The 72,089-nt window shown below is 38.9% G+C and overlaps 4 protein-coding genes across 6 annotated transcripts; 2 read left to right on the top strand and 2 right to left on the bottom strand.

Moving 5' to 3' along the window:
• The first annotated feature begins 26,583 nt into the window (after positions 1–26,583).
• LOC583420 (cytochrome c oxidase assembly factor 7A) lies at positions 26,584–30,954 on the top strand. The gene is made up of 3 exons (XM_030993506.1): positions 26,584–26,790; positions 29,099–29,239; positions 30,126–30,954. Exons 1-3 carry the CDS (start codon positions 26,688–26,690, stop codon positions 30,578–30,580), a joined length of 699 nt encoding a protein of 232 aa, XP_030849366.1. The 5' UTR covers positions 26,584–26,687; the 3' UTR covers positions 30,581–30,954.
• A 2,471-nt stretch (positions 30,955–33,425) lies between these two features.
• LOC115927498 (NADH dehydrogenase [ubiquinone] 1 alpha subcomplex subunit 11-like) lies at positions 33,426–39,053 on the bottom strand. Its single transcript, XM_030993504.1, has 4 exons — positions 38,855–39,053; positions 37,972–38,061; positions 36,489–36,608; positions 33,426–34,614 (listed from the first exon to the last, which is right to left on the bottom strand). Exons 1-4 carry the CDS (start codon positions 38,958–38,960, stop codon positions 34,499–34,501), a joined length of 432 nt encoding a protein of 143 aa, XP_030849364.1. The 5' UTR covers positions 38,961–39,053; the 3' UTR covers positions 33,426–34,498.
• Positions 39,054–44,253: 5,200 nt separating this feature from the next.
• Positions 44,254–52,850, bottom strand: LOC115917908. Of its 3 annotated transcripts, none has more exons than XM_030993501.1 (4): positions 48,183–48,244; positions 46,718–46,800; positions 45,708–45,848; positions 44,254–44,849 (listed from the first exon to the last, which is right to left on the bottom strand). In XM_030993501.1, the coding sequence occupies exons 1-4, from the start codon at positions 48,229–48,231 to the stop codon at positions 44,619–44,621; spliced, it is 504 nt and encodes a 167-aa protein (XP_030849361.1). In that variant the 5' UTR covers positions 48,232–48,244; the 3' UTR covers positions 44,254–44,618. The 3 variants fall into 3 exon arrangements, with proteins under 3 accessions (XP_030849361.1, XP_030849363.1, XP_030849362.1); XM_030993503.1 differs by lacking the exon at positions 48,183–48,244 and adding an exon at positions 52,631–52,850 and having other exon boundaries at positions 44,255–44,849; XM_030993502.1 differs by lacking the exon at positions 48,183–48,244 and adding an exon at positions 51,052–51,200 and having other exon boundaries at positions 44,255–44,849.
• LOC588795 (methenyltetrahydrofolate synthase domain-containing protein) lies at positions 51,647–61,421 on the top strand. The gene is made up of 5 exons (XM_030993500.1): positions 51,647–51,824; positions 52,549–52,662; positions 58,636–58,749; positions 59,264–59,354; positions 60,262–61,421. Exons 1-5 carry the CDS (start codon positions 51,711–51,713, stop codon positions 61,233–61,235), a joined length of 1,407 nt encoding a protein of 468 aa, XP_030849360.1. The 5' UTR covers positions 51,647–51,710; the 3' UTR covers positions 61,236–61,421.
• Positions 61,422–72,089: the final 10,668 nt, after the last annotated feature.

The raw sequence follows: 72,089 nt of genomic DNA, 5'->3' as shown, positions 1-72,089 counted from the left end.
GATCGTCTGCAGGAAGACTAGTCCGCTATCGAAGAACCATCTAACTTTTGATAAAATGTCATTTTTTCAAAAGATGAGACCTTATTCTTTAACTTCCATTCATCTCTTATAGAGGTATTTTCTCTGAGCACTAGCGGACCGATTCCAAAGTTACCCCCTCCCCTCCAATTTTCCATATTTGTTACACGTAGAGTTAGGGAAATGACCGTCTGCAGGAAGACTAGTCCGCTATCGAAGAACCATCTAACTTTTGATAAAAAGTCATTTTTTCGAAAGATGAGACCTTGTTCTTGAACTTCCATTAATCTCTTAAAGAGGTATTTTCTCTGAGCACTAGCGGACCGATCCAAAGTTACCACCTCCCCTCCAATTGTCTATATATATGCTACACGTAGAGTTAGGGAAATGACCGTCTGCAGGAAGACTAGTCCGCTATCGAAGAACCATCTAATATTTGATAAAATGTCATTTTTTCGAAAGATGAGACCTTGTTCTTGAACTTCCATTAATCTCTTAAAGAGGTATTTTCTCTGAGCACTAGCGGACCGATCCAAAGTTACCCCCCCCCTCCAATTTTTCCATATGTTATACACGTATAGTTAGGAAAAGGATCGTCTGCAGGAAGACTAGTCCGCTATCGAAGAACCATCTAACTTTTGATAAAATGTCATTTTTTCAAAAGATGAGACCTTATTCTTTAACTTCCATTCATCTCTTATAGAGGTATTTTCTCTGAGCACTAGCGGACCGATTCCAAAGTTACCCCCTCCCCTCCAATTTTCCATATTTGTTACACGTAGAGTTAGGGAAATGACCGTCTGCAGGAAGACTAGTCCGCTATCGAAGAACCATCTAACTTTTGATAAAAAGTCATTTTTTCGAAAGATGAGACCTTGTTCTTGAACTTCCATTAATCTCTTAAAGAGGTATTTTCTCTGAGCACTAGCGGACCGATCCAAAGTTACCACCTCCCCTCCAATTGTCTATATATATGCTACACGTAGAGTTAGGGAAATGACCGTCTGCAGGAAGACTAGTCCGCTATCGAAGAACCATCTAATATTTGATAAAATGTCATTTTTTCGAAAGATGAGACCTTGTTCTTGAACTTCCATTAATCTCTTATAGATGTATTTTCTCTGAGCACTAGCGGACCGATCCAAGTAACCCCCCCCCTCCAATTTTCCATATGTTGTACACGTAGAGTTAGGAAAAGGACCGTCTGCAGGAAGACTAGTCCGCTATCGAAGAACCATCTAACTTTTGATAAAATGTCATTTTTTCGAAAGATAAGACCTTGTTCTTGAACTTCTATTCATCTCTTAAAGAGGTATTTTCTCTGAGCACTAGCGGACCGATCCAAAGTTACCCCCCCCCCTCCAATTTTCCATATGTTGTACACGTAGAGTTAGGAAAAGGACCGTCTGCAGGAAGACTAGTCCGCTATTGAAGAACCATCTAACTTTTGATAAAATGTCATTTTTTCGAAAGATAAGACCTTGTTCTTGAACTTCTATTCATCTCTTAAAGAGGTATTTTCTCTGAGCACTAGCGGACCGATCCAAAGTTACACCCCAATTTTCCATATGTTGTACACGTAGAGTTAGGAAAAGGATCGTCTGCAGGAAGACTAGTCCGCTATCGAAGAACCATCTAACTTTTGATAAAATGTCATTTTTTCAAAAGATGAGACCTTCTTCGTGAACTTCCATTAATCTCTTAAAGAGGTATTTTCTCTGAGCACTAGCGGACCGATCCAAAGTTACACCCCAATTTTCCATATGTTGTACACGTAGAGTTAGGAAAAGGACCGTCTGCAGGAAGACTAGTCCGCTATCGAAGAACCATCTATTTTTTGATGAAATGTCATTTTTTCGAAAGATAAGACCTTGTTCTTGAACTTCTATTCATCTCTTAAAGAGGTATTTTCTCTGAGCACTAGCGGACCGATCCAAAGTTACCCCCCTCCCTCCAATTTTTCCATATGTTATACACGTATAGTTAGGAAAAGGATCGTCTGCAGGAAGACTAGTCCGCTATCGAAGAACCATCTAACTTTTGATAAAATGTCATTTTTTCAAAAGATGAGACCTTCTTCGTGAACTTCCATTAATCTCTTAAAGAGGTATTTTCTCTGAGCACTAGCGGACCGATCCAAAGTTACCCCCCCCCCTCCAATTTTTCCATATGTTGTACACGTAGAGTTAGGAAAAGGATCGTCTGCAGGAAGACTAGTCCGCTATCGAAGAACCATCTAACTTTTGATAAAATGTCATTTTTTCAAAAGATGAGACCTTCTTCGTGAACTTCCATTAATCTCTTAAAGAGGTATTTTCTCTGAGCACTAGCGGACCGATCCAAAGTTACACCCCAATTTTCCATATGTTGTACACGTAGAGTTAGGAAAAGGACCGTCTGCAGGAAGACTAGTCCGCTATCGAAGAACCATCTAACTTTTGATAAAATGTCATTTTTTCGAAAGATAAGACCTTGTTCTTGAACTTCCATTAATCTCTTAAAGAGGTATTTTCTCTGAGCACTAGCGGACCGATCAAAAGTTACACCCCAATTTTCCATATGTTGTACACGTAGAGTTAGGAAAAGGACCGTCTGCAGGAAGACTAGTCCGCTATCGAAGAACCATCTAACTTTTGATAAAATGTCATTTTTTCAAAAGATGAGACCTTCTTCGTGAACTTCCATTAATCTCTTAAAGAGGTATTTTCTCTGAGCACTAGCGGACCGATCCAAAGTTACACCCCAATTTTCCATATGTTGTACACGTAGAGTTAGGAAAAGGACCGTCTGCAGGAAGACTAGTCCGCTATCGAAGAACCATCTAACTTTTGATGAAATGTCATTTTTTCGAAAGATAAGACCTTGTTCTTGAACTTCTATTCATCTCTTAAAGAGGTATTTTCTCTGAGCACTAGCGGACCGATCCAAAGTTACCCCCCCCCCCCTCAAATTTTTCCATATGTTATACACGTAGAGTTAGGAAAAGGATCGTCTGCAGGAAGACTAGTCCGCTATCGAAGAACCATCTAACTTTTGATAAAATGTCATTTTTTCAAAAGATGAGACCTTCTTCGTGAACTTCCATTAATCTCTTAAAGAGGTATTTTCTCTGAGCACTAGCGGACCGATCCAAAGTTACACCCCAATTTTCCATATGTTGTACACGTAGAGTTAGGAAAAGGACCGTCTGCAGGAAGACTAGTCCGCTATCGAAGAACCATCTAACTTTTGATGAAATGTCATTTTTTCGAAAGATAAGACCTTGTTCTTGAACTTCTATTCATCTCTTAAAGAGGTATTTTCTCTGAGCACTAGGGGACCGATCCAAAGTTACCCCCCCCCCCCTCCAATTTTCAGTATGTTGTACACGTAGAGTTAGGAAAATGACCGTTTGCAGGAAGACTAGTCCGCTATCGAAGAACCATCTAACTTTTGATGAAATGTCATTTTTTCGAAAGATAAGACCTTGTTCTTGAACTTCTATTCATCTCTTAAAGAGGTATTTTCTCTGAGCACTAGCGGACCGATCCAAAGTTACACCCCAATTTTCCATATGTTGTACACGTAGAGTTAGGAAAAGGATCGTCTGCAGGAAGACTAGTCCGCTATCGAAGAACCATCTAACTTTTGATAAAATGTCATTTTTTCAAAAGATGAGACCTTCTTCGTGAACTTCCATTAATCTCTTAAAGAGGTATTTTCTCTGAGCACTAGCGGACCGATCCAAAGTTACACCCCAATTTTCCATATGTTGTACACGTAGAGTTAGGAAAGGACCGTCTGCAGGAAGACTAGTCCGCTATCGAAGAACCATCTAACTTTTGATGAAATGTCATTTTTTCGAAAGATAAGACCTTGTTCTTGAACTTCTATTCATCTCTTAAAGAGGTATTTTCTCTGAGCACTAGCGGACCGATCCAAAGTTACACCCCAATTTTCCATATGTTGTACAAGTAGAGTTAGGAAAAGGATCGTCTGCAGGAAGACTAGTCCGCTATCGAAGAACCATCTAACTTTTGATAAAATGTCATTTTTTCAAAAGATTAGACCTTCTTCGTGAACTTTCGTTAATCTCTTAAAGAGGTATTTTCTCTGAGCACTAGCGGACCGATCCAAAGTTACCCCCCCCCCCTCCAATTTTCCATATGTTGTACACGTAGACTTAGGAAAAGGACCGTCTGCAGGAAGACTAGTCCGCTATTGAAGAACCATCTAACTTTTGATAAAATGTCATTTTTTCAAAAGATGAGACCTTCTTCGTGAACTTCCATTAATCTCTTAAAGAGGTATTTTCTCTGAGCACAAGCGGACCGACCCAAAGTTACACCCCAATTTTCCATATGTTGTACACGTAGAGTTAGGAAAAGGACCGTCTGCAGGAAGACTAGTCCGCTATTGAAGAACCATCTAACTTTTGATAAAATGTCATTTTTTCGAAAGATAAGACCTTGTTCTTGCACTTCTATTCATCTCTTAAAGAGGTATTTTCTCTGAGCACTAGCGGACCGATCCAAAGTTACACCCCAATTTTCCATATGTTGTACACGTAGAGTTAGGAAAAGGATCGTCTGCAGGAAGACTAGTCCGCTATCGAAGAACCATCTAACTTTTGATAAAATGTCATTTTTTCAAAAGATGAGACCTTCTTCGTGAACTTCCATTAATCTCTTAAAGAGGTATTTTCTCTGAGCACTAGCGGACCGATCCAAAGTTACACCCCAATTTTCCATATGTTGTACACGTAGAGTTAGGAAAAGGACCGTCTGCAGGAAGACTAGTCCGCTATCGAAGAACCATCTAACTTTTGATGAAATGTCATTTTTTCGAAAGATAAGACCTTGTTCTTGAACTTCTATTCATCTCTTAAAGAGGTATTTTCTCTGAGCACTAGGGGACCGATCCAAAGTTACCCCCCCCCCCTCCAATTTTCAGTATGTTGTACACGTAGAGTTAGGAAAATGACCGTTTGCAGGAAGACTAGTCCGCTATCGAAGAACCATCTAACTTTTGATGAAATGTCATTTTTTCGAAAGATAAGACCTTGTTCTTGAACTTCTATTCATCTCTTAAAGAGGTATTTTCTCTGAGCACTAGCGGACCGATCCAAAGTTACACCCCAATTTTCCATATGTTGTACACGTAGAGTTAGGAAAAGGATCGTCTGCAGGAAGACTAGTCCGCTATCGAAGAACCATCTAACTTTTGATAAAATGTCATTTTTTCAAAAGATGAGACCTTCTTCGTGAACTTCCATTAATCTCTTAAAGAGGTATTTTCTCTGAGCACTAGCGGACCGATCCAAAGTTACACCCCAATTTTCCATATGTTGTACACGTAGAGTTAGGAAAAGGACCGTCTGCAGGAAGACTAGTCCGCTATCGAAGAACCATCTAACTTTTGATGAAATGTCATTTTTTCGAAAGATAAGACCTTGTTCTTGAACTTCTATTCATCTCTTAAAGAGGTATTTTCTCTGAGCACTAGCGGACCGATCCAAAGTTACACCCCAATTTTCCATATGTTGTACAAGTAGAGTTAGGAAAAGGATCGTCTGCAGGAAGACTAGTCCGCTATTGAAGAACCATCTAACTTTTGATAAAATGTCATTTTTTCAAAAGATGAGACCTTCTTCGTGAACTTCCATTAATCTCTTAAAGAGGTATTTTCTCTGAGCACAAGCGGACCGACCCAAAGTTACACCCCAATTTTCCATATGTTGTACACGTAGAGTTAGGAAAAGGACCGTCTGCAGGAAGACTAGTCCGCTATCGAAGAACCATCTAACTTTTGATGAAATGTCATTTTTTCGAAAGATAAGACCTTGTTCGTGAACTTTCGTTAATCTCTTAAAGAGGTATTTTCTCTGAGCACTAGCGGACCGATCCAAAGTTACACCCCAATTTTCCATATGTTGTACAAGTAGAGTTAGGAAAAGGATCGTCTGCAGGAAGACTAGTCCGCTATTGAAGAACCATCTAACTTTTGATAAAATGTCATTTTTTCAAAAGATGAGACCTTCTTCGTGAACTTCCATTAATCTCTTAAAGAGGTATTTTCTCTGAGCACAAGCGGACCGACCCAAAGTTACACCCCAATTTTCCATATGTTATACACGTAGAGTTAGGAAAAGGACCGTCTGCAGGAAGACTAGTCCGCTATTGAAGAACCATCTAACTTTTGATAAAATGTCATTTTTTCGAAAGATAAGACCTTGTTCTTGCACTTCTATTCATCTCTTAAAGAGGTATTTTCTCTGAGCACTAGCGGACCGATCCAAAGTTACACCCCAATTTTCCATATGTTGTACACGTAGAGTTAGGAAAAGGATCGTCTGCAGGAAGACTAGTCCGCTATCGAAGAACCATCTAACTTTTGATAAAATGTCATTTTTTCAAAAGATGAGACCTTCTTCGTGAACTTCCATTAATCTCTTAAAGAGGTATTTTCTCTGAGCACTAGCGGACCGATCCAAAGTTACACCCCAATTTTCCATATGTTGTACACGTAGAGTTAGGAAAAGGACCGTCTGCAGGAAGACTAGTCCGCTATCGAAGAACCATCTAACTTTTGATGAAATGTCATTTTTTCGAAAGATAAGACCTTGTTCTTGAACTTCTATTCATCTCTTAAAGAGGTATTTTCTCTGAGCACTAGCGGACCGATCCAAAGTTACCCCCCCCCCCTCCAATTTTTCCATATGTTATACACGTAGAGTTAGGAAAAGGATCGTCTGCAGGAAGACTAGTCCGCTATCGAAGAACCATCTAACTTTTGATAAAATGTCATTTTTTCAAAAGATGAGACCTTCTTCGTGAACTTCCATTAACCTCTTAAAGAGGTATTTTCTCTGAGCACTAGCGGACCGATCCAAAGTTACACCCCAATTTTCCATATGTTGTACACGTAGAGTTAGGAAAAGGACCGTCTGCAGGAAGACTAGTCCGCTATCGAAGAACCATCTAACTTTTGATAAAATGTCATTTTTTCGAAAGATAAGACCTTGTTCTTGAACTTCTATTCATCTCTTAAAGAGGTATTTTCTCTGAGCACTAGCGGACCGATCCAAAGTTACACCCCAATTTTCCATATGTTGTACAAGTAGAGTTAGGAAAAGGATCGTCTGCAGGAAGACTAGTCCGCTATCGAAGAACCATCTAACTTTTGATAAAATGTCATTTTTTCAAAAGATGAGACCTTCTTCGTGAACTTTCGTTAATCTCTTAAAGAGGTATTTTCTCTGAGCACTAGCGGACCGATCCAAAGTTACCCCCCCCCCCTCCAATTTTCCATATGTTGTACACGTAGACTTAGGAAAAGGACCGTCTGCAGGAAGACTAGTCCGCTATTGAAGAACCATCTAACTTTTGATAAAATGTCATTTTTTCAAAAGATGAGACCTTCTTCGTGAACTTCCATTAATCTCTTAAAGAGGTATTTTCTCTGAGCACAAGCGGACCGACCCAAAGTTACACCCCAATTTTCCATATGTTGTACACGTAGAGTTAGGAAAAGGACCGTCTGCAGGAAGACTAGTCCGCTATTGAAGAACCATCTAACTTTTGATAAAATGTCATTTTTTCGAAAGATAAGACCTTGTTCTTGCACTTCTATTCATCTCTTAAAGAGGTATTTTCTCTGAGCACTAGCGGACCGATCCAAAGTTACACCCCAATTTTCCATATGTTGTACACGTAGAGTTAGGAAAAGGATCGTCTGCAGGAAGACTAGTCCGCTATCGAAGAACCATCTAACTTTTGATAAAATGTCATTTTTTCAAAAGATGAGACCTTCTTCGTGAACTTCCATTAATCTCTTAAAGAGGTATTTTCTCTGAGCACTAGCGGACCGATCCAAAGTTACACCCCAATTTTCCATATGTTGTACACGTAGAGTTAGGAAAAGGACCGTCTGCAGGAAGACTAGTCCGCTATCGAAGAACCATCTAACTTTTGATGAAATGTCATTTTTTCGAAAGATAAGACCTTGTTCTTGAACTTCTATTCATCTCTTAAAGAGGTATTTTCTCTGAGCACTAGGGGACCGATCCAAAGTTACCCCCCCCCCCTCCAATTTTCAGTATGTTGTACACGTAGAGTTAGGAAAATGACCGTTTGCAGGAAGACTAGTCCGCTATCGAAGAACCATCTAACTTTTGATGAAATGTCATTTTTTCGAAAGATAAGACCTTGTTCTTGAACTTCTATTCATCTCTTAAAGAGGTATTTTCTCTGAGCACTAGCGGACCGATCCAAAGTTACACCCCAATTTTCCATATGTTGTACACGTAGAGTTAGGAAAAGGATCGTCTGCAGGAAGACTAGTCCGCTATCGAAGAACCATCTAACTTTTGATAAAATGTCATTTTTTCAAAAGATGAGACCTTCTTCGTGAACTTCCATTAATCTCTTAAAGAGGTATTTTCTCTGAGCACTAGCGGACCGATCCAAAGTTACACCCCAATTTTCCATATGTTGTACACGTAGAGTTAGGAAAAGGACCGTCTGCAGGAAGACTAGTCCGCTATCGAAGAACCATCTAACTTTTGATGAAATGTCATTTTTTCGAAAGATAAGACCTTGTTCTTGAACTTCTATTCATCTCTTAAAGAGGTATTTTCTCTGAGCACTAGCGGACCGATCCAAAGTTACACCCCAATTTTCCATATGTTGTACAAGTAGAGTTAGGAAAAGGATCGTCTGCAGGAAGACTAGTCCGCTATTGAAGAACCATCTAACTTTTGATAAAATGTCATTTTTTCAAAAGATGAGACCTTCTTCGTGAACATCCATTAATCTCTTAAAGAGGTATTTTCTCTGAGCACAAGCGGACCGACCCAAAGTTACACCCCAATTTTCCATATGTTGTACACGTAGAGTTAGGAAAAGGACCGTCTGCAGGAAGACTAGTCCGCTATCGAAGAACCATCTAACTTTTGATGAAATGTCATTTTTTCGAAAGATAAGACCTTGTTCGTGAACTTTCGTTAATCTCTTAAAGAGGTATTTTCTCTGAGCACTAGCGGACCGATCCAAAGTTACACCCCAATTTTCCATATGTTGTACAAGTAGAGTTAGGAAAAGGATCGTCTGCAGGAAGACTAGTCCGCTATTGAAGAACCATCTAACTTTTGATAAAATGTCATTTTTTCAAAAGATGAGACCTTCTTCGTGAACTTCCATTAATCTCTTAAAGAGGTATTTTCTCTGAGCACAAGCGGACCGACCCAAAGTTACACCCCAATTTTCCATATGTTATACACGTAGAGTTAGGAAAAGGACCGTCTGCAGGAAGACTAGTCCGCTATTGAAGAACCATCTAACTTTTGATAAAATGTCATTTTTTCGAAAGATAAGACCTTGTTCTTGCACTTCTATTCATCTCTTAAAGAGGTATTTTCTCTGAGCACTAGCGGACCGATCCAAAGTTACACCCCAATTTTCCATATGTTGTACACGTAGAGTTAGGAAAAGGATCGTCTGCAGGAAGACTAGTCCGCTATCGAAGAACCATCTAACTTTTGATAAAATGTCATTTTTTCAAAAGATGAGACCTTCTTCGTGAACTTCCATTAATCTCTTAAAGAGGTATTTTCTCTGAGCACTAGCGGACCGATCCAAAGTTACACCCCAATTTTCCATATGTTGTACACGTAGAGTTAGGAAAAGGACCGTCTGCAGGAAGACTAGTCCGCTATCGAAGAACCATCTAACTTTTGATGAAATGTCATTTTTTCGAAAGATAAGACCTTGTTCTTGAACTTCTATTCATCTCTTAAAGAGGTATTTTCTCTGAGCACTAGCGGACCGATCCAAAGTTACCCCCCCCCCCTCCAATTTTTCCATATGTTATACACGTAGAGTTAGGAAAAGGATCGTCTGCAGGAAGACTAGTCCGCTATCGAAGAACCATCTAACTTTTGATAAAATGTCATTTTTTCAAAAGATGAGACCTTCTTCGTGAACTTCCATTAACCTCTTAAAGAGGTATTTTCTCTGAGCACTAGCGGACCGATCCAAAGTTACACCCCAATTTTCCATATGTTGTACACGTAGAGTTAGGAAAAGGACCGTCTGCAGGAAGACTAGTCCGCTATCGAAGAACCATCTAACTTTTGATAAAATGTCATTTTTTCGAAAGATAAGACCTTGTTCTTGAACTTCTATTCATCTCTTAAAGAGGTATTTTCTCTGAGCACTAGCGGACCGATCCAAAGTTACCCCCTCCCCTCCAATTTTCCATATTTGTTACACGTAGAGTTAGGGAAATGACCGTCTGCAGGAAGACTAGTCCGCTATCGAAGAACCACCTAACTTTTGATTAAAAGTCATTTTTTCGAAAGATGAGACCTTGCTCTTGAACTTCCATTAATCTCTTAAAGAGGTATTTTCTCTGAGCACTAGCAGACCGATCCAAAGTTACCACCTCCCCTCCAATTGTCTATATATATGCTACACGTAGAGTTAGGCAAATGACCGTCTGCAGGAAGACTAGTCCGCTATCGAAGAACCATCTAATTTTTGATAAAATGTCATTTTTTCGAAAGATGAGACCTTCTTCGTGAACTTCCATTAATCTCTTAAAGAGGTATTTTCTCTGAGCACTAGCGGACCGATCCAAAGTTACCCCCCCCCCTCCAATTTTCAGTATGTTGTACACGTAGAGTTAGGAAAATGACCGTCTGCAGGAAGACTAGTCCGCTATCAAAGAACCATCAAACTTTTGATAAAATGTCATTTTTTCGAAAGATGAGACCTTATTCTTTAACTTCCATCTCTTATAGAGGTATTTTCTCTGAGCACTAGCGGACCGATCCAAAGTTACCCCCTCCCCTCCAATTTTCCATATTTGTTACACGTAGAGTTAGGGAAATGACCGTCTGCAGGAAGACTAGTCCGCTATCGAAGAACCACCTAACTTTTGATAAAAAGTCATTTTTTCGAAAGATGAGACCTTGCTCTTGAACTTCCATTAATCTCTTAAAGAGGTATTTTCTCTGAGCACTAGCGGACCGATCCAAAGTTACCACCTCCCCTCCAATTGTCTATATATATGCTACACGTATAGTTAGGGAAATGACCGTCTGCAGGAAGACTAGTCCACTATCGAATAACCATCTAATTTTTGATAAAATGTCATTTTTTCGAAAGATGAGACCTTGTTCTTGAACTTCCATTAATCTCTTATAGAGGTATTTTCTCTGAGCACTAGCGGACCGATCCAAAGTTACCCCCCCCCCCCCCTCCAATTTTCCATATGTTGTATACGTAGAGTTAGGAAAAGGACCGTCTGCAGGAAGACTAGTCCGCTATCGAAGAACCATCAAACTTTTGATAAAATGTCATTTTTTCGAAAGATAAGACCTTGTTCTTGAACTTCTATTCATCTCTTAAAGAGGTATTTTCTCTGAGCACTAGCGGACCGATCCAAAGTTACACCCCAATTTTCCATATGTTGTACACGTAGAGTTAGGAAAAGGATCGTCTGCAGGAAGACTAGTCCGCTATCGAAGAACCATCTAACTTTTGATAAAATGTCACTTTTTCAAAAGATGAGACCTTCTTCGTGAACTTCCATTAATCTCTTAAAGAGGTATTTTCTCTGAGCACTAGCGGACCGATCCAAAGTTACACCCCAATTTTCCATATGTTGTACACGTAGAGTTAGGAAAAGGACCGTCTGCAGGAAGACTAGTCCGCTATCGAAGAACCATCTAACTTTTGATGAAATGTCATTTTTTCGAAAGATAAGACCTTGTTCTTGAACTTCTATTCATCTCTTAAAGAGGTATTTTCTCTGAGCACTAGCGGACCGATCCAAAGTTACCCCCCCCCCCTCCAATTTTCAGTATGTTGTACACGTAGAGTTAGGAAAATGACCGTCTGCAGGAAGACTAGTCCGCTATAGAAGAACCATCTAACTTTTGATAAAATGTCATTTTTTCGAAAGATGAGACCTTATTCTTGAACTTCCATTAATCTCTTATAGAGGTATTTTCTCTGAGCACTAGCGGACCGATCCAAAGTTACCCCCTCCCCCCCAATTTTCCATATGTGTTACACGTAGAGTTAGGGAAATGACCGTCTGCAGGAAGACTAGTCCGCTATCGAAGAACCATCTAACTTTTGATAAAATGTCATTTTTTCGAAAGATGAGACCTTGTTCTTGAACTTCCATTAATCTCTTAAAGAGGTATTTTCTCTGAGCACTAGCGGACCGATCCAAAGTTACCACCTCCCCTCCAATTGTCTATATATATGCTACACGTAGAGTTAGGGAAATGACCGTCTGCAGGAAGACTAGTCCGCTATCAAAGAACTATCTAACTTTTGATAAAATGTCATTTTTTCGAAAGATGAGACCTTCTTCGTGAACTTCCATTAATCTCTTAAAGAGGTATTTTCTCTGAGCACTAGCGGACCGATCCAAAGTTACCCCCCCCCCCCCCCTCCAATTTTCAGTATGTTGTACACGTAGAGTTAGGAAAATGACCGTCTGCAGGAAGACTAGTCCGCTATCGAAGAACCATCAAACTTTTGATAAAATTTCATTTTTTCGAAAGATGAGACCTTATTCTTTAACTTCCATTCATCTCTTATAGAGGTATTTTCTCTGAGCACTAGCGGACCGATCCAAAGTTACCCCCTCCCCTCCAATTTTCCATATTTGTTACACGTAGAGTTAGGGAAATGACCGTCTGCAGGAAGACTAGTCCGCTATCGAAGAACCACCTAACTTTTGATAAAAAGTCATTTTTTTGAAAGATGAGACCTTGCTCTTGAACTTCCATTAATCTCTTAAAGAGGTATTTTCTCTGAGCACTAGCAGACCGATCCAAAGTTACCACCTCCCCTCCAATTGTCTATATATATGCTACACGTAGAGTTAGGCAAATGACCGTCTGCAGGAAGACTAGTCCGCTATCGAAGAACCATCTAATTTTTGATAAAATGTCATTTTTTCGAAAGATGAGACCTTCTTCGTGAACTTCCATTAATCTCTTAAAGAGGTATTTTCTCTGAGCACTAGCGGACCGATCCAAAGTTACCCCCCCCCCTCCAATTTTCAGTATGTTGTACACGTAGAGTTAGGAAAATGACCGTCTGCAGGAAGACTAGTCCGCTATCAAAGAACCATCAAACTTTTGATAAAATGTCATTTTTTCGAAAGATGAGACCTTATTCTTTAACTTCCATTCATCTCTTATAGAGGTATTTTCTCTGAGCACTAGCGGACCGATCCAAAGTTACCCCCTCCCCTCCAATTTTCCATATTTGTTACACGTAGAGTTAGGAAAAGGATCGTCTGCAGGAAGACTAGTCCGCTATCGAAGAACCATCTAACTTTTGATGAAATGTCATTTTTTCGAAAGATAAGACCTTGTTCTTGAACTTCTATTCATCTCTTAAAGAGGTATTTTCTCTGAGCACTAGCGGACCGATCCAAAGTTACCCCCCCCCCCTCCAATTTTCAGTATGTTGTACACGTAGAGTTAGGAAAATGACCGTCTGCAGGAAGACTAGTCCGCTATAGAAGAACCATCTAACTTTTGATAAAATGTCATTTTTTCGAAAGATGAGACCTTATTCTTGAACTTCCATTAATCTCTTATAGAGGTATTTTCTCTGAGCACTAGCGGACCGATCCAAAGTTACCCCCTCCCCCCCAATTTTCCATATGTGTTACACGTAGAGTTAGGGAAATGACCGTCTGCAGGAAGACTAGTCCGCTATCGAAGAACCATCTAACTTTTGATAAAATGTCATTTTTTCGAAAGATGAGACCTTGTTCTTGAACTTCCATTAATCTCTTAAAGAGGTATTTTCTCTGAGCACTAGCGGACCGATCCAAAGTTACCACCTCCCCTCCAATTGTCTATATATATGCTACACGTAGAGTTAGGGAAATGACCGTCTGCAGGAAGACTAGTCCGCTATCAAAGAACTATCTAACTTTTGATAAAATGTCATTTTTTCGAAAGATGAGACCTTCTTCGTGAACTTCCATTAATCTCTTAAAGAGGTATTTTCTCTGAGCACTAGCGGACCGATCCAAAGTTACCCCCCCCCCCCCCCCTCCAATTTTCAGTATGTTGTACACGTAGAGTTAGGAAAATGACCGTCTGCAGGAAGACTAGTCCGCTATCGAAGAACCATCAAACTTTTGATAAAATTTCATTTTTTCGAAAGATGAGACCTTATTCTTTAACTTCCATTCATCTCTTATAGAGGTATTTTCTCTGAGCACTAGCGGACCGATCCAAAGTTACCCCCTCCCCTCCAATTTTCCATATTTGTTACACGTAGAGTTAGGGAAATGACCGTCTGCAGGAAGACTAGTCCGCTATCGAAGAACCACCTAACTTTTGATAAAAAGTCATTTTTTTGAAAGATGAGACCTTGCTCTTGAACTTCCATTAATCTCTTAAAGAGGTATTTTCTCTGAGCACTAGCAGACCGATCCAAAGTTACCACCTCCCCTCCAATTGTCTATATATATGCTACACGTAGAGTTAGGCAAATGACCGTCTGCAGGAAGACTAGTCCGCTATCGAAGAACCATCTAATTTTTGATAAAATGTCATTTTTTCGAAAGATGAGACCTTCTTCGTGAACTTCCATTAATCTCTTAAAGAGGTATTTTCTCTGAGCACTAGCGGACCGATCCAAAGTTACCCCCCCCCCTCCAATTTTCAGTATGTTGTACACGTAGAGTTAGGAAAATGACCGTCTGCAGGAAGACTAGTCCGCTATCAAAGAACCATCAAACTTTTGATAAAATGTCATTTTTTCGAAAGATGAGACCTTATTCTTTAACTTCCATTCATCTCTTATAGAGGTATTTTCTCTGAGCACTAGCGGACCGATCCAAAGTTACCCCCTCCCCTCCAATTTTCCATATTTGTTACACGTAGAGTTAGGGAAATGACCGTCTGCAGGAAGACTAGTCCGCTATCGAAGAACCACCTAACTTTTGATAAAAAGTCATTTTTTCGAAAGATGAGACCTTGCTCTTGAACTTCCATTAATCTCTTAAAGAGGTATTTTCTCTGAGCACTAGCGGACCGATCCAAAGTTACCACCTCCCCTCCAATTGTCTATATATATGCTACACGTAGAGTTAGGGAAATGACCGTCTGCAGGAAGACTAGTCCGCTATCGAATAACCATCTAATTTTTGATAAAATGTCATTTTTTCGAAAGATGAGACCTTGTTCTTGAACTTCCATTAATCTCTTATAGAGGTATTTTCTCTGAGCACTAGCGGACCGATCCAAAGTTACCCCCCCCCCCCTCCAATTTTCCATATGTTGTATACGTAGAGTTAGGAAAAGGACCGTCTGCAGGAAGACTAGTCCGCTATCGAAGAACCATCAAACTTTTGATAAAATGTCATTTTTTCGAAAGATAAGACCTTGTTCTTGAACTTCTATTCATCTCTTAAAGAGGTATTTTCTCTGAGCACTAGCGGACCGATCCAAAGTTACACCCCAATTTTCCATATGTTGTACACGTAGAGTTAGGAAAAGGATCGTCTGCAGGAAGACTAGTCCGCTATCGAAGAACCATCTAACTTTTGATAAAATGTCATTTTTTCAAAAGATGAGACCTTCTTCGTGAACTTCCATTAATCTCTTAAAGAGGTATTTTCTCTGAGCACTAGCGGACCGATCCAAAGTTACACCCCAATTTTCCATATGTTGTACACGTAGAGTTAGGAAAAGGACCGTCTGCAGGAAGACTAGTCCGCTATCGAAGAACCATCTAACTTTTGATGAAATGTCATTTTTTCGAAAGATAAGACCTTGTTCTTGAACTTCTATTCATCTCTTAAAGAGGTATTTTCTCTGAGCACTAGCGGACCGATCCAAAGTTACACCCCAATTTTCCATATGTTGTACAAGTAGAGTTAGGAAAAGGATCGTCTGCAGGAAGACTAGTCCGCTATCGAAGAACCATCTAACTTTTGATAAAATGTCATTTTTTCAAAAGATGAGACCTTCTTCGTGAACTTTCATTAATCTCTTAAAGAGGTATTTTCTCTGAGCACTAGCGGACCGATCCAAAGTTACCCCCCCCCCTCCAATTTTCCATATGTTGTACACGTAGAGTTAGGAAAATGACCGTCTGCAGGAAGACTAGTCCGCTATCGAAGAACCATCTAACTTTTGATAAAATGTCATTTTTTCGAAAGATGAGACCTTGTTCTTGAACTTCCATTAATCTCTTAAAGAGGTATTTTCTCTGAGCACTAGCGGACCGATCCAAAGTTAACCCCCCCCCCCCCCCTCCGATAATAGGAAAATGACATAGAGAGTAATAGGAAAATGACAGTCTTTTTTAACCTTAATTATTCATCTTATCTTATTTGTGATTATATTCTTGAACATGACCTTGACATACTGATCATTACAGAGTCATGGCTGAAGGAAGACGATCAAGTCGTCATTGGAGAATGCACACCACCGGGTTACATGTTTCATAGTTCACCTCGAAAAACTGGTCATGGAGGAGGTATCGCAGACCTCTTTAAGTCAGAGCTTAATCTAACTACAAAGCCAGTCTCTAACGTCACAACATTTGAATCCGTTCATGTTATCAGCAGGACATCGACACTTCACATCGTTGTCATCTACCGTCCACCACCTTCGACTGCAAATGGACTAACTGTTCCAGACTTCCTGAATGAGTTTGAGAGTTTTCTAACCGATTTATCAGTCCTTCCAGGCAAATTACTTGTGCTTGGAGACTTCAACTTCCACGTGGATCTACCTGCCAAACCAGACGTCAGTGCCTTTCTTCAAGCGACATCCTCCGCCAGTCTTCATCAGCATGTCATAGGTCCAACTCATTCGCATGGTCACACATTGGACTTGGTATTTACAAGAGAGACGGAATCCTTAATTAAGAAATGTAATATCTATGATGTACAAATGTCTGATCATTTTGTTATTGATGTTCAATTAGACATACCTTTACCGCAACCACAAAAGATTCTCACAATATCTCGAAATTTTAAAGCAATCAACAAGGAAATATTCTTGACAGCTTTGTGTGAGTCAATTTTGTCTTTTAACCACCAAGGAGATCCTGAATCTGGGTTCAAGTGGTACAATGAAACTATGCAATCACTTCTGGACGAATCTGCCCCTCCAACCTCAAAAGAACGCCCTGTACGACGAAGGATGCTGTAGTACAACGATGACATTCATTTGGCACGTCGTGAGAAACGTCGAGCAGAACGAAAATGGAAAAAGACTAAATCAGATGTTGATCGAGATGAATTCTTGGACAAACAACGTTCATCAAATCTGATTTGTCGCACAAAGATAGCGTATTTTCATAGTACTCTATCCTCGTGTGAAAATAAGGATCTCTACAAGACAGTTGATTATTTGTTGAATAGAAAGATACCATCTCTTCCTGTACACGACTCAGTTGAGACATTATGTAATAACTTTTTAACATTCTTTGGTGATAAAATAAAGAAGATTCAGGGCAGCATTAATGATGAACTGCACATTTCTACATTTGATCCGGATATGTATAATCAAGTGCATGTAAAATCATTTTCGTGTTTAGATCCTACAACTGAAGATGAGTTATTGAAAATTATTCTGGCTTCTCCTAGTAAGTCATGTAGTTTGGATCCCATTCCAACTTGGTTTTTAAAAGAACATGTACATTGTCTTCTTCCTGTATTGACAAATATTGTTAATTCATCATTACAAACAGGTACATTCCCTTCTGCAGCTAGGTCAGCCATAATTAGACCTCTTATCAAGAAGCAAAATCTTGATAAAGACTGCTTGTCAAATTATAGACCTGTGTCAAATTTAAGTTTCTTGGAAAAGCTCATTGAGAAAGTTGCTTGTCGTAGACTCACGGATCACATGAATGAAAATAGATTGTGGGATCCTAACCAATCTGCATATAGACCCTATCATAGTACTGAAAGCGCACTTATCAAAGTAAAAAATGATATTCTGTCTGCTATGGATAAAGGTCGAGTAGTTTTATTGTTGTCATTAGATCTATCAGCAGCCTTCGATACTATTGACCGTCATATTTTAATATGTCGGTTATCAACAAGGCTAGGAATCGAGGGTGCAGCTCTGAGATGGTTTAGGTCATATTTGGAAGACTGGTCCACATGTGTTGAAATTAGGGGGAAACAGTCAGTAGTAGCTTCTAACAAAGTAGGTCTCCCTCAAGGATCTGTATTTGGACCCATAGGATATACTATATATACTTTGCCTGTCCCAGACATCGCTAGACATTATAACGTTTCATATCACACTTACGCTGATGATACACAGTTGTATATTACATTTAACCCTAAGCAACCTAATGGCTTAAATACTGCATTAAAAACTCTTTCAGATTGTGTCACAGATATAAGTATGTGGATGGGAAGGAATAGCTTAAACTAAATGAGGAAAAGACAGAGTTTTTGGTAATCGGCTCCAAACACAACTTGGGAAACATTAATGATGTTAATCTTACATTCGGAACCACCCAGATTGCACCATCTACATCGGTCAAGAACCTTGGTGTCATTTTTTATTGCAATATGTCCATGTCTAACCAAATAGACCAGCTTTGTAAATCTGTACGATATCAGTTGAAGAATGTATCACAGATTAGGAAGTATGTATCTGAAGATGAATGTCATCATGTGATTCGCAGCCATGTTCTTTCCCGGTTGGATTATTGTAACGGGTTGCTTACAGAAGTCCCTCAAACATATATAAGAAGACTTCAAAGTTTACAGAACTGGGCGGCTCGTATTATTTTTCGTTTAGACCGTCGTCACGATGCCATGCCTCTACTAACATCCCTTCATTGGTTGCCAATCAAACAGAGGATTGTTTTTAAGATTCTTTTATTTGTATACAAATTTTTTCATGATCAGGCACCAGAGTATTTTAGTGACTGTCTTGAGTTGTATCAACCTGTACGTACAAACCTTCGCTCCAATGCAGACCCATTTCGACTGACATTTCATGTGGCTCGTAGTAAGGCAGGAGAGCGCACATTCACTGTTGCAGCAGCTAAGGAGTGGAATAAACTTCCCTCCAGTATCAAAGCTGCTGCATCAGTGGATGTTTTTAAGAAACTCCTTAAAACCTATTTATTTCCTACTTAATTCGCTATTTTTTTTTTTTTGTTCAATGTTATGTTATGTTATGATTTGTGGTTATTATTGTAAGCACTGTGATATAGTGTACTATGAATAGCGTAGCTAAATGCCTAATAATAATAATAATAATAATAATAATAATAATAATAATAATAATAATAATAATATAATAGTTTGATATAAATAATAATATAATTCATTATTTTTGTTCGTTTTTGGTAAATTTCAGGTGAATAAATAATTTATTTAGTCATTTTAATAAATTTTAATCTTAGACCCTTATACTTTTCACATTCTTCAAATTGGTTTTCCGGCTGGAATCCGGCCAACTTCCATTCAATTCACCGAAAAACACCGTGGAATTATCTCCACGGTAATAATACTTCGGCGAGAGGGTTGAAACTAGTCTAATTAGAGCCTACCCCTACTTACTAAGTTCTACTTAAACGACCCTATACCTCACCGAAAAAGAACACCGCGGAATTATCTCCACAGTATAAAACTCTGGTGAGAGGATCACAACTACGAGCATGACAAAAAACGGCTGTACAACCAGTCTAGTGAGTAGAAAAAAAAAATGAGCAAATTTAAGTACAAAAAATGACCGAAACCGATGTCAAAAATCGAAATACGGCCGTAAAAATACCAACGAGTCCCTAAAAATCTATTCTACAACCCTAAGCAGACAAGAAATGAAAAAATATGAGCTTATAAGGCCCTACGAAAAAAGTTCCAAAAATAAAAAATCCCTTTAACACACAAGCGAATGTATTCAAGATGGCGGCTCGGACATGTGTGCGACCACCAAAATTATCCCCAAAACACCGAAATGAGTACCCAAAAATCGGAATACAGCACTGAAAATACTCTACGAGTCCCTAAAATACTAATCTACAGCACTAATCAACTACCAATAGGGAATAAACAAGCTTACAAGGCCCTACGAATGAAATTACAAAAATAGAAAATCCCTTCAACACACGCGAATACCGACAAGATAGCGGCTCTAAAACGTGCGCGATAAAAAAAACTAGCCCGCACAGGTTCGGATAAAAAATTAGCGATTACGCCATTATAGTGACGGGGCGGAATATAATCTTACTGGGCCTAAATAACTACGCAATATGCTTAAACTAATATAATACGGGTTAATCCTACCATAGGCTGTAGAAGTAACTGCTTGAAGTAAGTCTCAAGAAGCACCGATGTGTGGAGCTCCACGTAGCTACGTTGAGATCAGAGATTCGGAGGAACACAGCAGACGGCATGTAGCACGGTTGCAGTTCCAGTTCAAATCTAACCTACCCAGTATGGGATATGGCCAGGAAAACTACCGCGGGTGTCGCCAAATGCGGGACTTGCGCGCATATACCCGCCAGAGCCGTATTGGCTCAGGCTGAATCACTACATTATATTAAAGTATATATATACACACACAAGGCTTATACCTTATTAAGCAGTGCACTTGAATACAGAAGAAAAATTGCCATGCATGTATCATATCTGGTGTTATGCTTTAATAATAATAATAAGAAAAGTACTTAAATATCCCTACTGCTCATTTACTATTGCAATAAAGAAAAGGAGATCAAGCTTCAAATACATATAGACTGACCTGTCTGGTCCAGGGTTGGTTTCAACGTCACCAGATCTCATCAGGAGAATCATGAGCAGATAGAGAAGGCTGAATCCATCCATGGTGCAAATTAGATGTCCTTCTTATTCGATAAGGAAGGAAAGGTACACAAATGATAACCCCAGCAAGACATCCTGTAATTGACAAAAAAGGGGGTTCTGTTTACTATGCGAATTACTCATATTAGTGACATGCATGTAGCTGCAGAGAGTATAGACAAAATACAAATGTAAAGGATTCATGAATTAAAGCTATTGCAAGTCAACGCAAAGCGTAGCATCCCTTGCAATTAGTACAAATGGCCTATATATATATATACGTCAGAACTTACCTCCATTGGACTATACTATTATATTACTAGGCAAGGAAGTTAACCACATTTTCACATATTTAATTAGGTGTTTCTGCATATTTAATGAGCTATGACCTTTCACCTTTGTCGTACATACTCTGAAATAAAACTTAGGCTGTACATGTATTTTGATAACATGTAACTTCATATTAAATTTCAGTAAAATTTGTCAAACATTACTCAAGTTATCGAATGGAAACCAGATTTATTTTTGTTGTTGACCCGTCAGCCCCCCCCCCCCCCCCCCCCCCCCCCCCCCGTGGGTCTAAGCCTGCAGAAGATCCAGATCTACACTTTGTTGGCGGAAAAATCGCAACTGATCTCCCTACCTTTCTTCTTTCTCTTTTTTTTCTGTCCCTTTCTCTCCTCTTTCCCTTCCCTTCCTTCTCTCCCATTTAGGTTTGCTTGGGGGGGGGGGGGGGGGGGAGGCAAGGTCCTTTCGGCCCCCACCCTTCTCCACACGTTGTTGGCGGGATTAACCACAAGCAATCTATTTCCCCTTCTTTTCACCTTTTTTTTCTTCTTCCTCTTTTTCGGTCCCTTTCAGTTCTCATTTTTTCCTTTTTAGCGGGGGCAGGGGGAGGCAAGGGCCTTTTGCCTTACCCCCACCCTGATCCATAACTTGTTGGCGGGAAAATTGCAACTGATACCCCCTTCTTTTCTTTTCTTCTTCCTCAATTTTCCTTCCCTTTATCTCCTCTTTCCTTTTTTCTTTCCATTTCCTTCCTTCTCTCTTATTTTTTTGATGGGGGGGGGGGGGGGGGGAGGCAACAGCCTGGGAGGCGAGGCCTTTCGCCCCCCCCCCTGATCTCCTTCTTCCCCCTTTTCTTTTCTTCTTCCTCTTCTTTCTTTCCCTTTCTCTCCTCTTTCCCTTCTTTTCCTTCTCTCTCTCTCTCTCTCTCTCTTTTTTTCCTCCTTTTTTTTTTTTTTTTTTTTGTTGTCCTCCTTTTTTTCCCCCTTCCTTTTTTCCCCCTCCCCCCCCCCCCCCTTCCCCCCTTCCCCCCCCCCCTTTTTTTCCCCTTTTTTTCTCAGGGGGTGGGGGGGGGCGGGCCCCTCGTCCCACTGGATCCGCCACTGCCCAAACCAATACTTACCAGATGGTTATGTTCTGTGGCTGTATCACGGTTATGGAAACCACTCGTTCATCCGCATGCATGCAAAAATCTTGTGAGTAGAGTCTATCGGATGACGGGAATGAGGAAAAAAATGCGTGTGATGGTGTGACGCTATATATGCACTGCTACTAGCTGTGCGGATCGAATCGGCCGGAGCGAACTGAGGTACGTGGTTTGCTGTTTCACGAAAGTGTCATTTCTGTCTACACTAGCTTGGATGATGGTAATCAAGATTCGATCTACGTTAATCTCGAGAAATTAGCTGGAAATGCGACGCAATGACATGCTGCATTGCATTGGGATCAGAGTTTACACCCCGCAATGCCACGCCCTGGTATCTCAATGCCTATGTCGTGCGGGCGCGCGAGCTCAATTACCTCACGGGGAATCCCCAAAATATTATGGCAGCGCATAGTTTTAAATGACTCGGACGTATGACTCGGCCAAGTCCACTCCAAAAATAACTTTCATATAATAGAAGCAGAAAAATCAGACAAACCGACCACAAAAAGTTAAAGCAAAATCGGATAACTAATAAGAAAGTTATGAATCTTTGATGACATGAACATTTTTGAAAATCACTAGACAAATTGGCAACTCACTCATGAGTCTGTGACGTCATTGCGTTATATTGAGAATATAAATTTCCCATTTTCCCCCAGAGAATCTTATTTCCTCGCACCAGCATCCAAGTTATATTGGTAGTAATATGTTTTTGGATGCACTAGTAAAGAGTTATTTTTTTCAGTTAAATCATGAAAAATGTGATCTGTGATAAACTATTTATAGAAGAATTAATAATTATGAATATACAATATTCAGAAAATAGTATAGATTCTTCAAAGTTCATAAAAGATTTGTAAGCAATAAAGTTTTTTTTCCTTTTGCCCCCCCCCCCCCCCCCCCCCCCCCCCCTCCCCAAATTTGAAAATCGCGCAGACCGATATTTCGATCCTGGGGGGGGGGGGGGGGCGGGTTAGTGAGCATTTTTACTTTTTGATCAGCACCCCCCCCCCCTTGAGCAAACAAAAAGTTGAGGGGGGTTAACCCCCAAAACACCGCCCCCCACCCCCTCCTCTTGCGTACGCGCCTTTACAGGGTATAGCACTCAACTAAATTCCTAGCTCTCCATATCGATGAACAATTGAAGTGGAAAACTCGTATCAATAATCTATGCAAAATATTGTCAAGGAATACTGGTGTAATTCGTAAATTGAATTCTGGTCTTCCTCTCCAAAGCATGCCGAAAGCATGTTACTTATTTTGTATTCAAGATTATATACCTCATTTTAAGATTCTTTACTAATCCTGTCTTCTGATTGGTTGAAAATGCAGTCATGTTCTTAACCATGCCCGCTAATTGAAATTCATAGTCATTTTTCCCGGCTCTACCGGTTTATATCCATTTTTCATAGCACTTTTTCCCCCGGCCCCCCCACTCAGAGGTCGGAATGACCGCATGCGTGTTGCCAAAATGTCCGGTAAAGGGGTACTTTTCGAGCGACAAAGTCCGGCCCGAGAATTGTAAAAAAAGGGGTGTATTTGACTTTTCACCCGGAGATTTCTTTAAAAAGGGGGTGTTTTTCTTTTTTTCTCTCATCTCTTTGGACTCCTGAGAAATTATTCCGAATTTAGGGGGGTACATTGAGCATTTTTCCTGATTTAGGGGGGTCTCCAAGGCAGGAAAAGCACGCGAAAAGCCCGCGAAAGGGGGGTTCGGAAATGTTGGCAGTCCTCAGATAGGGGGTGCTTTCAAAAAAAGGGTACGAGCATATGCGTACCCTAAATAACACTGAGTGGGGGGGGCCGGGCTTTTTCCATGGCTGTGAAACGTGACGTCATTTTGCTGCGACCCCCATTTTGGTTTACGTGTTACCGTATAAGTTTCTTTTGTGCGATGACCGATGCGCAATACCGTTAACGGTGTTTGAGTGCAATTCGATTTTGGTCGCTGTACAAAAGTTACTGTTCGTTTAAACGTGTTTGGTATTCCCTGTTCTACTGGAGCACAGCTTGTTGGATTTCATACTGTACACAAGTTATTGTTGGTGTTAATATTCATGACTTCAAAGAGATGGAAACCTAAATGGGTGAGTCAACACATTCCTTTTTTTCGGTATATAAAATATATATTGACTGCTTTTAATATTCGAGGCATAGTTGTTTCTATAGGGTCTCGGGAAACTCACAACCTGCTATGACCCCGCGGCGCAAGCGCCTTGGGGTCATAGCAGGTTGTGAGTTTCCCTTGACCCTATAGAAACCACTATGCCTCTCAAAGCAGTCAATATATCCTTATTATTGCTACCTTATATTAATTATGGTGTGCTTGCCTGGGGCAAAAATAATCTCTAATAGCACAATTAGATAAACTATTCTTGACTCAAATTAAAGTTTAAAGGGTAATAAGAACAATCTGTAATGCTGACTTTCGTGCTCATACAAATCCTCTTTTTTATCATCATAGGATTTTTTAAAGCAGGAGATATTTATTATATGCAATTGGGTTCCTGAAATGCCACAAGAGGTGCTAAATTCTGCATTCCACCCCGTACAAGGACAAGGTTTACTCTCAACACTTTAGTTTGCACTGCATGGACCAAGGTTTTGGTACACTCTTGACTCAGGCACTATAAAGCCATTCTGTCAGTGACTTCAAACGTAAACTGAAGTTATACTTATTGAATACTTATTTAGTTGATTCTTGGAATTCCCTTTTCCAATGGTGTAAAGGAAATAGAAAACTATGCTCATTTTAAGAGGAAATTAAAGGAATACCTAATACTTGACAGTCAGATAAGAGAAGTAAATGACATGTTATATGATTAAAATTTGTATTCTTCTGCCGGTTCATACTTTTTCATTTTGTATATACTTATGTTTTTGTACGTTATAGAAATTCTACAAATTCATCATTGTTTTCCTCTTCTTCCTCCACCTCTTTTTCTTCTTCTCCTTCTTCCTTTTCTTCTTGTACTTATTATCATTTCTATCATCAGTTTAATGTTGTTATTATTATTATCTTTAATAAGTAATAATTTTTCTTTTTCTTATCTGTCTGTAAATAATTATTACTATTTTAAGTTATTAATTTTATACATGTCTGTAAGGCAGGGGCGTACGCAGGATTTTTTCAAGGGAGGGGGGGGGGGGTTTGCTCCCGAAAATTTGAAAATCGCGCCGGCCGATAAGTCGCTCAGTGGGGGGGGGGGGGGGGTAAGCGGACACTTTTTTTTTGGGGGGGGGGGGGGGCAAGCGGACACTTTTTTTTTTTTTTGGTCTCGAAATTTCAAAATTTGACATTTTTCTTCGTTCGGGGGGGGGGGGGGGGGGGGGGTAAGGTCACCTTTTTTAGGTTAACCGTGGGTATAATTAAAAAATATAATAAAAAAAAAACCCAAAGGGGGGGGGGGGGGTTTTTTTTAGGGGGGTTTACACACATAAAAATACCAAAGGGGGGGGGTTGAACCCCCAACCCCCCCCCCCCCCCTGCGTACGTACGCCCCTGCTGTAAGGGACCCCACTGGAAATAAGCTCTCGAGCTTTCGTGGGTTATCCTTCAAGCTGACTTATTTCTGATCTGTTATTATTTGGAAGCTTGTCGAATAAAAATCAATCAATCAATCAATCTGAATTTTCAATTTTCAATTTGAACTTAAGTTCATTCCTCAATTTAGTACTGTATAGCAACTGCCGACTTACCTTTTCTTTTTTCTTTCCTTTTATCGCCTGTAGCTAGCCTTTAGCTTACAGTGAAAGTCTGTCCATTTCTTTTCCTCCACCCCCTCCTCTCTCTCTCTCTCTCTCTCTCTCTCTCTCCCCTCTCTCTGTGTCTCTCTCCCTCTCCCGCCCCCTCTCTCCATTATCTCACGTTATCACTCGTATTGCCCCCTTTTGTACATACTCTTCTCCCCACCCTTTTGTATTACTCCATTAAACCATATTTATAATCATATGGTTAAAGTTTATAGTTATTTGTTTTAGTACATTAACCGCCTTTAACGAATATTTCTTGTAGTAGGCCTAATCTACTATATAGGCTGGTTGTTTTTTGTCAATATGATATGGTTTTGAGGGACCTGACCTCTACTCGTCTTTCTTTTCACTTAAATGCATTATATAAACTTATTCCTTATAAGTCTTCTTTTTATAAACTCCACATGTTATATATTTGTTTAAATTGTATTATATACATTCATGTTGGAAGAAAGAGAATAAACTTGAACTTAAACTTGATAAACAATGATTATGTCGTGAGCAGACCTGTACGTAGTAGTAAATTGAGGATCGTGATTTGCCGCAGATGGCGTTATTCATATATTGCGTAATTTCTGTAAGTTATGGAATCAACCCCCGAATCAACCACGAATCGAAGCAGACGAGATTTTGCATTCCCTGGTTTTCTCCATCAAAAAGATCGCTGAAGATGTTTAATGTGGACTTCAAAAACGAGGATGAAGTCAAAGACTACATCAAGAATGTAGGAACAGAATATAGCTTCCAATGCTACAAGGAAAAGACACCCGATGGTAAGTGAAAAATTATATAAATTATGCTGGTGTCCATGGCCATGGCAGGCCAGCCCCTGGTTTTGTGCCCGGCTGGTCTCGGCGCTGCCGCAGTGGTAGTACTGTTGCTTGGCGGCGAATTTTTTTTCCGTACTCGAGAGAGCAAAAATCCCATGTGCGCATGCGCGTGGACTTATGATTTCTCTGCTACTTCCCATACGAAATGTACATGTATTCGCATGTACTGTGCACGATTCGCGTTCTACGAGTTAACGATGGCATAGTAGTCTTCAAACACAGACTCTGATTTGCCAGTTTGACAAATCAATATGCGTATGTGTCGCGATGTGCTTATTCAAGTCTGTGTAGTTGTATGATTCAGACCCAGTAGTGCATATGGAAATACATTGCAACTTGTATAGAATGGTATAGTAGTCTGCAAGCACAGACGCTAATCTGACAGTTTGACAGCATACTACTATGCCACTCTATAAGTTGAGGTGCATTTCCAATACACGCACCAGTAGGGTCTGAATCATAAAACTACTCAGACTTGAATAACACTATTTTGTCAAACTGTCAGATTAGCGTCTGTGCTTGCAGACTACTATGCCACTCTGCAAGTTGAGATGCCTTTCCAATACACGCACCAGTAGGGTCTGAATCATAAAACTACTCAGACTTGAATAACACTATTTTGTCAAACTGTCAGATTAGCGTCTGTGCTTGCAGACTACTATACCATGCTATTCAATTTGGGATGCATTTCTGTAAGCACTAAAATGTCTGAATCATACAACTACTCAGACTTGAATACTAGTACTACTACTATTGCTACGCACGATATATGCGTAATTGTTTTGTCAAACTGGCAAATCAGAGTCTGTGTTTGAAGACTACTATGCCATCGTTTACTCGTAGAACGCGAATCGTGCACAGTACATGCGAATACATGTACATTTCGTATGGGAAGTAGCAGAGAAATCACAAGTCCACGCGCATGCGCACATGGGGTATTTGCCCTCTCGAGTACGGAAAAAAAATTCGCCGCCGGGCCCTGGCCTGGCCTGGTGTGTTGCGCATCATGCATGGTAATTGGTATTGAATCCAGACCAAAGCAACTTTCAACTCATAAACGCTTCGGAATAACTTTGATAATACAGGATTAATAATTATTATGATCATTGGCTGTCTTAATTGAGGATTTGGATTTAGAAAGCCAGATGATTTAGTGAGTGTGCATCACACACGTAACGTACTAGATCTACTGCTATAACGTACTAGATAGTCTAGATCTATTGCACACAATAGTACAACAACTGCGGGTTATCACACATAGCTGCATTACTATCCTGGCTGTGTAGTAAAAGCTGTGCTTTTGATTCTCAACATTTCAAACACCACTGACACTGTACAAAACTCAACAGATTTCACTCAAAATCGGTACTTTAGTGACAATTGATGACACCTAAATAGCAGTTAAATACATTCTTTTTAACTTTAATACTGATGTTAGATTCTAAAATGAATAATTCAAAAATTCAAATTGTAAGTCTAGTGTCAAATTTGCCGATCAGCCCAATCGGTCCTATTGTGTGCAGTCTATGCAATATTGTGTGGTGTGTATATCTGTGTATAATAATACCTGCCTCACAGCAAGTATGCAGTGCTAGAAGTCAATACACATTAGCATTGACTCTCTATGCTTTGCTGGAGTGGCACTGCATGCACTGTCTGCACGTCAACGTAACTTAACTACCTTCTCGAGTGTCCATTTCTAAGCCCTAATCATGACATGGAAAGGTGACTCTGCTCTGAGTCTGACTCTCACTGAGGTAGCAAGAGAAAAATGCATTTGATGAAATGAAGTGCTTTGTATCGGTCTCCCATTGTGATTGTGTGGAGATCGAGAAAAGTGGTTTTTATGTCGTGATGATGCCATTTATTCTATGCAGGTTGATTTATGAACATGAGTGTGTGCATTAATAGGAAGGTATCAATTCTTCTCTTTTTAAAGTAAAACAGCCCAAGCCTATTTATTAATGTTGTCATTCTTTTTCGTCCCCCCTCTCTCTCTCTCCCTCTCTCTCTCTCTGTCTCTCTGTCTCTTCCCTTTTATCCTCTACATTTTCTTCCTTTTCTTCCCCTCGTTAAATCTTCTTGTCTTCCTCCTTTTCCTTTCTTTTCATCTTCATCTACATGTATCACTTTTTCTTCTCTTCCCTCTCTCCTCTTTCTCCTCCTCCTCCTTCTTCTCCTTCTGTCATCTTCTTTGTCTCTTTCTTATCCTCCTCTTCCTCTCCTCCTCCTTCCCCTCTTTTGAATACAGGTTGTTTCAGACTTGGTGACTTCTTTGCGGGTGTAAAGAATGACTTCCCCCAAGCAGCCAAGGCCTATCAGTTGAGCTGTGATGACTTTGACCATCCTAGAGGCTGCAGTAAGACTGGGGCTTATTACCTCTATGGAAAAGGTAAGAATCGGGATCTTGATTGGATTTGATCTGAATAATGAACTTAAGTTAATAACTTATTCTGAATATGAATTGAATTGGTCTGAATTATTAATTTAGTTTAATCTGAATTGTGAATTTAATTTAATCTGAATTGTGAATTTAATATAATTACTTACGGGTAGTCTGAATATGAATTTAATTTTGGTCTGCATTTTGAACTATCGCATTTCGTGTTATCTATGTTCAAGTCAAATGTACTATTCTGTATTTATTTGTATCTTATTGATGTTTATAATCTGTAATTTTGTATTGACATGCAAATGTAAACAAATTCCAATAATTGGACAATAAATTTGAATTGAATTGAATCCTATAAAGTGACATTGAGTCAATACCCTCTGCAGCTGCAGGAATGTACCCAAATTCACTTAAAAAGACACCCCTCCTCCCCCCTCCCCCCCCCCAAAAAAAAAGGGGGGGGGGGAAAGGTTAAGGGCAACTCTTCATCCTCCTCTTTCTCCCCCATCTTGTTCTCCTTCTTCCTCTTCTTCTTCTTATATTCTTCTTCTTCGTCTTCTTCTTTTCTTCTTCTCCTTTTTCTTCCCTCTCCCTTCTCCTCCCTCTTCCTCTTCCTCCCTCTTCCTCTTCGTCCTCCTGCACTTCTTCTTTTTCTTTGCCATTATATGCCCTCATGGTGACCATGCGGTAGGAATACTCCCCAGAGTCCCCAGGGAGTGGAGACAGTGTACATGAATGAATCTGATGACCGGGGTAATAATATCTGTACAACACTTAGAGATGGTATTTCATATTAAATGCTGTTTAATCCCAGATTATTGTTTTTATAAAGTTCCACTAAACAAAACAAAAATTCATTATCAATTTTTTAAATTTCATAATGCAGGTTTTGAGAAGAACAAGGAGAAGGCTCTTCATTACTTCATCAAAGGCTGTGACCTAGGCAACCAAGATGCCTGCTTTGGTGCAGGCTCTGTCTTCATGTCATCCAAGAAAGGTACCCCAGACTCAGAGTTAAAACAAGACAGGGACAAAGGGCTCAAGCTACTTGAGACTGCGTGTAAAAAGGATCACCAGGCGAGCTGTTTCAATCTCAGTGCTGTGTACCTCAAGGGGTTAGGTGGCATGGAGAAGGATATGAAGAAGGCGATTGAGTATTCAACGAGGAGTTGCGAGCTCGGTCACATGTATGGATGCGTCAACGCGAGTAGAATGTATAAATTAGGAGACGGGATCGCAAAGAACGAGGCCTTAGCGAATAAATACAAGGAGAGGGCGAAAACGCTTCACGATGAAGCTAAAGAGACTAACAGACAGTTGCATTTTGGACAGACGTCGTGATATGATGGAAAAGCTTGCTGTTTACAAGTCTGATGGACTTTGTCTCCTGTAGCAAAACCCAGGGCTTGACCCATCGGGCGCCCAGGGCTCAAATGGACGCCTAAACTAGAAGTCTAGAGTCAACATAGAAATTGAAATATTTACATTTGGCTTGTGCTTTAATACATGTGCAGAATTAAAAGCGGTCACTACAGACCCCCTTTCCAAAAAGTGAGTGTGTAGACCTGCAATACCAGAGTATATGAACATGTAATGTGTGTCTGTGAGATGTTATTGTCTTTTGATGAGCTACCCAAAATATCATATTCAGCTCTCTAAAGACAAGCAAAGAAATATTTATATTGATTGATGAAGTGAATAATTACACAAATACTTGTGGGTGTGTGTGGGGGAGGGGGGGGGGGGCCTTTTATGCAACTGAGAATTACACCAGATAGGAGGGGGGCATGTATTTAGGATTTGCTCTACATCGACAATGAAACAATATTCATTTATAGTTTGTAAAGGCTATGATTGAAATTCTACCTTTGTATTTGTCCGTTGATGACATGCCTTTGCCTACCGAAGTTCGAAATTCAGATGTTATACTGCAGATGTTACTACATGTATAAATCCTTTTTTTATGCCAATAAGCTGAAGCAAATTTAAAATTTCAAGATTGTGACTCAATAAGTAAGAGAGGTTTACTAACATATTTCAATTTTATGCATACTTTTTAAACAAAGATTGTTCTTGACAACCTGAAAGCAGGCATTTGGCTTGCCCAGCATAGCAACAAGTAATATATGCTGACTATATTCCAAGTATTGTAGTTCATTCATTAATAACAGGCAACTAGGTCCCAATGAAGGAAACATCCATGAGTTGGAATAGATTAGTGAACCAATTTATTATCCGAGAAAGTTTGGCCCTAAGCTAGCTGCAGAGAGAGTTGCAGCCAATAATTGATCTGCAGGATGGAAAATGGAATAAATAAAACAGACCCCTGCAGTTACTGCTGTTTAAGTGATTGAAAAGTATATACATGTACTGTCCATTTTACTATGAGTTTTTATTACAATATTACAGTTTATTAAACTGTTTGAAGTGAACAAGATTATTCTGTGTTTCGATTTGTATTGTTGCATGATACCTCACTTCAGGGGCGGATCCAGCCGGCGGCAAGAGCGGGGGCCCAAATCCGTGAGAAAATATTTAGCGGCGACTCTGCCAGCCGGTGAATAAGCGGGGGGTTTTGGTTGTGATGTCCTCTCCCCCCCCCCCCCCCCCCATCTTCATAATAGCAACACACAATCAAGTGCATGACCTTCAATTCCATTTAAGGTGGGGTGTTTCTTTTTTGGGGGGAGGGGTGGAATTGTTTGGTTGTTTCGTTATGTCATTGTTGAACATGTCCTGCTGTCGTAGGAAATCATCAATTTCTGTAGTTTCATTTTGGATGCAATTCATTCTTTATTCAAATTAAAAAATGTTTCCTCCGGGTGTAGAAAATATTCTTGTTGCGAATAGCCTGTATACTTTTACTAAATCATTTCTGTTAAACCAAAAACTTGCTCATTAAGCTGTCACAATTTGATCTCGACTGTCATTTTTCCAGCATATTGCAAAATTTTCGAATTTCCTTTTTCTTTATTACTACTTTTTTATCAATCACTTTGAATTCAATTAAATGTACACTGTACATGTATTTTTAGAATGGATTTTTTTCTTCTTCAAGAATTTAAACCAATTGTGCAAGTTGGAAACAAAAATGATAGGATTATTTTCTGTTTTTACAGCAATTAATATCCTCAAACATCCTTGCACAGATGCACTAAAGGGTTTGTTGTGGTTCGGTTTACAACCAGTTTGTCTACTACCCAATTGAATTGGTCTATTCCCATATGGTCTACACCCAGCCTGTATAGTCTAATAATCATTTTGTCTACTTATCATTTGTTCTAATTCCCAGTTTGTCTAATGCCCATTTTGACTATCCATACGGTCTAATAATCATTTAATCATAAATATAAACATTAAATGATTATTAGACCTTATGGATAGGAGACAAACTGGGAATTAGACCAACTGGTTATCAGACTAAAAGAACAATACACAAAATGGGTAGTAGTATGAATAATTGGAGATTAGACCAAATGATAAGTAGACAAAATGAGTATTAGACAACGTGGATAGTTGACGGATAGTTGACGGGCTCGGTGTAGACAATATGAGAATAGACTAATTGGGTAGTAGACAAACTGGTTGTAGACCAAACTGCAATTCACCCACACTAGTATAAGTATTCCTAGCTTCTTGTAATGCTCCATTCATGATGCCTGCTACTTCCTGGTTCAATTTTTAAAAAAATTAGACATCCATTTACAACTTTCTTTCACACAAAGACATCCTTTCTTTTTGGAAAGGAAACTGGGGATAAAATAGTTGGTTTAAAGGTATAGACCAGTTTTGGAAACACCCCCTTCTCTAAAAACAAAATGGAAGCTCTTATTACCAATCATGTGTAAGAATACGTAATACAAATTTTGCCGGGAAACCGCCTACTAATTGATATATTTGGTAAATTATTATATCTATCCGGACTGTATAGATATCGCCTAGTCCCATATACATCTTTCTGTGTAAAGTGCTTGTAACTTTACCAAGACTGGGCCAAATTTCTTATCATTTTGATGATTCCAGAACCTTGCATTACACACCAATACTTTTATGCTAGATGATCAACCTTTTCTGATCGATTCCACAACATTTCTTTGACAATGCAATCGCATGACCAGAACTGGTCTTAACCTTTAAACAGAATACTGATAGTCATAAAAGAAAACAAATAATATCACATAGAAAATATTGTTTCAAGACATTTTATTCAACATTTGTTGAAATATTCATGTAAATTCTATTTTTATGTACAATGCAAGATACACAGTTTCCATGAGATCTCACCAAAAAAAAAGAAGAATGGTGATATTAATTCATACAAATGTTTCATGAGAGGGGTGGGGCAAATCACATTTATAATAGCGGTATCTTTTCCATTCCTACTTCTTGCACAGCACTTGTATTGACTTGCTAAATGTAAAGTCTTCACTTTATGAATACAGCATTCAATGGAGTAAACATGTCCATGATGCCCTTGCGTTACAATGCACCACTCTTAACCTCGATCTCTGTCATAACTGTCTTCATGAGCAAAGTAATATTACTGAGATTCAGGAAGAAGACATTGATAATGCACCACTCTCTCTCTATCTAAAACTTGCTTGATCTTTATAGGCAATACAGTATTTGCATTCTAGAAGGGTTCCTATTCCTTCATGTTGACGATGCACCACTCTTCTCCCTTCTCAATTCAAAAATCCATTGAAAAGCAGTATGATATTGGTATTTGGGGACTGAAAGAATAGGTCCCATTCTTTGCTTCCATAATTTGTTATGCATCATTCTTATCCCATCCCTATCTGAAAATTATAGCTCAGTAATATGATACTGGTATCAGGGGCAGAAAGAAAGGCACCCATTCTTTGATACACTTATTAGCAATGCACCACTCTTATCCCTTCTCAATCTAAAAAATCTGTTGATTAGCCTCATGGCATTGGTAAAGAGGTCACAAAGAAAGGGTTCCCCATCTTCTTTTCAACTCTCATTCTCATTTATCATGCACCACTCTGATCCCTTCTCAAACTTAAAATGATTTGATTACCAAGCAGAATTAGTATTTAGGTCCAAGAAACGGTTCCCATCTTTTTTGTTTTACTCTCATGCACCACTCTGATCCCTTATCAAACTTAACATCACTTGATTAACACTAAGAACTAGTATTTAGGTCAAAGAAAGGATTCTCATCTTTTTTGTTTTACTCTCCTGCACCACTCTGATCCCTTCTCAAACTTAAAATAACTTGATTAACACTAAGAATTAGTATTTAGGTCTAGGAATAAAGGGTCCAAAGTCATGGATTTTCCAGTATTTGTAGAAGGCTGCCGCACCTCCTAAAGCTGCACAGGACCCAGAGCCAACTCCCATACTTTGCACTGTGAGAGGAAGAGAGGAAGAGATGGAAATAGATAGGGAAAGTAGGGAAGGGGTTGGGGAGATAGAGAGAGAGAGAGAGAGAGAGAATAGGAGAGAAAGAGAGGAAGGATGGAAAGTTGAAGAGAATCAAATTGAGGGAGAGAAAGAGAGAATATCAAGCAGAGGGATGAAGACGCATATAGACATGGAAATGTCGAGAGGGAGAAAAGAGGATATAAAAAGATATAACAGATAATAGGAGAGAATGAAAAAAAAGGATGGGAAATTTAAAAATAAAGGGACGAACATAAATAGAGGGAGAGAGAGAGAGAGAGAGAGAGAGAGAGAGAATATCAAGCGGAGGGATAAAGACATGTATAGACATGGAAATATCGGGAGGGGAAAAAGAAGATAAAGGATATACAAAAAAAGAAAAGAGATAACAGATAAAAGGAGATAAAGAGGATGGGAAATATAAAACCAAAGAGGCGAACATGAAATGGGAAGGTGAGAGAGAGGGAGAGAGAGAATTTCAGGCAAAGGGATAGAGACACAGTTAGAGATGGAAATATGGAGAGGGAGAAAGGAGGACAAGGATATAAAAAGGAGAGAAAGAAACAGAGAGAGAGAAAAAAAGGAGAGGGACATAGGAAAATAAAGAAACATAAATGGAGGAGGGAGGAAAAGATGGAGGTAGATGGTAAGTGAGAAGGGGAAAAGAAAATAGAGATGGATATGGAAAGAAATGGAGAGATATGCAAAGGAAAATATGGAGAAAGGAAGGAAGAGAGAGAGAAACAGTTAGTCTTCCAGATAAATATTACACACAACATCAATTTGTTTTCAATGTTCTTTGTGAAAACTAAATTCGAATTACTATGCCAACCATGAAATGAAATAGGCACATTTCTCATATGAACTATTATCTTAATCAAAGGAAAATAAAGTTGTAAAATGGCATTCTCCTCAAAAATATGTCTTGATAAGCCATGTTACTAGAGATCCCCCAATCCATACAGCTACCCCGGTATAACAAGTCTTAAAACTAAGGAACATATAACACATGCTAAATTTCAATAACAAAGTTGCTCTCAGCCAACTTAACGCCACGATTTCAGTAGCTTATAAAAGATACTGTAACTGGTTATGGATGACAAGTTTTATGAAACAGGGCCCTGACTTAGGAGAGATGAGGTACACTTTGGGGGTTCAGTGACACATGATCATCATCATCATCATCATCGTCATCACCATTACTATCAAGATCATCATCATCATGATCATCATCATGATCATCATCATGATCATCATTGTTTATATGTCTATATAACTTGAAGGCAGACCACCTTATTCGTCCTCGTGACGAATTCAATTCTAGTTATTATTTCCATTATTATGAGGAGTAAGTTGAGGGGTCAGTGACACAAAGACATAACTCCATATTTTGCCAAAATTAGTATTTGATATTAAAATGTTCAGAAAATGTGGGCTTTCACAGAAACACAAAGACTTAACTCCATCCAACACCCCATTGAAGTCAATGGCTAGTGAAACAAAGACTTAACTCCTTAAGGCCCAAGTGCTCAGTGACACATAAGCCACTTTTTTCTCAAAATGGAGTTTAGGTCTTTGTGTCACTGACCCCTCAACTTACTCCTAATAATAATGGAAATAATAATAAGGAGATGAGGTAGAAAATCTGAAGAAGAAGAAGGAGGAGGAGGAGGAGGAGGAGGAGGAGGAGGAGGAGGAGGAGGAGGAGGAGGAAGAGGAAGAGGAAGAGGAAGAGGAAGAGGAAGAGGAAGAGGAAGAGGAAGAGGAAGAGGAAGAGGAAGAAGAAGAAGAAGAAGAAAAGAAACAGGGCCTTGACCTCTGACCCAAGAGGTACACTTACTCCTTGCTCCCAAGAAGAGCCCTGACGTGCATCCTCCGATGAAGTAGTTAAGGGGCGTGTCCTTTCCTCTGTAGGATGCGGTCGCACCTGTCGTGGTGGCAAAGATGGCCCCTACGGCGGCTGTGAATTGACAAATAAGAAATAAAACAAATGAATACTAATACAGTAGGCTTGCGGGTGCACCATGTGAGAGAGAGGGAGGATTGAGGAGTCCTGAAAAAGAACTCTCGGTAATCTTTGAGGTTAGATGCTGCTTGTAAGTATCGGCTTGCATGGTGATGTAGTATACAGTAGGCTCACGGGTGCACCATATGAGAGAATACTTATAACAGAAAATCCTGGGGAGTGTTTCACAAAGATCTTAAGTTGAACTTATCTCTAAGTTGGACTTAACAGTTATGGAACGTTGTTAACATCTTTGAAAATATTTTGTAAAAGTCATTTTAAAAGACATAACATGTTAATTCAAATCATTCATACTTTCTATTATCAAGGAGATTTTATGTTCTTGATGTGGAATTTATGAAAAGTCTAAAATAAATTCTTGCTTTTTAATATATTTTATTTTAAGGCTACAGATGGCTCTCCATATTGTCTAAGTCCAACTTAGAGTTGAGTTTGACTTAGGATCTTTGTGAAACACCCCCCAGAACCTTTATACACAGGTCATTTATGCATCTTGCTCTGTTTACTTTTTTCATTTTTATTCTGAAAGAAATGTTTTGCTCAGGTAATTTTACCTGTCATGCTTCTTTGTATTTCACTCTTTTTTTAAAATCCCAGAAACAACAAAATTCAAATTTACAGTACAAAGTTTATACCTCTGTCCCACAGTGTTTAGTAACAAGGATGTCCTACTGCATAGGGCTCAGTGGTAGAGCAGTGATCTCATAACCGAAAAGTTTTTGGTTCAAAACCAAGTCAATGCGCTACAGCGCTAGTGCCTTTGGTAAGGCATTAATCCATAATACCAAGTCCCTCAGAGAGGACTTAAAGCCATTGGTCTCCTGGTTTACGAGCATGTATTGTACATGCTTTCTCAGCAGTCAGATTCAGATTCAGATTTATTTTAATAGTCCATTTGGAAATTCAGTTGTTGGCATTACATAAAGCACATTAACAACAATAGAAAATAATAAATAGATTATACACAGTTAGCAAAGTTACAATGACGTACTAGTTATATAGAAACACGGATATGAATCGTTTTTACATAGTGGAATAATGACCGAAAATAAATGGACTTATAACAATATTGAAAATTCATGATTGCGTAGAATTCAGAAATATTATTAATATTATCTTTTATTATTTTTATTCTTATTATCAGGTGAAACAAACAACTTAAATGCCACTCTGCATCTTCTTGTGTGAGGAGATTTCATGCTACTGTTGTTGCATGCAAAGGGTGGACATTTAACATCGGGGTCAATGTGATTAGATTTCTGACGGGTCTCATAAACTTTTAGTTTTATTTCCTTACCACATGTAGCCGTGAGAGCACCAGTCCTCAGAGCTGCCTCCCCCAAAGTCTGGGGGTTGACGGCCAGGATTATAGCGCTGGTTCCAGCACCTACATCAAGATAATACAGTGGCAATGTTTAGAAATCTGAAATAAGTTATACAAACAATAATAGTCGGTAGACTAGTCACATTTTGTATATTTTACTTACAACCCTTTTTTTTTTTACTAACATGCAATATTTTTATTTTTTTTCTGTCTAATTTCTCCTTCTCCTTCTTCTCTTTCTCCTTCTTCATCTAAAATTCTTGCTCTTTCTTTAATTTTAGTTTCATATTCTTCTAATTTCTAAGTTCTAACTAATCTCGCAGCATCAGTCTTCTTCTACGTGTAGTTCTACAGACTACCCACCTCTCTCTGTTGTTGTTCCTCCGCTTTTCGGAGATCAGCGAGTTTATCGCATTCGAAGTAATAGGCTTCTGTAAATATGTTATAAAATCCTAAGTTGGAGGGTATGGAGTGCAGGCGATGGGCATGCATTTTGTAAAGATAATAAAGTGTCATCTTTATCATTCACAGTGAAGGGAAGGGATGGATCATATGGCAAGAAGCCAAGAGAATTCATCGATTCATTCTTCCTCATATTTCCATGTAATGTAGGCCTATTGTAGCCTAATTCTATGCTAAACACTTTCAAACTATCGAATTGCTTTAAAACTATGCGGAGATCACACTATCCTTTCTATTTGGCATTTTCCCCTAATGACAACAGCACATGATATAGACTAGATGATAGATCCGAAGATCGAGAATGATCATTTTCAAATGTTACTTACAATGTATAACAATACACCAACTTTGGTATATGGGACAACACAATATAAACTTTAAGAAAACCACTCACCTACAATCGACGATAAAAAGGAGATTTCGAGGGTTCGTATCGTTGTATCGTTACCATTAAGTAAATCAAATTTCGGACGCAACATTTCCTTTATTTTGGGATCCATTTTGCAGATAGAAAGAGGTCTAAAAAAGGAAAAATGTGCTGGCCTTTCGTGATCTCTCAACTTCGAATCAATACTTGTCAGCGATAGGCGCACCTCGACACAATGCATGAATTTTTTTGTGTGTGTGTACTACTTGCATTTTGTCTGTGTTTTTTTTTTCGTAAGATGGACTGGTGAGAGAAAAATGGACTGGTTGAATTGAGGCCTTTGTCGAATAGGCCTACTTTTAAATGTCATATTCTCAAGAAACATGAATCGGAACAAATCAGTATTTCACACACTTGAAGAAAAAAAAATTGGTTATTAAAGTTTGAATATATATACAAATATACTTTGAGTCCTTTAATTTTTAAATTTTTAAATTTTTCTCTTCTTCTTTTTGTTTGGGGGGGGGGGGGGGGGGGCAGCAGGGACGGGGCCAATCATTAGCTGCATGCAATCTGTTAACATTATGCAGAGTACATTAATCTGATTTGAATTTTTATGTTATCATATTGAGTTTTTGTCAAAATTGCATGGAGGCAAACAGTAATTAGCAACTCGATCTCTGATGCTATATATGGCAATTAAAGTTAACGTAATTACATGCCAAATGCACTGAATAGTTTCTGGGCTGTGGCACGAAAAATATTTCAGAATCTTTTGAATCACGGTGTAGAATCAGAAAAAAAGACCTGGTGAATATTATCTACCAAATTAACCAACAAGCAACTTTTGTTAAAATATTACTCTGCCCTTTCCTCTCTCTTCCTCTCTCTCTATCTCTCTCGATCTCTCTTTCCACACACCCCTCTCTCTCTCTCTCTCCTAGATTAATTCCTCAATTGAAATTTTCTTTCTGTTTTTCCTCCTTTGCACATCTGATTTTACCCCCCCCCCCCTCGTTATTTTGTTCTCTAGACCTCTCGTGAAAATCAAAAGAAAATATACATTTCAGAAATGCACAACAGATTGAACAGAAAACAGACTTGTATGGTTCTACACATTTATTTTGATATGCTCCCTATTGCAATAAATATGAAAATACTTCTGTTTGTCTACAAATACACAGACGATTCTGGCAATTAACATTATGGCAACACATAGACTCAAGGTATGTTTTCATAGGAAATTGTAATACAGATTATGACATGACAGCTAGCCTACAGAGCTGCAGTAATAATAAAAAAAACACAATATAAACACCAATACAACAAAATACACGGTCATAAGTATGGCGAATGGTACTGCTATTTGACAAGCAAAATACAACATATGGCAGCATTACATCATTACTCTGATATATTTAAATGCCCAACTGTAATTATTTAAATTAAATCAGGCAATTCATTTACAAAGTGGACAATTCTGTGAAGGAAAACATATTTGCTGAATTTTCAAACAGATGTGTTGGTGGCAGGAAATATTGAGTTCGTTATTTAGAATTGTGAAAAGAGTCGATCAAAGAAACGTTTATAAAAAGAAAAATTGACACATAGGGCTATTTTGAAAAGACCAAGATGTGAGTAAGAGAGAAGGATAGGCAGGTAAGATATAGATGCTGAGAAACAGAAAACCAAGAGAGGGAGTCCCTCTCTCTCTCTGAGGGAGATGGAGAGAGTGAGTGAGTGAGGACCGATGAGAGAGAGAGAGAGGGAGGGAGAGAGAGAGAGACAGAGAGACAGAGAGAGAGAGAGAAAGAGGAGGAGGTTCAATAAGGATTGGTGTTTTAAAATGAGGGGAAAAAAAAGAATGAAAGAATGTTGAACTTTGTATAACACCAAGTAATGAAAAGCAATTAAATTAAAAGTAATAATACCCAGAAAAGGAATGTAATTTACCATGTTCGTAAGTAAATTAAACAAGGTCAAAATATGTACAGCATATATATTACTGATATTTCATTAATATATTAACCCTGGTACATGTAGATATCCAACGTACAACCAAATGCAACATTGGAAAAAAAAGATTTCCATCAAATTTAAACAGAAACTTTCGATCATTAAATGGCAAGCTTTGCAATTTGACAAAGAAAAGCTACTAACTCTATCTATTCAACCCTGTATCTTTTGTAAAAGTATGTTTAGCATAAACTATGACTTTTTAAAATATTGAATACTCTATGCTGTTAAAAATTGAATACTATTTGATTAGGATTATGATATATCAACAATACATGTATAACCAGACCATACAATACAGACACAATTACATTTCATGGAGATGTTTCTATTTAAGAGTTTATGGCAGTGTATAATATTTATATGGAATTATGAGGAAAGCAAGCCCAAATCCTTGTTTAAAGCCACACTGTCCTACTTGTAGCTACTTGCTCCCTCTATATAGAAAACAATCCCTAAGCGGTGACCATTGGTCCCCATGATCTTCTTTTTCTCATGTTAATCGAGAGCTGAGTTGATAAGATAAACACCCGTCAGTGACCACGCTGGGTGGTCTAATCCCTCCTGGCCAAACTAGTACAGACGGCTTTTACATAATAATACATAAGTTCAAACACTGGGTTCAAACAGCTGGGTGGTTCACACAAAAAAATTCAAACATGTAAAACTTTGAAAGGGTGTAGACCGATTTACACAAAGTGCCAAGTTCCTTGCGGATGGGATCCTGGGCCCACTGATGAAGAGCCCTCGAAGCTCTGGGATTCTTAGATTCTCTCTGGTGCAGTCTGGAGCATTTCCAAACAAATTTTGTTTTATGACTAATAATATGAGAAATAAATTTGGTTGAGATTGAATTTAAACCTGTACGTGAGTTTTAAAGGTCGGCTGTACTAGTTCAGCCAGATGGGATTAGACCACACAGCGAGGTCACTGACAGGTGGCTATCTCATTAAATATTTCTATATAGAGGGAGCAAGAAGCTACAAGTAGGACAATGTGGGTTGAAACCTGCTATTTCAAGGTTAGAACCTGTTGCTCAAAACTATTGAATCCCCTTGTGAAGAGATGAGTCAATACGAGCCACGTTCTCTAGCGCAATTCATACATTGAAATGGGTCTTTAGGTGTTTCTTGAGGTGCAGAGTCTACAGATGGAGATAGCTTTATAATAGCGGGAAGAAATAGAACATTGGAAAATAAACAAATATGTGCAATTACCCTTTGAATTTGAATTATATTTTCGAATAAAAAGGAAAGTGTTTTAAGGAGTTAGGCAGTGTTTAAGGGAGTTAAACAGTATGAGGGACCTTGCACATTACTTCCTATAGTCAGCTGTTATTTCAGATTACATATTTCAGGTTTAGCCAAACTGTTTGACGAAACATTTACTCTACAAAATACATGTACTGGTACACAATTTTTACAATAATTACATATTTCATACACAATAATGAACTTGTTCTGAAGAGTTGATATGAAGAGTAAATGAGAATTGTATAGTTAAATTAACAAATCTATACACATGAGCTATATACAAACATGTATGCTAATATACAAATGTATAATCAAGGTATACCAATACTGGCTACCATATCCTAAACAAAACACAAACAAAAATGAAATAAACTAGACTAGACATCTTAAATTACTTGTGACAAATAAAAACAATACAAATTGCACATCTAAACTACATCAGCCAACTGACCTAGCATATACATTGACAATGTAAATACTTGTATATGTAAACGAATGTTAATCAATACAAAATAATGTGAATTTCATAATCTATACATAATTGTCTGAGTGATATCCAATGTAGGATCAATAACCTTGAAGGTTGAATGGCCTTTGAAGGTTATTAGATGAGAAGGACACAACTTGAAGGTCACAATGAAAGTCATATTCAAGGTCATTTCGGTGTGTTCGAAAAGGTCGATATTTGATTCTCCTTCTCATTAGGTTTTCATCAAAGAATTTATCGGTGCTTCAAAAAGCCCAAAAGTATATTTTGAAATGAAATTACAAATCTCACAGTCCTGGACACTGAAATACATAATAATTAATGACAGCAAGGTCTTGGCATAAACCACAACACAATTTTGAAGAAAATATTTAGCATTAATTCATTCACATAAATATCTCAGTCTTTGGTAAGGCCTTATATTCTAAAATTGATGAAACCGTTCTCACTTAATTAAAACAATATTTTGGTTTACCTTGATTTTACGAGAAAGGGAAACATTTTAAAGCAAGAAGTTCAATATTCACATGATTTTTGTTTTCATCAACAAGAATTTGCCAATATTTCAGTATGGGACAATCAACAACAACAAACCATGGAGAAATTATCAGTGAAAATAATTTACAAATCTTGCAAAATAAGTTTGTCATCAAATCAACTTTACACTGGTTCGTCAAGTGAGAGCATCAACAATTTTTTTTCACTCAATACCTTTAAAATGAAATCACATTTTTTTAAATACTGTGAAAAGAAAAAGAAAACATACGTGAAAATCATGTGAAAACAAATTAAACTGGCCCTGATATAATGTTTTATAAATGACTGACAGGACAGAAAAAGTGAAATGTTGGGTGAGCAAAATGATTGAATGAAATTTGCCTCAGTTTCTAGTCTTTGTAGCACCAAACATAGGCAAGCGATTTGACTTTTTGTATAACATATTATTTTTAGAGTGGGACTCTGAGGGGCAGAAATGGAAGTAGTGGTGAACAGAACTGCTACATAAATGAATCAAAACTTGAGAGGGGGCAAGATGCTGACAGAGAAGAGAAGGATAACCTGGGCCCTGTGCATAAAACTTCCAACTACCATGGTTACAGGCTCAGCAGCCACTTAAAATTAAGGTTTCCATTGATGGCAAAGTTACCATCGATGGTAAGTTATGTGCAACGGGGCCCAGGACCTCACCTATCTGTTTCAAAATTATAGCCTTAGAACAGAAGAATATATAAATACTATCATGGAACAAAATGTAAAAAATTGACTGGCCAAATATGTACTGGTAGTTTACCCTGGCTGGAAGAGATAGAGAGAGAGAGAGAGAGAGAGAGAGAGAGGGAGAGAGAGAGAGAGAGAGAGAGAAGGATAGAGAGAGAGAGAGAGGGAGAGAGAGGGAGAGAGAGAGAGAGAGAAGGATAGAGAGAGAGGGGAGAGAGAGGGAGAGAGAGAGAAGGATAGAGAGAGAAGGATAGAGAGAGAGAGAAGGATAGAGAGAGAGAGGGAGAGAGAGAGAGAGAGAGAGGGAGAGAGAGAGAGAGAGAAGGATAGGGAGAGAGAGATAGAGAGTGAGAGAGAGAGAGAGAGGGAGAGAGAGAGAGGAGAGAGAGAGGATAGAGAGAGAGAGAGGATAGAGAGAGAAAGTGAAGGATAGAGAGAGAGAGAAAGCGGGAGACAAAATGAGAGGGCAGGAGGGAGGGGGAGAAAAAGAAGGAGAGAAAGAGAGTGAGAGGAACGTAATATAAAGTATTAAAATGGGACAAATGAGAACAGAAATGGAAGTCTCAAGACAAATAAAAAAAGTTAAATTTAATACAACTAAATTTCACCAAAAGATGGGAGTCCAAAAGGAAACTGCCTTTCGGGGGCCCATGATGAGGATGAAATTGAGAGAGAGAGAGAGAGAGAGTGAGAGCAACGTAATATGATATAATATAATGGGATAATTGGAACAAAAATGAAAGTCTCAATACAAAAGAAAATGTAAAATTAAAAACAACTAAATTTCACCAAAAGATGGAGTCCGAAAGGAAAATGCCTATCGGGGGCCCGTGATGAGGGTGAAATTGAAGTGCCGCGTCTCGGGGATGGGATGCGACGTCTCGCCGAAAGCCATTTTCTCCGTCTGCGAAAAGATGATCATGGCGGCGGTCAGGAACGCAATCCAGAGAAAGAAACCGATAGCGAGACCCACGTAGCAGAGGCGTCGTGTCGTACCTGAGGCACGCTGCGACCCGATGATGTCACCTACCAACGCACGATCACGCACCTGTAAGCAGATACAAGAGACGTGTAAACTATCAAAGTCATCCAAAGGCGGAATCAAAACATATAGAATTAAAACAAACGATTAATCATCTGTTCAGAGCCAGAAAGGTGTTACCTCTGCTTGCTGAGCCTTGCTCTAAACAGATAAAATAAGGTATAGGCCTTAACACACCGGAGGTATATATTGTTCTTACCTGTTTAGACCTGAGACTAGCAAAGAGCCCAATGAGAGGTAAAAGACCAAGATAATCTCTACAAGGGTGACGGTTGAAATTGGAAATCAATTCCTAATGCCATATTTTACTTAAAGCCTGTCTGCACTAGTTTGGCCAGGGGGACTAGAACTCCCTGCAAAGTCACTGACAGGTGGTTATCTCATCAAATCAGCTCTCAATTAACATAAGAAAAAGGGGATCATTAGGGACACACAGACACTGATTAGGTATTGTTTGCTATATAGAGGGCGCAAGTAGCTATAAGAAATGCAGTGGGGCTTAATAAGGGAGTTTAAAGATAAAATCTGTGCATGGGCAGATAAAGGTTATTTGTACCAAAATGGTAAAACCCACAGAGATGAATACTGGATATGCGCTCATGAAAGTTATGTAACATTATTCATTTATGCACCAACGGTACATTCTATGATACGCAGGTGGAAGTATTCTTTTCAAGAGGTCAAACATAAGGTATTCATGAAACACATCTAGGACTTTGGCAGTTATTATTCTAAGATGCTCAAAGTGGAACTTCTCCATGTGTAAAAGATCTGTGGATATTTGGGGTCATTTGTACCATGTCCTATCTGTAAACTCCCTTATTAAAGGGATAACAATTCCAGGCATGGTGCTTTTAATTTTACCTGTCTAGATTTGAGGATAGCGAAGAGACCAATGGGGGGAAAGAAGACCAAGACGAAGATAGCAAGACCGAGATAGTCTCTACACGGAGGACCATTGTACTGGACACCTATCACAGAGATGTTTGAGACCACTGGACGCACCTGAAAAACAGAAAAATAAAACAAGAGTTTCAATTCAAACAATGCAGAGTGCTTTCAAACTTAAAGCTATTACAGAAGAAAAAAAGGTAAACACTGATTTATATTACCAGTTTCTATAGCATTTTGTGGTGGTGGTGGTGGTTATTTTACCTGACTGCTAAGAAAGCATAAACGCTTGTAAATAAGCAACCAGACGGCCAACGGCTTTAGGTCCTCTCCTAGGGACCTGGTAATGAGGATAAATGCTTTACCAAAGGGCACTAGCGCATCGCCTTGGTTTCGAACCTGGGTCACCAGATCACTGCTCTACCGACTAAGCTATCGCGCCTTGACAATCACAAATTTAAAACAAATAAACATTAAAACAGCAACATGTTGAAAAGTTTAACATCAATGGTTCTCTATATACAAACAATTGGTAATTTTACAACATGTACATGTACATGGACTTGGAGCCTTTCTGTCGATTGATATTTATTTCAGATTCATTCAAATATTTTATAGAAACATGATTTGTAATATAGAAATACATAACTTTGATTTTGTAAATACATTTTTGTAGCAATGACGGAAAGAAAAATGACAATTTGAAATAACTTTAGCCCTTGCATCCTAACCTGAATAAGTTAAGTAAATAAAATTATAAAATCAAAAAATATTCTTTATTTATAGTATCTAAGAGAGTGTGAGGGTCACGATGTGAATAGAAAATGTTAGAATCATCAACAAAAAGGATAAAGGATAAGATATCAGAGGAATTTTTGAGATCATTTATGTATAAGGAAAAGAAGGGGACCAAGGAGGGAACCTTGAGGAACACCACTGTAATGCTTTTGAGGCTGATACAGAACTATATACTTAGTACTTACCGCCTGGGTATATACTCCAGGGTAGGAAGCATACGGTGACCGCATCCCATGGTGAAAGTTGTTCTCTTGGAGTCTTGTGTATGCTGGAATGTAATGAAAAATACATAGATATTAAATGACCAGGGGGGCGTTTCACAAAGCCTTTCTTCAATGACAAATAACAAAAATCAGTGATAAATCTGCTGATAACCAATCAGAAGCAAAGATTTCAGACTTTTTCAGTAGCTTAGAACACAAATTGTCATTTGTCACGGATGCAGGTTTTGTGAAATGCCCCCGCTCTCCTTTTATCTAAGACCATAGAGCTATGTTTTGTGCGCCTGGTGCGAAAGTCTAGCATCAGCCACACGAGGTCGTAAGGTCACAGCAGTTTGCTCATATTTGACTGCAAGTTATCCTTAAAGGGGGTGTAACATGGAAAATATTGGTTAATGCCATCTACAACTTCTTTTGGACAACTGCACGTTAACGAATGGACTTGATTAACAGTCAGCGCACGCTAGCGCTCGCGAAACAGACCAAAATTCTCCACACCCTTCGTTCCCGTGTATTTTGGGCCTTGGGCCTAATATCAAATGATGTTTGTTAACATAACCAATAGGGTTGATTCACAATTATAAGCCTATTTTTCAGCTCGCGGGTTGACATCTTTCGACCAGTGCAGCACAACAAAATGCTAGCCGCCGATTGAAATGACAAAAGTGGTACGTCCAAGCTGTGTAAATCCATGCAATGAGAACGACTGTTCTGTATACACGTAGTAGTAATAGCGCAAATTTATTGAATTTTGATGTCAAATCCAACCACCAAAGTTTAATCGAGTCTGACTGAAAATTTCGCCTGATCTGGACAGGAATCAATAGAAATGGTCAGTTTTTGCCAAAGAGTGGCTAGATCTACACAAAAGTACTTTAATATGTAGGATCAAATACTTAATAGTCATGAATACAAACTGATTGTGAAATTGTTTTTGCGATTGATTACCTTAAATGAATTGATCATAATTAACACTAACTCCGTCGGAACTCCCTGGATCCGTCGGAACTCCCTGGATCTGGAGTTAAATTAACACGTGCAATCAATCGCAAAAATCAATATTGCTAAGCTTTGTGTAAAAGTAGGAGCGCTGTTTAACATCATCTCATAACATTTCAGGGCTCATTTAAGTTGTTCAATCAAAGAGTAGGTCTATCTATGGCTAATGGCTATGCACAACTCAACAACACTGCCCTGTACTAATAGTTGCACAAGCTGCACACAAAATCCCACGGGTTGATTTTGCTGTATTGTCAATGCAATGAATACAAGTTAAAACTCTCCATCACAAAACATGCAGTCCTGTTCGTAGTCAAAATCGACATATCTTTAAACCATGTTCACCTAATACACACCTAATTCATACATGAGTAATGTAAAATATTCATGGTTCGAAAAGAATTTGCTAAATTATGATTATTGGACTTACGGGCAGACATTTTGCGATGATTTTTTTTGTCCAAATCAGCTGTCAACATCTACCCTCTATTCTCCATTGCTCAGATCTATTTACATTATTTCCCCGATTTTGAGAGCGGTTCATTATTACAAAATAGGTAAATGATCCAAGCTCCTGCATCAAATTCAATTATTTTCAAATAAAATGTTATATTTGTAAAAAAAAGTATATTATAAAGACTCTTTCTATTCTTTTTATTTACTACAAGATATCATTACTTTACCAATATGGCAAAAAATATTGCTACGTAACCCTACGATATAGACTTTACCCCCACAATTATAATGGAATATACGCTAAAAAGCTATTTTGGGTGAGCGATTTCTGGATGCTAATAAATGGGTGCCTCTTATATCACAGGGCGCAGTATTAATGCACGAAGCCCAATATGTGGTGTTGGGAGCGACTCCCTGGGATGTTTGGGGGCATTATTGGCTTATGACAGAATTTGGGGACGATTAATTAAACAAAGATATTTTGAGCTTTGATTTTTCTAGGCCGTGTCTGCGTGGTTATGATGAATGTAGGACATAATATACAGAAATGCAATTAATTCATGATTACCCTCAATCGGGTCAGCTATATTGAACGCAATTAATTTTTTTCCAAATATGCTCTCTCTCTCTATATATATATGATAGGCATGCAGGATTTTACTAAGTTCAAGACATCACGCCAAAAATTAGGAAAACATATAAGTCAATAGTGTGAATATAATGCTTTGTAATGATTCAGAAATTATAATAGGCATATAATTGGGCCAATTGTGTTAAATGAGAATAGACACATTTTGATTTTTGTCAATTTCAATCTATTCGATCATTTTATTTTTGAGCCCATATATATCGATGCACGTGTACATTTAGACTATGTCAAAACTATAGATCTATAGCATAATATTTCACAACAAAAACTTCCCTTTTTTCTCGCTTCATTCTCTGGCAAAATGAGAAAATGAAAAGACGACAAGGGGTAACCTCAGCCCGGCCTTGATCAGCCCCTCCCCCCTCCCTATATATATAGCCTCAGGCCAAGATTTTCATACTCCTATAACTTGTACCTAAACCCATTGGCCGTCGCTTATCCCCTTCCAGTCTCTCCCAAGCCCCTAGCCCTCACCCCCCCCCCCCCCGCGCGGGCGTCGATCCTCCATCCACCTCCCCCTCCACCACCACCACCACCACCACCACCACCACCTCCCCCTCTATCCTGCATCCGCCACTGGTACGCGTGCATCAACAACAACAACAGGCACGATTCACGATTACGCAATCATAGCGAGTTCGTACGTTGGTGTGCTTTTTTATCAACAACTGCGGGTTATCCCACATAGCTGCATTACTATCCTGGCTGTGTATTAAATACTCTGCTATTGATTCTCAACATTTCAAACACCACTGTACAAAACTCAACTGATTTTACTCAAAATCGGTACTTTGGTGACAATTGATGACACCTAAATAGCAGTAAAATACAATTTATTCAACTTTCCGATGTTAGAAAGAATAATTTATAAATTCAAATTGTGAGTCCACTGTAAAACTTGTCGATCAACCGCATCGGTATTATTGTGTTACGAGTGTGTTGACTATTCATGTATTCAAATGCTGCCTATTAACACCTAGTACAGTGTTAGAGGTCAATAAGCATTGCCTCTCTATGCTTTGCTGGAGTGGGTTGTGGCTGCCGAGGAGTCTTGGAGTTGGAGGCGTTATTGGCGGTAAGTTGGAGATGGAATGATCATGATCATGTACGAATGGAACTCAATGTTTAACCATGGAGATCTCACCTCCCTGGATTAACTAACTTATTCCTTTCTAGTGAAGTTTTGTAACTACATAATTGATGGATCATGGATTGTCTTAACATGCAGACCCACACATAGTACTTTTTGTCTTTGGTTGCTTAAGGCCTTGAAGATTGTGTTGTATCATTAGTCAATGTTTTTAAGTCTAATTAACTCCAATGACCACTGGAAATTACGAAAGTGTTGTGAGGGTATCAACTCGAAGTCAAATCAGACGAAGCAGTTGTTGCGGTTCTATTGGGTATGAGGCCAATCTTTATTTCATGCTGTTCAACTAACAAAAGAGGGTAGAAGACCCATGACTGCACAAAGTCACTTCAATTGCTGTAGAAAATTAAAAGACACAAAAAATACAGTAAGTATTGCATCATTACGATCACAAATAATTACTTGCTAAGGCTGTTTTCCGGAGCAGAAAAACTAGAGATCCATAATTACAAATATATCATCTTCCATATACAGTGTATGCAATTTAGTTCATACATGTACATTGTATATATTGAGTTTACCTCAGCCAATGAAATGCATGTAGTAAATAAATCTGCCATGAAGGCCACTCCCTATTTATTACTTTCACATACATATATTTATAATACAGTTCTGCAAATGAGTGAGCTATCCTTATCATTCTATCAGTCTTACGCAATATAGAAACATACTCAACTAATCACGATACAAATGCAGTGGAACATGGCATCTACCAATATTTAAGTCACCTCATCTCTAGAGAAGATTGCAATATTTGCTATCTGTAATTAGTTATTAACACATTTGCATACCAATCTGAATTCCACAAGAAAACCAACAGAACCTATCTTTATGAATACAAGGCTTACCAAAAAGCAGTTATACTAATAATGTCTTACTGACACGCCTTTCTAGCATTAATAGGCGTGACTCAATTACTACCAGCATGCATCCTTCATGTAAATTAAAGTTAAATCTCCCTCTTCTTCACACAAATCATAATCTATCCAATTAAGCTCCTCAGCAAATCTTAACATCAGAGAGTTAATTATATACTGTACTCACATATTAAGGTCGTGTCCAAAACCAACTTTAGACATCAAGAATATCAGGATGAGACATCAATTACAGCTTCATGTAGGCACAGCTACAACCAGTCTCATCTCTGCTCACTGCATGTATGAGCTTTAACCTGCATGCAGTGAGTGTATTTCCACTGGGGCATATCACTCCTCTTTAGTTAGGTACATTCCTTTTACCCCTGACTAATTTGCATTATAAGAAAGAGCTATTACTCATTCCCTCACATGTAATAAGTTTGAAACTTTGAACCTAATTTAAGTAATTGGTTGTTAGTTGAACTATATTTTGACAATGAATATGTGAGGATTGATTTGATGAGCTATATATACTGTTGAATGGCGCCCTCTACCATGTCTACAACTAAGTCTTCAAACATACTTTGCGTCGCCATAGGTAAATCAGGTCGTGAAATATTCTGCTTAAACATGAACCTGGGTGACGGGCGATCCGGTAGGATGCGACCGTCATAATTGTTGGTTAAACAGTTTTTGAAGCATTGAATCCATCCGGGGTAAGCGCTTAGAGACATGGTAGATGTATTAAGCCCTATATAAAAGCGGAATATTATTATTATCATCACCATCTCTTTCCGTAAACCACTAAAACACTGCAGATATGCAAGGTCAAGCCAGTGAAGGGTCATGGATTTATACAGCAGTAAGGAGAGTATACGGAAGATGGTTTGGGATTATCTGGAGGAACATGACCTAGCTGAGTTCCCACGGCCGGTTCACCACAGGATACCAAACTTCAAGGTAAGGATTGAGGTAATGTGGAAGTGCTCCATTCACTTGACTCTCAATTCAAGAGATGGGGGTGGGGGTGGGGGGGGGGGGTTGGATCACACTTTTGTCCTTTGCATGGCAAGATGTTTCTTTTTTCCTGTATCTGTGTGTTTTAGGGGTAGGCTTTCATATAATTAGGAATCCCTCCTTTCTGCCTATCCCAAATGCTCAAATAAATTGCCATTGTTATTTGTTATCACTATCTTGTTTTTTTTTATCATTCCATGCTGTATTTTTATGTTTTTATGAAGAGTGTTGAATAAACTTGAATTGAATTGAATTGAATGTCAATCCATATTTGCCACTCTCCATCCAGGTGTAAATGAGTACCTAGCAATGGCTAGGATGACTAAGATCGATGACTAAGATCGATTTTAAGATCGATTTTAAGATCGATTTTAAGTTGGACTTAACTATGGCAGGATTGGCAGGCCATTCATGCCACTGTTTGCTCTCACAATTTACTGACATCGCTCTCTCAAGGGACTTACAAATCATGGTCACAAATCTACAGAATTTACATTTTTTAATAACTCATTATTGAAGGAAAAAATATAATCTATAGATCGTAATTGAGAGACCAATGGTGAGAGCAACCAGTGGCGTGAACAGCCTACCATAGTTAAGTCCAGCTTAAAGTCGATCTTAGTCTTTGAGAAACACCCCCGGATACCTTTTCTATTTGTACCTGTAGGGGGCAGCTGAAGCCTGCAATAGACTAGGAAGCATGGAGATCTTCCAGAAAGCAAAAACGATAAAAGTGAATCCAGACAAACCTCAACAACAAGCAAGATTTCTGGCATTAGAGGTTAGCCAATCCTTGATTGTCTTTTTGTTGGTGTATGATATGACATGCATCCATGGGGGTAGAACTCAATGCGATAAAGGCGAGATGTGCAGTTAAGAGGCATCTGAGCTGAAGAAGTGCATCTATCTATTGAACTCGAGTTAGACCGTGAGGAGTAATGGTTTTCACTGATCCAACTTCTCTTACCTATAAGCACAGATTATTCAAGCGGGGGCATAAGGGGAATGCCCTCTCCCCTCACCCTCCCCCCCAAAAATGAAAATAATAATAACAATAATAAATGAATCAATAAAAAATAAAATAAAATAAAATAATAATAATAATAATAATAATTTAAAAATAATTAACAAATAAATAATAATAATAATAATTTTTTTTGTTTTTTGTAAAATAACCATTTCAGGTCTTCTTTATTCTTTTCTTCATAATAATATAAGCATATTCACATTTTTAGCATTCGCCTCCATTTCTGGAGGGATATACATGGTTTTCTAATATTTTCTTCTATTTGTAAACGATAACTTAATAGGTAAACAAAAATATGAAGAAGTCTCGTTATAGTTGTTTTCTTTTTAAATTCTTTTCCAACAAAACTTTTGTAAACAGTAAAAAGTGCATAATTCAAAATAATATCAACATCGTTTTCCTTCTTTGAATTAAAATCAATACCAAACAATAGATGACTTGGTTTGAAATTAAAATTACACATGAAATATTTCTTTATAGTCCTTTCAACTTCATTCCAAAACATACTGACTTCGTTACAAAAAAAGAACATGTGCATACAATCACCTGTCTGATTACAGTAATAACATTTATCATTGGCATTAACTTTCCATTTAAACAAGTTATATGGTATTGCTAAATATTATACATGAATTTGAAATTGAAATTAATTAGTAAGCTGTCTTTTATATTTTTTAACTTAAATAACCAAACATCCGACCATACAGGTATATATTCAACTTCCAAAGTATTACGCCAAAATTCCTCCGCTCTAGATTTTTCGATTTTTGATTTAATTAACTCTTGATATATTCTTTTAACTGTCAACTGTCTAACTGAAATCATATCCTCAATCAATTTTATATCATTATATACAAACGCTTTGGGTCTAAATTTCATATACTCTCTATGTTCTACATTCATATCTGCAAGTATTAACATATTCCCGAGTGATTGAATCGCTCTTCTAATACGTGCATATTGACTATACCACCTTCCATCCTTAAATAATATTTTCGCACTTAACTCATTAACTGGTAGAAAACCTTTACCATCCATTAAATCCCCAACAAACAAAATGTCAGAATTTATCCAATTCCTATAAAAAAGCATTTTCCTTTTATACGTTACATTTGTATTCAGCCAAATCATTTCTCTACGATAACTGCCCAAGGTACATGATCGATACAAGAAAAATGTCATAATTAAATTATAGTAGAAATGAGGCATCTTGTTCTCCAGAAAATTTGCGCTTTTTATACTATATTTACAATTCATTATAACCTTTATACCACCAATTTTCTCAAACCAATAGTCAAACATACATTTGCAACCTGCATTTAATTCATCGCTTAGATATTTACAAAACCAATTTATATTTAACGATGCCACCTTTGTTTGAACATCTAACATATCTAAACCACCTTCTTGAATACTATTCAATACATTTGACCTTTTAACCTTTGCAGGTCTCCCTTTCCAAAGGAAATCAAAAAATAACTTATCGAGCTCTTTAATTATCTCTTTAGGACAAGACAAAACTTGTGAAGTATAAATGATTTTCGACATTATCAATGATTTTAATATCATTATTTTTCCTTTAAGCGTGAGATTTCTCTGTTTCCAAAGATTTAACAGCTGTTTTATTTGTAATATCCTCTCTCCAGACCAGTTCATTTCTAAGCCTATATCTTTATTTTTACAAAAATAAATACCAAGTGACTTAACATAAACATCTTCCCATAACATATTTCCAATAGTATTTGTTGGATTGTTAGTTCCCAACCAAAGTGCTTTTGTCTTGTTTTCATTTAATTGAATTCCAGAATACTTTTCAAATTTTTTAATAATCTTTATAGCTGTATTACCTGACATAACTGTACGAACAAATAATGTCATGTCATCTGCTAATTGTACTATTTTAAATGTTTTTTCATTACAACCAACACTCAAGCCTATGACATTGTTATTTTGTCTAATCTCATTTGCAAGAGCTTCAATGCTAAGGATAAATAATAATGCAGATAGGGGACACCCCTGTCTTATACCTCTAGATGGTTGTATATCTTTTGTCAACCAACCGTTCATTAAGATATTAAGATGAGGATCACAATACATCACCGAGACCCATTTCCTGAAGTTATCATTAAAACCATAGCTCTTCAAACATGTATCAACAAATTTCCATTCTATAGTATCAAAGGCCTTTTTAAAATCGGCAAATATGATGGCACCATCAATCTTATTAAATGCACTATAATCTATCATATCTTGAATTAATCTGGCATTATTAATGCCACTCCTGCCTTTAAGATACCCTACTTGGTCTTCACTAATTAAGTGTGTTAAAACTTTTTGTAGCCTGTTTGCCAACACAGTTGCAAGTATTTTATAATCGGTATTAAGTAATGTAATGGGTCGCCAATTTCCTAATTCCAGCGCATCACCACCTTTGAATAGCAGAGTAATGACTCCTTTCCTTTGTAAATAACTAAGCTTACCCTTGTTATAACTTTCATTAAAGCTGTCTAAAACAAGATCTTGTATTTCAACCCAGAATTCCTTAAAAAAACTCCACCGTTAGGCCATCTATACCAGGAGCTTTATTAATATTCATCCCTTTTAGAGCATTTGTTGCATCTTGAATTGAAATTAATCCCTCACATTCTTCGGCTTCACTACCAGATAAAATGGGATTATTTATTTTCTTAAGATATGTTTCGATTACTGTCTGATCTGGGCTTCTTGTTGTGTATAAGCAAGAATAAAACTTTTCTACAAATTTTATAATTTTACGGTTATCAGTTTCTAATTTTCTGCCTATTCTAATTCCTGATATATACTTTCTCGCACCATTTCTATGTTCTAAATTTAAAAAATATGAAGAATTGTTTTCACTGTTTTCAAAATGAATAACTCTAGACCTAACCTTTGCACCATCGCATTCCTTTTTGTAGTACCTATTAATCCTTCTCTGAACATTTGCCATTTGCTCTTCAAGCTCATCATCGCCTGCACATATTCGTTCATGTAGTTCATTCAGTTTTTTTTCTAAGGAGTTTAGCTCTTCTTTTTCAGTTTTTCTGAGCTTCTTAGCAAAAGATATAGTATATTTTTTAATCCTTAACTTAATGTACATAGGTCCCATGCATACTGCAGATCAAGCTTTGATCTGAATTCATTTTTTGTACGACGAATAACGTCTTTTATACCATCTTTATAAACATCACTTTTCAGGAGCGAATTATTCATTTTCCAATACGAGGAACCACGGACATTATTACATGATAAAGTTATTGTCATAGTAACAGCACAGTGGTCTGGACACATGGAGACTGGTTTAATTGACACATTATTGATATAGTCAACATAGTAAACTTGCACAAGCCAGTAATCTATTCTCGATGACATATTCAAATACTTACTTCTATATGTATATTGTTTCTTAGTTTTGTTTATCTTTCTCCATACATCAATCATCTTAAACTTTTTAACAAACTGCCTATAGTTTGTTGGTTGTTTATAAACTGACTTATTTCCCATCACGTCAAGACGTGGATTGTTAACACAATTGAAATCACCCCCTGCGATTAAAACATGTGAGCCAGTAGGCCTACCATCATACTGAATTAAAATCTTTTCCATTTTTAAGAAAAAAGATTCTTTATTCTTCTTCTCTGTAGGAGCGTATATATTTATCAGAGTTACCTTTTTATTATCTATTTCAGTATTTATCATCAATATCCTTCCATCATCCGATGAGTAAATCAAATTAACTGGTATTTGAGCATTCTTTTTCACGAGAATTGAAACACCTCTGCTGTGATTACTTCCAAATGAATGGAGAGTAATACCATTCCATTCCCTTTTTACAGTATCATCTAGATCTTTAGTGAAAAAAGTTTCCTGTAAGAATATTACATCTGTACCTTGTTTCTCTAAAAATTTAAATACCAATTCCCTCTTTCTTTTATTCCTTATCCCTCGTACATTGAGCGACAAAAGTGAGATACCCTTTACATCATTCATTTTTTGTTCGATCCCTTCCTTCGTCTTTTTCTGGTTTTTCTTTTACTCCTCTCCCTATGTCCACTCCTTGAATCATGTGACCCCCTTGAATCACGTGACTGTTCGGATTCTGATTCATGAGATTCATGTGAGTCGCTATCAGTTGAATGATCTACTTGATCTGACGGCTTTACTTCTCGCGACAGCATATCTCGGATGCTTTGCTGTTTCTTCGCTGCGACTCCATTCTTTTCTTTCGGCCTCACCACCTGCACTTCTCTCTCTTGTGCTTGCTCTACCGTAGAACTTTTGTGTGAACTCTCTGCTACGATGCAATCATCATGCCTTGCCCTAGCGATTGACACAGAGGCAGCAACTTGACTCTGTAGTTGTTGCTCGTCACACTCAAACGCGCGATGCCCGGGATTCTTGCATTGTCTGCAGACAAAAGGCTTGGAGCAAGTGGAGGCGTGGTGCCCTGTTGTTAAGCAACGTGAACACGTTGCTATCGACGCTTCGGTCAATTGCCCGTCATGAAATGTGCGGGCCTTGAAAGTAGCTATGCTGACATGGCGGGCAAGCGGCTGCCGTGGGGTATCAATGAAAACAACCCTGTCACCGTTAAGGCAGGTAGTAAGCTGTCCGCCTACCCTCAAACGCTGCCTAACTATTTTCCCCTTCACTACATATTTCCATCCTTCTAATTCAGCCACAATTAGCTCATCAGAGACAGATAAAGGTACATCTTTGATAGTCACCCGCACAAAATTTTCAGATTCATATGAAACGAATGGGTTCCTGTCGTGAACACTCACCATTGATCCTCTAAGTAAAATCCCACTGCTAATGAGAGCGATCCTTGCCTCTTTGCTATCTATGTAGATCCGCCATAAGCCTCTGATTTTCTGCACACCAGCTAAGCGTTGGGGGTCAACAACCTTGGCAAGGGCTAGGTATAACTCTTCCCCAGTTGCCATGTTGTTTTGAACATTTGGTATGTCCCGTTGCCTGATGTACACTGGCTTCTCTCCTTCCCTTTGGGCGGGAGTGATGGGCGTGGTTCTCTCAGCGTACGTTGTTGTAGTACTAGAGCCTGCCTGATCCGAATGCACATTTAGATTTGTCTCATTTTTCTCACCTTCCTTTCTACTAACTTCCCTTTCTCTTCCTGAATCACGTCCATGCACCATCTTTATCACTGTGATTATGTCAAAATTCGAAATTACTTGTCTTTTCCTTGCAAAAAAGAAGATATTCCTGGACACTTTCCATACAACCGTGGTTATCTTGAAAAACGCCCTCTAGCCATTAATAATAATAATAATAATCCTGGACCCACTACTGGATGGAGAGCCTTTGTATTGAAATGATCAGACATCAGTTTGTTTGTGTTATATACCAAGTCAACTCACATTCATTAGGTTAAGAATTTCCCCAAAACAGTTAACCTGTCTATGAAGAACGCTCAAGGGAGATAAGAAAAGTGGTCCTACTAGGCAGGTGGTCTTTCTATACAGGTGGTAGCTAAAGCAGGTTTCACTGTATAGGAAAGGAGACACAACTCCACAAAAGATTTGTCAATGATATTTGTCATTTGTCGTTGAAAAAAGGCTTTGTGAAAAGGGTCCCTGAACAGAAGATAACAGGAGAGCTCATATATGGAGAGAAAGAGAGAGAGAGAGAGAGAGAGAGAGAGAAAGAGCTTGGGCCATCTTGTTAATATTTTGTTTCCATCTTCAGGCGCACAAGACCCTCCTGGTTCCCACCCCTCGGCTCAGAACCGGTCTTTTCAACAGGATTACCCCTCCCCCAGGAGCCAACAAGAAGATGCTTAGGACCTGCTCATCTTCACAGGTAGCTAATCCCCACCTCCCCCTCCCCATCAATCTACAATTGCCACTATTGACACAGGTTTAGTAAGTGGATACTTAGCTGATATATGTGGATAAGGTACCACAAGGTACTGTGTTAAAAATGCTACTGCAACAGCAGCACTAATGTCCTTTGGCTATGCATTAATCTACATTTGCCACTCTCGACCCAGGTGTCGTTAGTAGGTACCTGATATGTAGAAGTGTCGTAATCGAGTGGTTTAAGCACTTGACTTGAAATTGAAAGGTTGTGGTTCTATCCCCGACATGGCACTAATGTCATTGGCATTAATCTTCATTTGCCACACTCGACACAGGTAAGGTAAATGGGTACCTGGCAGGAATTAATTCCTTGAAATGCTAGAGCGCTGTAATGGCAGCTAGGCTAAAGCCGGGGTAATAATTAGTGCGCCTCGATTCTAGATAGACGGCGCTATATAAATGCCTACTATTATTATTATTATTGTATGATAATGTTATGCTTTTTCTTTATGCAGGGAGTGAGGCAGTACAGTTCACCAGTAGGTCTGGATGCAGAGGTCAAGGTTGACCTGGTCCTCATAGGGTCAGTGGCTGTCTCTCCTAAAGGTAACACTTCCTGTTGACACTGATATTCTAGAGCTACCAACCAGTACGATTTTTAGAAGTAAATGCGACGGTACAATTTTCCTCAATAAAATATGATTTTCTAACAAAAATAAAAACAAACAACAACAAAAAACGTGTGTATGTGTGTCATTTTTGATGGCAACATGCCCACTCTGTCCTGTAAATTTTCTCACAAGCATCTCACATCAGCAATTTAGGAATGTTCATTGGTTCATCGAACACACCAGTCATGACAAAATCATGCATATTCAACCAATGATCCATACACAAATTTCTTCCTGTGTGTAGGAACTGTAAGAGGCATTGATCCATGTGTTTTTTCCAATACAATATTTGTCAGAAAAATACAACATTTGGGATTAAAGAATACAGTTTTTGAACTCCAGATGTTGGCAGGTCTGATATTCATGCATGCAAGATAGTCGTCGAAATCAGAATCTATCTCTGGACAAATGAAGACAATTCTTTATAACCTAGCTGAGCCAGTCTTTGTAGCTTGACAGTGGTCACGTCAGATGTCATTCTCTCTTTATGTTGAATGAAGATCAAGAGAAGAAGAAACGGTGCAAGGAAATTTCATTGATTTGGTGAATGGTCCGTTATAAAGCAGGGAAACGAGTCAATGAGAGCACTATATTTTGGGACTTTCCATAATAGTCCTGCTTTGAAAACAGCAGATTGTTGCAAAGGTTTCTGGTTTGATGGTAATGTACACTTGAGCAGTATATGCCTGATTATGTAAGAGGCTTTCACTACACTAACATGTAGTGACATCATTACTGTCATTGTGTCTGATTCCAAATCATTATAATGACATTAATTATGTTGTCATGACACCATTCACCACTTTTTCCCTGCTTTGTCTTATATTCCTCAACTATCTCAGGGTACCGAATTGGTAAGGGTGAGGGTTACGCAGATATGGAGTTTGCTATGATGTCTTCCATGGGAGCTGTTGACCAGGATACGGTCGTCATAACAACCGTCCACGACTGCCAAATCAAGGATGATCTTCCCGAATATTTATTCGGAGAGCACGACCTGGGTGTCGATTTCATTGTGACACCGACACGTACAATAAGGTGCGAGAATAAACGCGCTAGGCCGAAAGGAATCGCTTGGGAGCTGTTGACACGGGAGAAGTTTTTCAAGATACCGGTCCTGACGATGCTGAGGCGACGGGAAGCAGAGATGGGAATCGATGTGAGGTTGAAAGAGGAGAGAGAAGGATGTTTAGACTCTCCCACAGCTGTTTCTTCAAAAGATTTTTTCAATAGTAAAGAGGAGAGAGGTGGAAGTTTAGACTCTTCCACAGCTGTTTCTTCGAAGGAGTTTCGCAATAGTAAAGAGGAGAGAGGTGGAAGTTTAGACTCTTCCACAGCTGTTTCTTCGAAGGAGTTTCGCAATAGTAAAGAGGAGAGAGGTGGAAGTTTAGACTCTTCCACAGCTGTTTCTTCGAAGGTTTTTCGCAATAGTAAAGAGGAGAGAGGTGGAAGTTTAGACTCTTTCAAAGCTGCTTCTTCCAAGGATTTATACCATGACAATCTTTATCCTGCAAAGGCGTGTGGTGAAAATCCTGGTGCTCACTCTACAGAGCTGGGTCAGAGTGGTAGAGATGTAGCAGGATGTGGAAAGAGTTCTACAGCAGAGAGACATTCTCAAGGAATCAGAAAAGACGTGATGAACTCAAAGGAACCTGAAAGCCATAGGAGTGAACACATAAATGAGACTGGGAGAGATGCGATGTATCAAGGTACAGACATGAAGGGTCAAAGTGCAAATTCAGGTCAAAGGTCAAAAGGTCATAAGCCTGGCTCTAGTAGGAGAAGAGATTTAGCCGGTATGTTTGCATGGAACTAGATGATGTACATGTACACTGTCGCTCATATAGTTTGAATATTTTTTTAAAAATCCCAATTTATGGAATTATTTTGACAATGATTTAATTCCTAATAGATTTATATAATAGTAAACATTCTCAGATTTTAATGAATAATAATTTGCCAGTGTTTGTTCCGCGTGACTGCTAAAGCATGTGTATGCTACTATGCTTATCAACTAGGGGACCTACGCCCTTAAGTCATAAATGACAGTAATGAGGATTAATGCCCCACAAAAGGGCACTAATATGGCACATCGACACGGTTTTGATCCTGGGGCCTCACAGTTACGAGGCCATTGCTTTGTCACTGAACCATGACTGTACGCAGCGGGGGCTAAGGTAGGGGGCAGTTCATACAAATAAAAAAAACAAAGAAAATGCAATAAATTTTCAATAATTCATTGAATTTTACCCCGATTACCCCGATCTCCAACATAACAAAATCTTCTGTGTGCCCATGTCTTGAGCCATAATGCAAAAAATATTCCAAATATATGAGCGACAGTGTTCTTATCTAGCTTGAATTTTTGCTCGAAATTGCTCGTTATTTCTATCGTACTATCATGCTAATGTTCATGTATGCAATAAGCAATAAATGTATCTAGTTTTCAAACAAACTTGATTTATGTTATTCCATTGTGTGCATGATTTATTATGCTCACCAACAATCAATGTAGTAATAAGTTTGTTTACAATATGGACAACGAGAGTAAGGGGCGGAGGGGGATGGGAAAGAGGTAGAGAAAAGGGTGGGACCGGAAAGGGAGGAGGAGGAAGAGGAAGAGAAGAGTCAGAGAGGGGTGAGAGGTAGGGAGGAAGAGTGAGAGAGAGAATATAGGAAACGATGGGGAAGGGTCAAAAGGGAGGAGGAGGAGAAGAAGAGAGAGGGTGAGAGAGAAAAACTTGACACCAGAGATGGGCTCCAGATAAATAAATAAATGATGTACTAAAGAGGAACAAAGCTGTACCTTTTCCTAAGACTCGGCTCATAATCAAACATAAGTTTATATCAATATGCACTGCTATGTAGCAAAACCAGCTCTTGATCACGTCCAGGCGCGGATCCACTCGCCCTCCCCCCCCCCCCCCCCCCCCCCCCCCCGGCGGAAAAAGAGAGAGAGAGAGAGAGAAAAGGAAAGAAAGAAGAGAAGAAAAGGGGAAAAAGAAGGAGTCGGGGGGGGGGGGAGGGCCTTGCCTCCCAGCTGTTACCCCCATCCAAAATTAGGAGAGAAGGAAGGAAAGGGAAAGAAAAAAAGGAAAAGAGAAGATAAAGGGAAGGGAAGGAAAAAGAATGGGGATATCAGTTGCAATGTTCCCGCTAACAAGTTGTAGTTCGGGGGGGGGGGGGAGGGGGGCAAAAGGCCCTTCCCCCCACCCCCGCCTCCCAACAAGGGGAGAAGGAAGGGACGGGGAAAGAGGAGAGCTAAAAGGGAACAAAAAAGAGGAAGAAGAAAAGCAAAGGGTGAAAAGAAGGGGAGAACAGTTGCCATTTATCCCGCCAACAACGTGTGGATCGGGGGGGGGGGGGGGGCGAAAAGCCCTTACCCCCCCCCCCCCCCCAGGAAACCCAAAACAGGGAGAAGGAAGGGAAGAGAAAGGGAAAGGAAAAATGATGGGAGAGAGCTAGGGAGCGGGAGGGGTGACAAATGCCCCCCAAATATAATTCAGACGTGGTTTATTTCTAATTCGATTTTTTCCTTAATCTTTAGTAAATTGTACTTTTTATGCGTTTGTTGGAAAATGGCAAATTCCTAAAGAAAGAAGGAAAGAATAGTGACCTGCCTTTGTCACAAAATAATGAGGTGTCAAAATTTGCTGATCTGACCGTGATTTATATGCCTAAAAACCATGAGTTTCCGGGGGCTCTGCCCCCTGGATTCCACCTTGGGCCCTATAAGGCGTGCACCTGGATGCTCATCTGACAGTAATTTAATCCCTAAAACCCCTGAGCTCCTGGGGGCTCCGCCCCCTGGACCCCACACCAATCAGTGACTTACCAGTGTCACAAATAAGGTATAAAAATATACTCATCTGACGGTAATTGAATGCATAAGACCCTTGAGCTTCTGGGGGCTCCACCGCCTGGACCCCACACGAATTTGTTACCTGCCAGTTCCCAAATAAGGTATCAAAATGCTCCTCTGACCATACTTTATTGCCGAAAACCCCTGAGCTTCCGGCGGCTCTGCCCCATGGACCCCACGCCAATTCGCGACCTGCCAGTGTTACAAAAAATGTATCAAAATATGCTCATCTGACGGTTATTAAATGTATAAAACTCCTGAGCTTCTGGGGGCTCCGCCCCATGGACCCCACGCCAATTAGTGTCCTGCCAGTGTCACAAATAAGGTATCAAGATATGCTCATCTGACCGTAATGTAATGCCTATACCCCTAAGCTTCTGGGGGCTCCAACCCTTGACCCTCGCCGGGGCTTCGCCCCTATACCCACGCCAATTTACGTTACGCTCTATCTGATCATAAATGCCACCCCACCTACTTAGAGAGACGTTCAGCGGGGCCTGCATGAAAAAGTGGGGGTGATGCGGATTTTTTTTTTGGTCTACCTTTTGTCCCTATGATTTGATTTTGTACTTAAATTTCTGTAAATATGTTCATTATAATTTTGTTTAAAAAAAATTGTAAATTGTACTTTCATTGTTTTATATTCTATTCGAATTTTATGTAATCACGGCCTCTCTGAAAAAATAGCTTTTGCTGAATGCGGGCACAATTTTTGTATTTGTTTTTAACCGTGAATAAATAAAATATACCATACCATTTGCTCATTTCGTCACTGCCGGTGTTACCATTACGTACCAATATTTGGCTCGCATAATTTCAAATGTGGGCCCCCCAAAAAAGTTTCCCATCACCCCGATCCCGAATTCATCAAAGAATATCTATTTTGCATCACTCTGGCACTCATCAAGTGCCATGTTCAAATGTATGGGCAATTTTCTTCTAAATTTTGCGAGCAAACCTAGCAAGCCAAACATTATGACGTATTTTATAGGGCAATTGTTTATTATTTTGTAGTTAACAGAATCGATAAGATAAAGAATAATGTAGCGGGCACCTCACCATCATCGAGTATTTACAATGTGCTTGGGGAGAGGGGAGGGTAATATACAAATAATTTTCACAAATATCAATTCAAATTCTTGTCAGATTTTCTTTGGCTTATGACAAAAATATTATAATTCAATGAGGGGTTCAATCAAATGTTTGTCAGTTGGGACAGGAAATCGTTTTCCCCTCCAGATTATAGGGAGGGGACACCAGCAATTCATCCTGCACGTATTCTTTAAAAGGCAATCCATGCAAAAGGCAAATATGCATTTACAACAACAACAACAAAGTCCAACAAAAGAAAGAGATGGAAGGAGGTGGTAGACCGGAGAAACAAGCATAGTGTACAAGAGAAAGATTAGGATGTGAGAGATCAGAATGGAAGAAAACGAGAGATGGAAGGAGGGGTGGTAGAGAGGAGAAACAAGCATAGTGTACAAGAGAAAGATTAGGATGTGAGAGATCAGAATAGAAGAAAAAGAGATGGAAGGAGGGGTCGTAGAGAGGAGTAACAAGCATAGTGTACAAGAGAAAGATTAGGATGTGAGAGATCAGAATGGAAGAAAAAGAGATGGAAGGAGGGGTGGTAGAGAGGAGTAACAAGCATAGTGTACAAGAGAAAGATTAGGATGTGAGAGATCAGAATGGAAGAAAAAGAGATGGAAGGAGGGGTGGTAGAGAGGAGTAACAAGCATAGTGTACAAGAGAAAGATTAGGATGTGAGAGATCAGAATAGAAGAAAAAGAGATGGAAGGAGGGGTGGTAGAGAGGAGAAACAAGCATAGTGTACAAGAGAAAGATTAAGATGTGAGAGATCAGAATGGAAGAAAAAGAGATGGAAGGAGGGGTGGTAGAGAGGAGAAACAAGCATAGTGTACAAGAGAAAGATTAGGATGTGAGAGATCAGAATAGAAGAAAAAGAGATGGAAGGAGGGGTGGTAGAGAGGAGAAACAAGCATAGTGTACAAGAGAAAGATTAGGATGTGAGAGATCAGAATAGAAGAAAAAGAGATGGAAGGAGGGGTCGTAGAGAGGAGAAACAAGCATAGTGTACAAGAGAAAGATTAAGATGTGAGAGATCAGAATGGAAGAAAAAGAGATGGAAGGAGGGGTGGTAGAGAGGAGAAACAAGCATAGTGTACAAGAGAAAGATTAGGATGTGAGAGATCAGAATGGAAGAAAAAGAGATGGAAGGAGGGGTGGTAGAGAGGAGAAACAAGCATAGTGTACAAGAGAAAGATTAGGATGTGAGAGATCAGAATAGAAGAAAAAGAGATGGAAGGAGGGGTGGTAGAGAGGAGAAACAAGCATAGTGTACAAGAGAAAGATTAAGATGTGAGAGATCAGAATGGAAGAAAAAGAGATGGAAGGAGGGGTGGTAGAGAGGAGAAACAAGCATAGTGTACAAGAGAAAGATTAGGATGTGAGAGATCAGAATGGAAGAAAAAGAGATGGAAGGAGGGGTGGTAGAGAGGAGAAACAAGCATATAGTCCGGCAGCCAAACCTGGATTTGGGGCTTAACCTTGTTTTGGTGAAATAAGTTTTTTTTTTAATGGATTCTGATTGTCTAGGTATCCACTATGAACAAGCAAAAAACTGGAGCTCCGTCAGCCTTGAGCAATTTGAGATATAAGCAAAAACAAAATGGCCGCCAAAATGGCGTTTTCTGCTCTAAAAATATGTGAAAATGTATACTTTGTCATGTTTTATTTTTGCATTTAGAACCCTTTTCTGAATTTTTTACCAGATATGATATATATGATACATATTTTGATAATTCTAAATATTATTTTAGATGGCAGAGCCCAATTTATACATTATTTATACAGTGTGATTCATAAAAAAAAGTGTACAAGAGATTGGCTGTTTGCGATTTCTACTTCGATAACAAGCAATCAATGTATACACACTCTGGCAACATATTTTGTGATATATATATAAGCTGCATTTTAATTGAAGCTAATTGATGTCGCCTTTAGCAATTTGTGATTATAAGCAAAAACAAAATGGCCGCCAAAATGACGTTTTCTGCTTTAAGAATATGTGAAAATGTATACTTTGTCATGTTTTATTGCTGCATTAAGAACGCTTTTCTGATTTTATTTAACCAGATATGATATATATATGATATATATTTTGATAATTCTAAACGTGGTTTTAGATGGCAGAGCAATTTATATATTTATACAGGGCGATTCATAAAAAAGTGTACAAGAGATTGGCTGTTTGCGATTTCTACTTCGATAACAAGCAATCAATGTATACACATATACGCTGCATTTTAATTAAAGCTAATTGATTTAGCCTATCATCTCAAAGCAAATGTATTTGTAGAGATACCCTGTTGAACATACACACATCTATGATGAACTGCTACGATTCAAGAAGTGTGCAGCTGTAGAGGCAGGGAAAAACACTGAACTGACAGCATTATCAAGTGCTGAAGATGGTCTTGTTCAGATCATAGTTGACAACTTCCCTTGCAGTTCTCATGACCCAGCCAGATACAAGCATGCACCATGATGATCAGCAAGAGATTTCACAACTGAAGAAGGCTGAGATGTCTAGAGATATTGACTACAAGCTTGACATCATGAGATACAATAGTCCAAGAAAACCAGATATGCCACCTGTCAAGAACCAAGTTCCACCACTTAGTGTTCTCGCTCATATAGTTTCTCGACAGAGACGTAATGAATGTGACCTCAGGTTCTTGGCAGATGTTGTGCAGCGTGATAACTCCTGAATTCAATGGATAATATATGCATTTGTGTCGCAATCAAGGAGAAGCCACACAACCAAAAACTAAAGCAGTGTATCTATCGTTGATTGATATGCCACCAGCACATCCAGACACAATAATGACAGCCATGAGCAAATCACAGCAGTTAAACAGAGAAAACTGGTCAATGTTTCACTGTCTTCACTGCAGATCATTAACTGTTCAGGGTTGCAGTAGAGGTACAACCTGATCAAACCAGTACTGATAATGATGCTCTATGTATGGGCTGAACGAGAATTAAAGTGATTGGCTTCTACACCTGGATGCAGTGAGGCTTATGATGCCCTGCTTCTTTGTGTCGGGACATGTAAACTACGCGCGATATCGGTTATTCTACCTTCGACGCATGGAAGCCCTACCAGGAGATGCACTCCAGTATTCCATGAAAGGGTCTCATGTGATGAGACACACTCAAGGCTTATGGAATGGCATATGGAGCGACATGGGCATGGTAAAGCTGGTGTGATTGGCATCACTCTAAAGCCAGAAACTCTCAAGACCTGCATGGGCCCTTAGCTTGCACATATGTATCAGATTTGTGGAAGACGTTCCAACTATGAGAGACAAGTCGGCTAGTTCTAAAACAGTGCACAAAGAAGAGGCTCCAGCAAGGATATGTGCAGACCAAGGTGATAGAGACTGGTTGCACAGAAAACTGGATGTGAGCATCGATCCAATGGACCCAAAGAAGCACCCAGCGAACATTGTCAATGTGGTCAATGGACAGATCGCTCCTGAATCAGTAAATGTTGACAGAGTAGTTGAAACTGGTGCTCAGCAAATGGGTGAATTTGAACGGAAATTGCCTGGAGGTTTCTACGACACAATTTCGAAGAAAGTTCAAACCATGGCTGTCATGAAGAAATCGATTTTCAGAATTGACGTAGGCGATTCCAAGGTGTACGATACCAAGTTGATATACTCTCGCGTGATAGGTCTACAAGCAAGTTCCAGAGATGTCGAATTTCATGATGTAATCTCATGCGAGCTGTCGCCAATTCCTACAGCTCTGTTTGATGAGTATGGAGATATGGACATCTCGAAGTCCAAGGCCGCTTTGAAGAACCAGAGACAAAGGTTGAAGTATCAGCTAGACACACGACACTTGAAGAAACGTGTAGAGTGATCGATGGATGTGCTCTCCTTTGGATTCCTAATTGACCTTCATCATCACCAACACGACAACCAACAGTGATGGACTTTGTATCGAAATTCAAAGGCAAGATTGAAGAGAGACTTGGTCTTTGAAAGGTCAATGATTACAGTACCAAGTGTACAACCATGATATCGAGAGGCAATGATGGTTGCAGAGTTTTCCAACTGAGTCCAACTTCACCCCTTCCGTCTCAGAAACTGACTCTGACAGTCACAGAGAACAAAAAACAGTTGATTAACATCATTTGTCAACATCTGCAAGGTGATGCAGGTTTCATCATAAAACACAAGCTGGTGATCACCAGCCAAGATGGCACTCCTGTTCAACTAGGTCAAGGTGGTGTTCCAATCCAACGGCACGATATGGCCACATCTCATGAGGAGGCTGATGTGATTATTGTGCAGCAGGCTATTATCCTTGCAGATGAAGGACGATCCATCAGGGTGCTTGCAGACGACACAGATGTCTATGTTCTTCTGCTTCATATTTCTACCAAAAGCAAGGCCTTCAGTCACCCTTGATAATGGAGTCGCCCATCAGAGACAGATCTGTAATCGATATACATGCCACAGTGGACAGACACAGAGACATCATCCCTTTTATGTTAGCAGGTCACCCATTGACAGGTTGTGATACTGTTGGTGCACATTTTGGAGTTGGCAAAGGAACTTTGCTAAAGGTGCTGCGGCAGAAAAATGGGTTCCCATCCCCATCGATTGGAGACATACATGCAGATATGGCCGACGTGATGAAAGATGCAACAGCGCTCATAACATCATGATATGGACAACCCAATGCTACGACACTGTCAGATGCCCGACTGAATGTGTGGACTACACGGGTCGGGAAAGCAGGAGCTACCACACTCCAAATCTTGCTGCAATGCCACCAACAGCTGTAGCTTTCAAAGATAATGTTGAGCGTGCCCATCTTCAAACATGGATTTGGAAGAGTGCTTCGGAATTGAATCCATGGACATTGGATCCCACTGCATTTGGTTACATGAAAGACGAAGCAACAAAGTCACTCATCCCGGTAACCATTCCACCAAAATGTAAAACTTGCACCTGCAAACATACTGAGACTTTTACGTTGCAATTGTGCAAGTGACAACCAATGCAAATCTTCAGGATGTGGATGCAACAAAGCCAAATTAGCTTGCACAATGTTCTGTGCGTGCCATGCATCCGTGCGATGTCTAAATGATCAGACTCTGGCAGCAAAAATATGTAAATAAAAATGACAGTGATGCATGAGCTCAGTTCAGCAAAGGAAGAAAAGGCGTATCCTTAAAAGAATTGCGTACAAGATAAATTGTGAAGGTAAAATTCCTCATATCGTTATAAAATGGTAACACATTCATGAAAGAAGAGTGATCAAATTAGCATTTTTCACGAAATGGTATTTTCGGAATTCAAACCTATTGTGAAAACAAATGTTTATTACTATAGACTATTGATAGAAATTGTGTGATAAACTAACATAACCGCCATTTTAAATATGTAAATGAGCAAACATACAACAGCCTAAAGTCAAATATCCAAATCAATTCATCTCTGATTCATGAAGTACCAGTATACTACTCTGCCAATTTCCGTAATGTATAATACTTATGGCAAATGTTGCTTAAAATTTATCATTTTGGTGGCCATTTTGTTTTTTCCCATTATCTAAATTAGTAATTATTGACAAATGAGTATGACATAAGTATTTGGTACACTTGGGTATTCTAAGAATTAAAAACATAAGATAGAAAGAAATGAGTATAATACTATTTTATTGTGATTCTAAACTTAACAGCTGGCATTTATCCGCCATTTTGAATATGCAAATTAGCAACAATTACAATGGAAAATATGCTAATTAGGTCATATATGGTCATCTATGTTCATGTATGGTCACCAGGAATGTGTTGACAATGGTCTTCATGAATTATAAGCACACCATTCTGCCAATATTTTGTAATGTATTATGAAATAATTCAAAATTTACTGAAAATAGGCTATTTTGGCGGCCATTTTGTTTTTGGCCATATCTTAAATTGCTCAACACTGACAAAGCTCCAGTTTTCTGTTTGGTCATCTGCAATGTCTAAGGAAACAGAATCCATCAAGAAAAAAACTTATTTCAACAAAACGAGGTGTAGCTCAGTGGCTGCCGGACTAATAGTGTACAAGAGAAAGATTAGGATGTGAGAGATCAGAATAGAAGAAAAAGAGATGGAAGGAGGGGTGGTAGAGAGGAGAAACAAGCATAGTGTACAAGAGAAAGATTAGGATGTGAGAGATCAGAATAGAAGAAAAAGAGATGGAAGGAGGGGTGGTAGAGAGGAGAAACAAGCATAGTGTACAAGAGAAAGATTAAGATGTGAGAGATCAGAATGGAAGAAAAAGAGATGGAAGGAGGGGTGGTAGAGAGGAGAAACAAGCATAGTGTACAAGAGAAAGATTAGGATATGAGAGATCAGAATGGAAGAAAAAGAGATGGAAGGAGGGGTGGTAGAGAGGAGAAACAAGCATAGTGTACAAGATAAAGATTAGGATGTGAGAGATCAGAATGGAAGAAAAAGAGATGGAAGGAGGGGTGGTAGAGAGGAGAAACAAGCATAGTGCACAAGAGAAAGATTAGGATGTGAGAGATCAGAATGGAAGTAAAAGAGATGGAAGGAGGGGTGGCAGAGAGGAGAAACAAGCATAGTGCACAAGAGAAAGATTAGGATGTGAGAGATCAGAATGGAAGAAAAAGAGATGGAAGGAGGGGTGGTAGAGAGGAGAAACAAGCATAGTGCACAAGAGAAAGATTAGGATGTGAGAGATCAGAATGGAAGAAAAAGAGATGGAAGGAGGGGTGGTAGAGAGGAGAAACAAGCATAGTGTACAAGAGGAAGATTAGGATGTGAGAGATCAGAATAGAAGAAAAAAAGATGGAAGGAGGGGTGGTAGAGAGGAGAAACAAGCATAGTGTACAAGAGAAAGATTAGGATGTGAGAGATCAGAATAGAAGAAAAAGAGATGGAAGGAGGGGTGGTAGAGAGGAGAAACGAGCATAGTGTACAAGAGAAAGATTAGGATGTGAGAGATCAGAATGGAAGAAAAAGAGATGGAAGGAGGGGTGGTAGAGAGGAGAAACAAGCATAGTGCACAAGAGAAAGATTAGGATGTGAGAGATCAGAATGGAAGAAAAAGAGATGGAAGGAGGGGTGGTAGAGAGGAGAAACAAGCATAGTGCACAAGAGAAAGATTAGGATGTGAGAGATCAGAATGGAAGAAAAAGAGATGGAAGGAGGGGTGGTAGAGAGGAGAAACAAGCATAGTATACAAGAGAAAGATTAGGATGTGAGAGATCAGAATAGAAGAAAAAGAGATGGAAGGAGGGGTGGTAGAGAGGAGAAACAAGCATAGTGTACAAGAGAAAGATTAGGATGTGAGAGATCAGAATAGAAGAAAAAGAGATGGAAGGAGGGGTGGTAGAGAGGAGAAACAAGCATAGTGTACAAGAGAAAGATTAGGATGTGAGAGATCAGAATAGAAGAAAAAGAGATGGAAGGAGGGGTGGTAGAGAGGAGAAACAAGCATAGTGCACAAGAGAAAGATTAGGATGTGAGAGATCAGAATGGAAGAAAAAGAGATGGAAGGAGGGGTGGTAGAGAGGAGAAACAAGCATAGTGTACAAGAGAAAGATTAGGATGTGAGAGATCAGAATGGAAGAAAAAGAGATGGAAGGAGGGGTGATAGAGAGGAGAAACAAGCATAGTGTACAAGAGAAAGATTAGGATGTGAGAGATCAGAATGGAAGAAAGAAAGAGATGGAAGGAGGGGTGGT

This window comes from Strongylocentrotus purpuratus, unplaced genomic scaffold (genome assembly GCF_000002235.5).
Source record: "Strongylocentrotus purpuratus isolate Spur 01 unplaced genomic scaffold, Spur_5.0 spur5_scaffold_20, whole genome shotgun sequence".
NCBI classification, from domain to species: domain Eukaryota; kingdom Metazoa; phylum Echinodermata; class Echinoidea; order Camarodonta; family Strongylocentrotidae; genus Strongylocentrotus; species Strongylocentrotus purpuratus.
The sequence above is the reverse complement of the archived record's forward strand: the minus strand, read 5'-3'. Positions and strand labels throughout refer to the sequence as shown.

Coding starts and splice junctions, on each gene's coding strand:
- LOC583420 (XM_030993506.1), top strand. CDS start 26,688: ATGTTTAATGTGGACTTCAAAAACGAGGATGAAGTCAAAGACTACATC. Junction 26,791..29,098: donor CAAGGAAAAGACACCCGATG/GTAAGTGAAAAA, acceptor TTTTGAATACAG/GTTGTTTCAGACTTGGTGAC. Junction 29,240..30,125: donor TTATTACCTCTATGGAAAAG/GTAAGAATCGGG, acceptor TTCATAATGCAG/GTTTTGAGAAGAACAAGGAG.
- LOC115927498 (XM_030993504.1), bottom strand. CDS start 38,960: ATGGATCCCAAAATAAAGGAAATGTTGCGTCCGAAATTTGATTTACTT. Junction 36,609..37,971: donor TGCTCTCACGGCTACATGTG/GTAAGGAAATAA, acceptor GTCAATTCACAG/CCGCCGTAGGGGCCATCTTT. Junction 34,615..36,488: donor GCTCTTCTTGGGAGCAAGGA/GTAAGTGTACCT, acceptor TTCCTCTCACAG/TGCAAAGTATGGGAGTTGGC.
- LOC115917908 (XM_030993501.1), bottom strand. CDS start 48,231: ATGTTGACAGCTGATTTGGACAAAAAAAATCATCGCAAAATGTCTGCC. Junction 46,801..48,182: donor TCATCGCAAAATGTCTGCCC/GTAAGTCCAATA, acceptor ATTACATTCCAG/CATACACAAGACTCCAAGAG. Junction 45,849..46,717: donor CTGGAGTATATACCCAGGCG/GTAAGTACTAAG, acceptor TCTGTTTTTCAG/GTGCGTCCAGTGGTCTCAAA.
- LOC588795 (XM_030993500.1), top strand. CDS start 51,711: ATGGATTTATACAGCAGTAAGGAGAGTATACGGAAGATGGTTTGGGAT. Junction 51,825..52,548: donor ACAGGATACCAAACTTCAAG/GTAAGGATTGAG, acceptor TTGTACCTGTAG/GGGGCAGCTGAAGCCTGCAA. Junction 52,663..58,635: donor CAAGATTTCTGGCATTAGAG/GTTAGCCAATCC, acceptor TTCCATCTTCAG/GCGCACAAGACCCTCCTGGT.